Here is a 70124-nt window from a genome sequence, read left to right as displayed (position 1 = left end):
AATCAAGGAGGCTCGGTCAGGACTGAGGCTCTGATGGAGGCAAAACCCGGGTTTTCTAAGCTAGAGCTGTGAAATAAATCTGATTAAATCAAGGAGGTTCGGTCAGGACTGAGGCTCTGATGGAGGCAAGTCCCGGGTTTTCTAAGCTAGAGCTGTGAAATAAATCTGATTAAATCAAGAAGGCTCGGTCAGGAATGCGGGGTAGGAAGTGTGGGGGCGAGTTTGGAAACACGCTTAAAAATCTTTGTGGGTTTTGGAGAGAGCTGACCGAGCTGTGACTCACCCCCCGAGAGGGGGCTGGAGGTTTCTCCATTCAAAGTTTTCATTCTCAGGATTTCCACTAAGGAATTGCACAATTTTTTCCCTCACTGGAGACTCATGAGGTACAGCGAGCACCACACACACACACACACAAAAAAAAAATAAAAAAACCCCTCCCAGGATCTCCTGGAAACCATCTGGAAAGCAGAATTTTCCCTGCGCAAATCGGCGAGGAGGCTGGAAGGCGCTGCCAGGTGCGCGGCTCCCTTTTTCCCCGGAGCGGGGCCGGAAAACAAACAGCGGCGATGAGGGAGGGAGGGAGGGAGGGAGGGAGAGCGGCATCTCCAGCGCCGCCAGCTGAAGCGCTGCTAATGTAATTACACATCCTCTCCCCGCACCAGCCGCCCAAGCAGCACTAATGCCCGGGCCCGTTACCTGCAGGGCCGCGGCCGGCAACAGCTGCTCGGACAGCGGGGAGGGAGCACAGCGGCCCGGGCTTTGCTGCTGCCAGCTCTGCTTTCCCCAGCCTCGCTTCTCCTTTCGTTCTGGAGCTCGTTACCAACCCATCGGATTTTATTTCCGCTCCATTCCGGGCTCTGGGGTCTTTGCAGGGGATAATCAGGATTGTTCCCACTTCTCTTTGTGTCAATGAACAGGATTGTTCCCACTTCTGGGTTTGTCTCTTTGTCTCAATGAAGGAAACATTTAAAAAAGCCAAAATATTTGTCCACCTAAAGGCACTTCCATAACACACTCCCATAAGTCAAATTGGAGGTGTTTGGGAGCCTCTGACCCTCCCAAAAAAATATTCGGTGGCCGTTACCAACCCCATAAGATTTTATTTCCACTCCACTCCAGGCTCTGGGATCTTTGCAGGATTGTTCCCACTTCTGGGTTTGTCTCTTTGTGTCAATGAGAGAAACATTAAAAAAAAAGCAAAATATTTGTCCACCTAAAGGCACTTCAGTTACACACTCCCATAAGTCAAATTGGAGGTGTTTAGGAGTCTGTGGCCTCCCAAAAATAGTCGGTGGCCCTTTAAAATGTGGATTTATCAGGTATGGCACAACAGCTTCCCGTGCCTGAGGGCATTTTCCAGAGGGTTTTCGCTGCCTGGACTCGTTCCAAATGGAGGCCTGGGAGAGCAGCAGCTCCAGAGCCGGGAATTCAGCGAATTCATACGTGGGGTGTGTTCGTAAAGGTCAGAAAATCCTGGGGGGTGTGTGTATATATATATATGAGGTGATTCTGTAGTGTGATGGGTATTACATAGAAAATTCTGTGTATTGTGAATTGATGTTTGTTAGGACATCCTTAGACGAGGGAAGGAGTTTGGTTTTTAGCAGAGATCTGCATTAGGACATCCTTAAACGAGGGAAGGAATCTGGTTTTTAGCAGGGATGTGTGTTAGGATACCCTTAGATGAGGAAAGGTTTGGGTTTTAGCAGAGATCTGCATTAGGACACTCTTAGATGAGGAAAGGTTTGGTTTTTAGCAGGGATCTGCATTAGGACACTCTTAGACGAGGGAAGGGGTTTGGTTTTTAGCAGAGATCTGCATTAGGACACTCTTAGATGAGGAAAGGTTTGGTTTTTAGCAGAGATCTGCCTTAGGACACCCTTACACGAGGGAAGCAGCAATCCAAGCGGAATTTGGGATCTGCTCGGGCTGAGCGGAGCAGTGACTCTGCGGGAATCATTTCCCAGCCCCACAAAAGGGGTGCCGTGTGTCTGTCCTGCTTTAGGGATGGCTCTGCTCCCTCCACGGGCACTGCCAGCGTATTTTGGGTGGGATTTGAGGATCGCTGGGAGCAGGGACAGCTCCCAGTGTCCCTTCAAGTCCTGCCTTGGGCACTGCCAGGGCTCCAGGGGCAACACTGGGGCAGATCCCCCCTAGAAATAACAGCCCCATTTCCACCTCCCCATTAGAGCAGCCGCAGTGATCTGCCCGGGATAAAAAGAGGCATTTAGACGCCGGCGAACTAATTGCTTTAGGAATGAAAACCCGAGCGCTGCGCCGTGTTCCCGGGCCGAGCTGGCATCGGGAACGGCGCTGGGAATGGGAATAGTCATTAAACGCTTCCCACCAAACCATTGGCTGCTCCGGAGCCGGGAGAGACAGCCCGAGCCGCCTCCTCCTGCTGCAGGTGCTGCGATGGCTCTTCCAGGAGCGGCCGCGATGGATCTTCCTTCCTTCCCGGGGCTGGGGAATGCTCCGTAACGAGCTTCATTTAGCGGGGCAAAAAAACATCTTCCCCCTGGTTCATCCTCGGCGGGATAAACCTGCGTGTGCAGGATTCCCTGCGGGTGTTTCATCCCTCCTCTCCCAAAGCGGGTCCGCACTGCTTGAATGACCTTGGGAAAAGCGGGATTACATCCCTGCAGCTGCATCCCGGTTAGTCCCAGTCATCCACAGGCAGAGATGGAAATAATCCACACCATTCCTGCCGCCCACCAAAGGGCAGGGAGCCCCCGGCAGGAGCCTTGGGGGGTCAGGGAGCCCCTGGGGGGTCAGGGAGCCCCTGGCAGGAGCTTTGGGGGGTCAGGGAGCCCCTGGCAGAGCCCTGGGGGTCAGGGAGCCCCTGGCAGAGCCCTGGGGGTCAGGGAGCCCCCGGCAGGAGCTTTGGGGGGTCAGGGAGCCTCTGGGGGGTCAGGGAGCCCCCGGCAGGAGCCCTGGGGGGTCAGGGAGCCCCCGGCAGAGCCCTGGGGGTCAGGGAGCCCCTGGCAGAGCCCTGGGGGTCAGGGAGCCCCCGGCAGGAGCTTTGGGGGGTCAGGGAGCCCCCGGCAGGAGCTTTGGGGGGTCAGGGAGCCCCTGGCAGAGCCCTGGGGGTCAGGGAGCCCCCGGCAGGAGCCTTGGGGGGTCAGGGAGCCCCTGGGGGGTCAGGGAGCCCCCGGCAGGAGCTTTGGGGGGTCAGGGAGCCCCTGGCAGAGCCCTGGGGGGTCAGGGAGCCTCTGGGGGGTCAGGGAGCCCCCGGCAGGAGCCCTGGGGGGTCAGGGAGCCCCCGGCAGAGCCCTGGGGGTCAGGGAGCCCCCGGCAGGAGCTTTGGGGGGTCAGGGAGCCCCCGGCAGGAGCTTTGGGGGGTCAGGGAGCCCCCGGCAGGAGCCCTGGGGGCTCAGGGAGCCCCTGGCAGAGCCCTGGGGGTCAGGGAGCCCCCGGCAGAGCCCTGGGGGGTCAGGGAGCCCCCGGCAGAGCCCTGGGGGGTCAGGGAGCCCCCGGCAGAGCCCTGGGGGTCAGGGAGCCCCCGGCAGAGCCCTGGGGGGTCAGGGAGCCCCCGGCAGAGCCCTGGGGGTCAGGGAGCCCCCGGCAGAGCCCTGGGGGTCAGGGAGCCCCCGGCAGAGCCCTGGGGGTCAGGGAGCCCCCGGCAGAGCCCTGGGGGTCAGGGAGCCCCTGGGGGGTCAGGGAGCCCCCGGCAGAGCCCTGGGGGTCAGGGAGCCCCCGGCAGAGCCCTGGGGGTCAGGGAGCCCCCGGCAGAGCCCTGGGGGTCAGGGAGCCCCCAGCAGGAGCCCTGGGGGTCAGGGAGCTCCGTGTGCCCGGGCAGAGCCCGGCGGGGCCCGCGGCAGCTGCAGCCGCAGCGCCTGCAAAGGTCACGGCCATTCATCCCGGAATGGCAGCAGATGCCGCTGGGTGGCGGCGGGCACAAGCCCGGGCACAGCCGGGCCTCCCCGGGTGCCAACAGGACACAGAGTCACCTCTGCAGCCCCGGGGACAGCGGGGAAGGGCTGGGGAACGGCCCGTGGAGAGGAGATGTCGGTGCCCATCCCCGAGCCCGCCGCCTCTTTCGTGCCACCCCTCCCGTCTCCCGCGTGTTTACAACAGCCCCTTCTGCTGAAATATTTCCGCACTCCTCGCTGGCATCATCCATCCACTCGGAATTCTTTTTTTTTTTTTTTTTTATAAATTTTTTATATTTTTTTTCTCCTCCCACTTCACACCTCGGCGGAGCCTTCTGGTCCCGCAGCAGATGCATTGTGAGGCTTCTCCTTCTCCGGCGCCCGCATATGCTCCAGTTAAAAAAAAAAATAATAAAAAAATAAAAAAAAGAGAAAGTGTTTTGTTTCTTTGAGCGCCGCCGAGTTGGGATGTGAAAAAAAAAATAAAAATAATAATAATAATAAAAAAAATTTTGAAAATTGAAATATATCCGTCCTAAGTTTTATTTTGTTGTTGTTGTTTGGGTGGCCCCGGGAGCCGCAGCCCGGGGGTCCCAGGGATAGAAGGAAGCGGCTCTCCGGGAGGAGGGTGGGAGGTGCCGGGCCCAGCCGGGCCCGCAGCCCGCGCCGTTGCCAAGCGATGGCAGCGCGGCTTGGCACCGGCACCGGCACCGGCACCGGCACCGGCACCGGCACCGGCATCGCCATCGGCACCGGCATCGCCATCGGCACCGGCACCGGCATCGCCATCGGCACCGGCATCGCCATCGGCATCGGCACCGGCATCGCCCCCCGCAGCCCCGCCCGCGCCCGCCGCGGCTGCCAGCGCCGAGACACCCCCGGGGAAACTGAGGCACGGCCAGCGCCGAGCCCCCACCGGGGAAACTGAGGCACGGCCAGCGCCGAGCCCCCACCGGGGAAACTGAGGCACGGCCAGCGCCGAGCCCCTACCGGGGAAACTGAGGCACGGCCAGCGCCAAGACACCCCCGGAGAAACTGAGGCACGGCCAGCCCTGCTCTGCCGCACAGTTCCCGCTTTGATCTGACATGGCTCAGCCGCAGCATCAGACACACCGGGCCGGGCTGGGCTGTGGTTCCTCTGGAGAAGGCATCAGACACACCGGGCCGGGCCGGGCTGTGGTTCCCCTGGAGAAGGCATCAGACACACCGGGCTGGGCTGTGGTTCCCCTGGAGAAGGCATCAGACACACCGGGCCGGGCTGGGCTGTGGTTCCTCTGGAGAAGGCATCAGACACACCGGGCCGGGCCGGGCTGTGGTTCCTCTGGAGAAGGCATCAGACACACCGGGCCGGGCCGGGCTGTGGTTCCTCTGGAGAAGGCATCAGACACACCGGGCTGGGCTGGGCTGTGGTTCCCCTGGAGAAGGCATCAGACACACCGGGCCGGGCTGTGGTTCCCCTGGAGAAGGCATCAGACACACCGGGCTGGGCTGTGGTTCCCCTGGAGAAGGCATCAGACACACCGGGCCGGGCTGTGGTTCCCCTGGAGAAGGAGCCGAGGCTGTGTTGGCTCACAGCCCCCGGCACCGAGGGGTAACTCACGGCCCGGCCTCCCCCGGGCGGCTCCGCAGATGCCGCTCTCTGCCAGGAGCCCATGGATGACACGCTCCAGATGATTCCCCAGCGTGTCCCTCATCCTTCCAGGCCTGCAGGGATTGTTCCTGATCCTGGGCTCCGCTTGATCCCTCTGGGGCTGATATCCCTCATAATCCCCAGTTTGGATCATGAAAAAACCATTCCCAGCTATTCCGGGGATCGGCATCTCTGGGGATCTGCCCAGCTGGAGATCCCCAACTGGGATCATTCTCTCTCCACGTTAAACCATTCCCAGGGATCTGCAGCTCCGATTGTGACCGTTCTCTCTCCACGTTGAACCATTCCCAGGAGCGATGCCGTTCCCTACACTCGTGTCTCTGCTCCTATTCCCCCGAGCAGGCCCAGGTGACCCCAGCGAGGGGAAATGTCCCCGAGGACACGGCGGTGACACGGCCCAACTGGCAGCCGTGGTGGCCCCCGTCGTTCCCATCTCTCCAGGCCCATTTTTCCTCCGTCTGACACGAGAAATGGAGAAACGCCTCCCCCCTCCCGGGCAGGTAGCGCTGTCCAACATGTTCCCTTCACCGAGATGACGCGAGAGCTTTTTTAAAAACTCACCGAGAGACTAATTAGGGGCTGGGGGAGCTCTGCGGGCCCGGCCCGGCTGCTGCGGGCGCCTCTCCCGGGATCTGCTGTCACCGGGCCCGGCCCCGGCACCCCCGGGCCCCTCAGACCTTCCCAGGGATTGAGTTATTCCTAGGGAAAAGCGGGATGTCGGTCATGCCTCGGTGCCTGAGCATAATCCTGGTTTTTATCTGGAGGGATAATTGGGAACGGGCTCGCGTTTACCTGGGGGTGGGTAAAAAATACAGTTTGTGTTTGGATATTTCAGGTTTTCCCCCGAATCGGGGAATAATGGCTCGTGAAATCCTCTAAAAAAAGCCATTGTTTTCACGGACAAGTGGAGTCATTCCGTGCTCTGAGCGCAACTGAGGGGGAAAAACATCTTTATTCCCCCCGGAGCTGCGCGGGAAGGGTAAAAGCTTTAAATTCAGGTGGTCGGAGATGTCACCAAATGTCACCGTTTGTCTCCCTTTTTTCCACTGACATTAAAATGTAATAAACAGAGAAACCACCTCAAACTTCCTTTTCCCTTTTCCTTTTCCCCTTTTCCCTTTTCCCTTTTTCCCTTTTCCTCTTTTTCTCTTTTTCTCTTTTCCCTTTTCCCTTTTCCTCTTTTTTCTCTTTTCCCTTTTCCCTTTCCCTTTTCCGTGTCCGTGTGAGTTATTTGGTGACCTAATTTTGATACGAATAAAAAAATAATAAATAAAATAAATAAAAATTAAAGTCTCCCAAGAATTTCAGCCCCGGGGTGGAGATTTTGGGCTGTTTTATCCATCCCTGGGGCTCTTCCCACCCTCGGGGAAGCACAGAATGAACCAGGAATGGAAATCCAGGCCGGACCACGGGGACTATTGGTGAGAGTGGGGTGCAAATTCTGCATATTTGGTGATTTAAAAGTCATTTTTTGGAGGAAAAAGGCCTTTAGGGGTGTGATCCGTGATCCCACTGTTCTCCCACATTTGTGATTCCCTCGGTTCCTGCATCCCAGTGCATGGCTGGGAACTCGGAATCCTTTCAGAATTCCCTCACTGAGAGATAATCGTGGTCAATTATTAATAATTAATCGATGATCAGTGATTAATAAAGGGGGATAAAAGAGCTCCTGGTTCCCGTCCGAGCTGCCCACAGGTCCAGGAGGTGCCTGAAAAATTGGGGATAAATTCCCTGGGGTACAAGAGGGGACACCGAGGGAGGGATTCATTTCAATTAACACAAAACTCGGGTTTCAGGTAAGTTTGGAATGGGGGAAAGTGTCCCATGGGGTGACCCCTGTGTCCTCATGGGGTGACCCCTGTGTCCCCATGGGGTGACCCCTGTGTGTCCCGTGTCCCCATGGGGTGACCCCTGTGTGTCCCCTTGGGGTGACCCCTGTGTGTCCCCTTGGGGTGACCCCTGTGTGTCCCGTGTCCCCTCGGGGTGACCCCTGTGTCCCCTCGGGGTGACCCCTGTGTCCCCATGGGGTGACCCCTGTGTGTCCCCTCGGGGTGACCCCTGTGTCCCCATGGGGTGACCCCTGTGTGTCCTGTGTCCCCTCGGGGTGACCCCTGTGTCCCCATGGGGTGACCCCTGTGTGTCCTCATGGGGTGACCCCTGTGTGTCCCCTTGGGGTGACCCCTGTGTGTCCCGTGTCCCCTCGGGGTGACCCCTGTGTGTCCCCTTGGGGTGACCCCTGTGTGTCCTGTGTTCCCCCCCTGTGTGTCCTGTGTCCCCTCTGGGGGTGACCCCTGTGTGTCCTGTGTCCCCCCCTGTGTGTCCTGTGTCCCCTCTGGGGGTGACCCCTGTGTGTCCTGTGTCCCCCCCTGTGTGTCCTGTGTCCCCTTGGGGTGACCCCTGTGTGTCCTGTGTCCCCCCCTGTGTGTCCTGTGTCCCCATGGGGTGACCCCTGTGTGTCCTGTGTCCCCCTGGGGTGACCCCTGTGTGTCCTGTGTCCCCCCCTGTGTGTCCTGTGTCCCCATGGGGTGACCCCTGTGTGTCCTGTGTCCCCCCCTGTGTGTCCTGTGTTCCCCCCCTGTGTGTCCTGTGTCCCCTCTGGGGGTGACCCCTGTGTGTCCTGTGTCCCCCCCTGTGTGTCCTGTGTCCCCCTGGGGTGACCCCTGTGTGTCCTGTGTCCCCCTGGGGTGACCCCTGTGTGTCCTGTGTCCCCCCCTGTGTGTCCTGTGTCCCCATGGGGTGACCCCTCTGTCCCCTCTGGTCTCCGCCGTTCCTGCAGCGCCACCGTGTGGCGGATCCGCGGTACTGCCGCACACAGAGAAATCAATCAATTAAATAAAATTACACTAAATAAAAAGCCATTAAAATAAAACTCATAAATAAAAAAATTACACAAATTAATAGAATGATATATATAATGAATAATAATTAATTGAAATTTAAAGTATTAAGTTGTTTTTCATTTTATTTGTTTTTAACCCTGGGTTGCCCTGCGGGTTCCTCATTCCCGGTCCTGTGGCGCCACCTCGTGGGGAGCCCAAGGAACTTTTCGTTTATTTTCTTCATCATTTAATTTATTATATTTTATTTATTTTATTGTATTTTATTTTGACCCCCGGGAACTGCACGGACACCGGTCAGGACAAGGGAAAATAAAAAAAACTCTAATGCCCCCAATTATTAAATATATAAATAAGAATAAATAAAAAATAAAATTGAAATAAATAAAAAAAATAAAATTAAAACTAAAAAAATTAAAAATCACAAAATATAAAAAGTAAAAATAAAGTAATATAAGACATTTGAAAATTTAAATTAATTTTAAATATTTTTAAAAGTTTAGGGGGTTATATTTTATTTTTCATTATTATTTTTCATTATTATTATTATTATTATTATATTGGAGGAGATTCTTTCTCTCTTTTTCCCTGTCCCGATGGGTGTCCGTGCAGTGCCCGGGGGTCAAAATAAAATACAATAAAATCTATAAAATATATTAAATGAAATAATTAATTAAATAAACAAAAAAAACCCGTAATAAATAAAATAATAAATAAAATATAAATTAATAAATAAAAATAAATTAATGTAAATTAATTAATGATATAAATAAATTAATAATTTTTAAATTAATAATTTTTAAATTAATTAAATAGAATAAATAAAATAAATTAAACAAATAGAATTAATAAAAAATGAAAATTAAATTAAATAAATACATAAGTAAATAAATAAAAGAACTAAGGTTAAAAAATAAACCAAAATAAAATAAATAAATACAATAAAAATTCAAGTAATTAAAAAAAACCCACCCAAAAATAAAACCCCTAAAATTAAAAAAAAATAAAGTAAAAAAATAAAACCCACAAATGAATAATAATAATAAAAAAGAATAATTATTAATTGAAATGTTAAACTATTGGGATGTTCATTTATTTATTTCTGTTGCTGTTTATTGTATTTGATGTTGCCCCGGGTGTCCCCGCGCTCGGTGGCGCCGCCCCGTGGGGAGCCCCGGGCACTGCAGGGACCCCCAGCGGGAAAGGGGAAATAAAATTATTAAATAAATCTCCCCAATTATTAAATAAATAACAAGAAATAGGAAATTAAATTGAAATAAAGAAAAATAAATTTTAAAATATATATATATATTAAAATTTAAATCACAAAAGATAAAAATTAATAATAAAATAATAAAAATAATTTAAAAAATTAAACTGAAGTAGTAATTATATTAAAAATTATAAATAATAATAAAATATTAATTTCTAAGCTTATTTTTTATTATTTTTAAAATTCATTCACACTTGATTTTTAAAATTTATTATTGAATTTTATTTTTATTTCATTTTGTATTATTGTATTTCTTAATATTTTAAATTTTGATTTATATATTTGTTCTTTAGAGGCTTATTAATTTCTTTTAAAAACATTTTATCTTAAAGGTTTTATTTTTTAAATTTATTTTAATTTCTTTTTTATTTTCCTTTTTATTTCTTAATTGTCAATTACATTTTAATATTTTTTTACATTTCTTTTTTTAGCTTTACTTTTAAAATTAATTATGTAATTTTTACGTTTTGAGCTGTTTATTTATTTTTCCTTTTTATTTATTTTTTAAATTTTGTATTTTATTTTTCTTTTCATTTATTTCAATTTTATTTAATATTTTTAATATTTTAAATATTTTTAATATTTATCATTATTATTATTATTAAATTGGAGGGTCCTTGCAGTGCCCGGGGCTCCCCACGAGGCGGCGCCACTCGGGATGGGGGAACATAGAAAATAAATAAAATAAATAAAATAAATAAAATAAAATTTAATAAACAAATAAAATAAAAATCTTAAATAAAGAGTAAATAAATAAATAAATAAATAAAATAACTTAAATTAATAAATACATAAATAAATAATTTTAACCAAAATAAAATATAAGAATAAAAGTAATAAAATAAAACAGGTCAAAATAAAAATGAAATTAAAACCAATGAAAAATAAAAAAAAATTAAACATTTTAAAATAAAAATGAAATTTTAAATTTTCATTTTTTAAAAATTAAATTCAGTTCCTATAATTTAAATTCCTATTTAAAACATTTAATTCCTATAATAAAATTCAATTTCTATGTTCTATATATATAAAAAATAAATTCCTTTTTAAAACATTTAATTCCTATCATAACATTTATTTTCTATATTCTATAAATATTAAAAATAAAACAAATCCTTATTTAAGAGATTTCCTATCATAACATTTAATTTCTATATTCTCTATATATTTAAAATCCTATTTAAAATATTTAATTCCTATAATAAAATTTGATTTCTATATTCTATGTATATATAAAAATAAATACCTATACTGGAATTAAATAACATTTATGAATTAAATAACATTTAATTTCTGTGTTCTCTATAGATTAAAAATAAATTCCTATTTAAACTTTTAATTCCTATAATGAAATTTAATTCCTATATTCTATGTATATTAAAAATAGAATAAATTCTTATTTAAAAAATTTCATTCCTATAATCCCTAAATAAATTCCTATTTAAAACATTTAATTCCAATAATTTGTATATTCTATATATATTAAAAATATAATAAAGTCCTATTGAAAACATTTAATTCCTATTTCTAATTTGTGTATCTATATAGATTAAAAATACAATAAAATCCTGTTTAAAACATTTAATTCCTATAATTTCTATATTCTATATTCTACATTAAAATTCCTACTTAAAAATTTAATTCTTATAAAATTAATTTCTATATTCTATAATAAAATTCCTATTTAAAAATTGAATTCCTATCATAACATTTAATTTCTATATTCTACATGAAAATTAAAATTTCTATTTAAAAATTTAATTCCTATAAAAATTCATTTCTATATGCTATATTCTATAATAAAACTAAAATTCCTATTTAAATTTTTAATTCCTGTCATAAAATTTGATTTCTATATTCTATATTAAAATTCTTATTAAAAATTTAATCCCTATTAAATTAATTTCCATATTCTATATTAAAAATAAAATTCCTACTAAAAGTTTAATTCCTATCATAACATTTAATTTCTATATTCTATATTAAAGTAAAATTCTCATTACAAATTTAATTCCTATAAAAATTAATTTCTGTAGTCTATATTAAAAATAAAATTCCTATTTAAAAAATAAAATTCCTATAAAAATTAATTTCTATATTATATATATATAAAATAAAACAAATTCCTATTTAAAACTAAATACAAATGAATTCCTACAATAAAATAAATCGCTATTTACAACACTTGACTCCTATAATAAAATAAATCCCTATTTAAAACATTTCAATCCTAAATAAAATCTAATTTCTGTATTCTATATATATTAAATACATATAGAGAGAGAATGTAATATGTATTAAATATATAGAGAAAGAATGTAGAAAATCAAGTAATAGAAGTGTAAAAAAAACAAAATAAAAAATTTAAAAATAAAATATAAAATTGAAAAATAAAAATTAAAAAGGCAATTCCTGACTTACCAACATCACTCTGGACCAAAATTCCAATTGGAATAAATATTTCCTATGGAAGATCAAACCAAATCTCCTCTTACCTGCACAACAAGCTCAGGGATTTCTACCACTGAAAACTCCTGGAAATTGGTAAAAATCCATGGAATGATGATGGAAAATTTGCTCTGATTTTAAAGGGAAGTGGGAATTAAATTAAACAGCTCTAGTTATTCCTAATTCAAGAATTATTTGTATTTTGTGGGAGTGACAATCCAATCTCACTCGTTATTTGACAGCTCAGCAGAGTTGGGGAAGTTTCAATGGAACAAAAAAAGAGCCACAATTGCTGGAATAACAAAATCCCACTCGGAAAAAATCAGGAATTCTATTGACAAATCCATGGAGGAGGAGGAGGAGGAGGAGGAAGGGGAGGAGGACACCAGGAACACACTCCAGCTTGAAAGCAACGATTTATTGGAAAAGGCAGGAAATCAAATGGACAGTCTCTGGTTTGTGGTCAGGCAAAAATCATCCAGGAAAGTGGGAACCTCGGACTGGGGTCAGCCCTTCCAGTGCCTTCACCTCCCTCAGTGGCTCTCTCCTTTTTTGCCAACTACCTGCAAGAGGAAAAAAAAAACAAACAGGAATGAAGTTTCAAATCTGGTCGAGGCAGATTGAAGTGCAGCCCCCAGAATAAATTAAAATAGGAGAATTCATGGAAATCATCCAGAAATCCAGGGATTAAAAAACAAACCCTCAACCCCTCCCAGCCCTGAGGCTCATGGACCCACTGCAGTTTCTCCCTGCTGTTCTCCTTTCCACCAATGCAAAGATTTCTGTTCTCCTCCATGTTCAGGAGGGAAAATGAGAATATTATCATTGCACAGACTGTCCAGGAAAGCGTTACTGAGGCAGAATCACCAGCTCCTGGATTTCTGAGCAGTTCCTTCCCATCCTGCACCATTCCCTGGGTGCTGTGTCCACACACACCCAAAGAAAGGAGACCAAAAATCAATTTTCACATTTCTAGTCTGGAGAGAATGAGGAAGGTCTAAAATCTGTAATTATTTTAGAACGGTGGAGCAATTTTTCATGACCTTGAATGGCAGTGCAGGGCAGCAAAAGCTGATAAACTCCTTTATAATTAAGTTTTAAGTTTAGTCAAGATCAAGTCTTGCTGCTAAAAATCAAGGAGGTGCCATGTCACTGTTAATGCTTTTAACCTTCTGACCTTAGAGGGTATTTGTACCATAAATTCATTACTGAAGCAGTTTATTTTAAAATAAAACTTTTCACAATAAAAGAGTGTCCCAAATCTCACAGCTATTAAAAAAACCAGTTGCCTTTGGTGTGTGTAACTCGTGTTTTCAGTCCTCAGTGTTTCTTGGCACCTGATGATTAAACCTGATGATGAAAACCTTCGTAGGAAGGTCAGGAACACTCCAGGACAGATTTCCCCAGGTCCCCCGAGTGTGGAATTGTGTTTTTTCCCCCCAGGGGGGTGGTTACCAAGGGACTCACTCGTTTGAAGTCGTTCATGTTGGTGGCCTGCACGGGAGTGCCGATGAATGTGAAATACGTGATTCGTGTCGTCTCCTCGTCACCATGATTGGATTGCACAAACAACTGAGGAGGAAAAAGAGACAAAAAAAAAGGACTTTAATTTCATCCCTGTGTTAATACCTGAAGCAACAGCAGCTCAAGAGGTGTGAAGTGACCAAATAAAAGGTTTGTTTCCAACTATAAAGGGCTCTGTCCTCTTCATTTCAGTAATTATTTAGAGAATTTCTAAGTATTGTTTTCCTGGGTTTTTTTTCCAGCTTCCACTTCTCACATTCACCAAACCCAGGACATAAGAAGTCACAACTTCACTGGGATCTGGACTAAAAATTGAATTAATATCCATTTATTGACACTGACTGAGACACCTCCTGGGCAGATCCCTCCCAGAGTTGTGGTTTTCTGTTGGAACCCTGGGCAGTGAGGATTTCAGGCTTTCCCTGCTCACAGGCACTGACATTGAAAGAAAACCAAGAAAATGGACCAAGGAAACACTGCACTGGACCTGAGGCTTCCAAAATTGAGTGACAGCACTGGGATTGTGGCTGTGGAGTTTGAATAGAAGTGTGTGATGTGGAAAACTTACAGTTTAAGGGTTTAGAGTACAGTAATATATATACAAAGCAAGATGGAGATTTTAGGGTATGGGCTGAGTCTTTTTTTCTTTTTTCTTCCTGGGTCTGAGTGGTGTTTTGTAATTGGAGAGAGAAGTCCACACTGTGGTGGGTGGGTTGGTTATTGGGTTAAAAGTCAAAATAATTTAGGTGAAATGACACAGTTGGGACAGTTTGTACTCAAAAGGTCTTGGAAAGAAAGGCAGAGCCATTTCTCGATCATTTCATCCCAGCTCTGACAGAAAAGCAGCCCAAAAGCAGCAGGTAGAAGTGCTCCCCCAGGGAAAGGGGCACTCACAGTGACACTGTTGACGTTCTGGAATTTGACGTAGCGGAGCTGGATGATCCCGTCCTCCCTGATGTCCTCGGGGCCCAGCTCCAGGGCCTGCGTGGGCTCGCTCCGTTCCGCCTCCTCAAAGTCCATCGAGCGGGGCAGGTTGATGAAGATCTTGATGTACTTTGGCCCTTGTCCTGGGAGAAAAGAGAGAGATGTGAATCCCTGGGGAATATAAGGCCAGAATCCTGGAGCAGTAGGAAGTTGTCACTGTACAACAGAGTCACTACACAGAGACTGAGGTGAGGCTCTCAGGGGCTCTCACTTCAGCCTGGAATTACATCCCACTGACTCTTGGCAGGGCAGCAAACCATAAATAATTATATTTGTGTCTCAAACTACAATAAACACTTCTAGTTGTGTATCAAACTGTAATGAACACTTCTAGTTGTGTATCAAGCTATAATGAATACTTTATTGCATATTGAACTGTAATAAATACTTGTGTATCAAACTATAATAAACCCTTCTAGTTGTGTATCAGTGTATCAAACACTTCTAGTCATGTATCAAGCTATAATAAATACTTTATTCGTGTATCAAACTGTAATAAACACTTCTCTTTGTGTATCAAACTGCAATAAATACATTTATTTGTGTATCAAACTACGGACTTTTCTATCGATCAGTAACAAATAGTTCTCACCATTGTCTGGCCCCTGAAGTTTCATAGAGTAAAGCTTGACAGGCTGGCTAAAAGCTACTGTGATAAGAAGCTGTGGAGGCAAAAAAAAAAATCACAATTACACACTGGTTTCTTCATTGGAAACCAACTGAGCACAGGGAATAAAATCAAGGGAGCTCTGGAGTACAACGATGTGGTCACACATTCTGGCCCAACAAATACTGCTCTGCTTGGGCATTCAGTGTGGAAAGTGCTGTGTTCCCCAGCAGGAGAGCAGCCCAGGACTGCAGGTAGATGTGGGGAGGTGTGGGCTGTACCTGCTCGTCACAATCAGACTCCAGGTAGGAGGAATCCTTGCGCAGGCAGTTCTCGAAGCCGTGCTCGTCGCTCTCGTTGAGGCACTCACAGCCGGCCTTGTTGATGAAGGGCAGCAGATCCATCTGGGGAAACAGGGAACGGCATGGGGGAGCTGCCCTGGGAGCTGCACACCCCACAGGGGTCACAAACACTGAGCAGGAGGATCAGCCCTGCTCTCCAAGGCATTTACAAGAGAGAATTATTGGTGAGTGACCAATAAATCAAGTCAGCAGCAGACACATCACCTTTCCCAAGTATTGCCGTGCCGTCCTGTTTGGGATTTTTTTTCCTTTATAGGCACAGAGAAACACAAAGGGGCTGCTTTTAGGAGCATCCACTCCAGTAAACATTAGGGAAAGGAAGAGTGAGACTTTTTTGCAGTTTATGTAATGTTTGGGATGGCTGAGAAGGAAAAGGTTTATCATGGGACACAAAATTCATTTTAATCCCTAGGGAGATTTTTCCTTCCTAATAAACATGTCTATATCAATATTTTAATTTTTTTCCTAGACAAAAAAGCCCAGACAAGCGACTTCTTCGGGCAGCTTTGCCCAAAATCCTCCAACCACATTTAAAAATTTATTTTTGTTTTACACCAGAGCTCCACGAGCACACCGAGAACACTCTGGGGAGACACTCACGTATCCTTTGGGGATGTCTGTGTCCTCACTGTTGCCAGGATCGTTCTCCAGGTGCTGTTTGATCTTGTCCTCCAAGCCCACGGCATCGGCGCCCTGGTACTGGTCGATGCGCACCTTGTTGCGGAAGAACAGGAACGTGGGGGTGGCCGAGATGTTGTTGGTGGCAGCCGTGCCCTGGGAGCAGAAATGAGATCACTCCTTGAGGTCCCTGCGCCTCTAGGAACTGCCTGACCCCACTGATAAACCCACTCATGGAGTTTTTACCTTTTTACTTACAAGGAATCGCACCAATATTTAGCTGGAAAGGCTCTTTTTAATTCCCGTATTTATAATTTCAGCAACGCAGGCACTGGGAGCTGTAAGTGCTCATTAATTACTTTTACTCTGCCCAAAGGAAGGGTAAACACAGCGGGCACTGTGGGGATATTTCTCCCCTGGTTGGGGGAATTTACAGCTCTCTGTGGTGCACCAGGCACAGACTCTGCTCTCTCTGAGCCTTTCCCTGCTCCTTTCCCCTTCCCTGGGCAGGATTTGGGACACAGACCTGGCACTGGTGCACGTCCACCTCCAGGAATGTTGCCTGTGGGTATTTGTTGCTCAGGGCGTTGAAGGCTGGGGCGATCCTCAAGCAAGGGCCGCACCTGAGGGAAAAATAATTCCATTTAATTCCATTTAATTCCATTTTTATTTCATTTTTCAAATAGAACCAGAACATTCCTGCTCTTCCCCTGCTGTAAAAATCACCTGGCAATGCAATGAAAGGTGACATGTAGGAAGATGCAATTTATTCTCTTTACTTGCAGCATTTTTTTACCACAGTCCTGCTCGATAAAGTGTTACAAAAATCAGCAAAAAAAAATTTATGAACAAAATAACTCTTATCATTACACGAAGAAGGGCAAAATCAGCGAAATAAAACTCCTATCATTACACAATGTTACCTCCTGTGGAAAAAAAATATATTTACACATAAATATTTAATGTATCAAAGCTTCAGGGATGATAAAATTCTTCCCACAATAAATCTCATTCACATCTGTAACATTTATTCCCATATCTTTATTTAGCCCTGAGAGGACTGAGCTGGTTTATTCTGATTTAACTGCATTGAAATGTGTATTTTTTTTTAACTTATTGTGTGTCAGCAAAAAGGGAGGAAGTGCTCAGCAGCACCGGTTCCTGTAAAGGGAGTTTCTCGCCGGGAAGGAGAAAGTGAAATTAAATATTGAAATTAAAATAAATAGTGAGATTAAAATAAACCCCACCACAACCGAGAGGCAGCAGCCAAAGAATAATGATGTGCTATATTAAACCCCAGATTCCTGAGATTATCCTCACTATTCTGATTTCGCAGGTTAATGGGAATTATTCCGATGTTGAGGTTTCTTTGGTGACAGATTCATCCCCATTTCACCATCTCCCTGCTTAGGGGGAAAGGGATAAATAAATCTACTTGTCCTGGGTAAATGAGGTGCAGATCCAGGCAAGTTTGATGGGGCAAAAGATGTTTTTGGGGAGTTTTTAGGTGTTTTTAGTGTTGCCCGCCCTTTGCCGGGGCTTTAAACCAGCGCAGCTCCCTCAGAGCTCTGGCGGGAAAATCGGGAATTTATTCCAGGAACTGGTGATAAAAAGCGCTGATTGCTGTGAACACACTGACGCGGAAGCCCCGAAATAACAACAAGAAGACGGCGGGAGCGGAGCCCGTCCCGGGGAGGGTCCCGGCCTCACTCACCCCCTCATGGTGAACTTGACCACGGCCAGGCGGGAGCCGGCGGCGCTCAGCTCGGGCTGGAACTCGGTGTCGTTGGCGATCACCTTGACGCCCGCCATGGCCGCGGGCCCCGGTGGCGGGTGCCGGCCGCGATGTTGCAGCGTCACGGCGGGCAGGGCGCCCGGCATGCACCGCTGGGGGACGGGCGCAGGCGCCGCCGCCACCGCGGGGCAGGGCGGAGAGGGAAACGGGTGATGCCATCTTGGGTACGGGAGGGCGGGAAAGCGTGAGGGAGAGGGCCGCCATTTTGGAAACGGGCAGGACGTGAGGGAGTGATGCCACCGGCCGCCATTTTGAGTACGGGCAACGCATAAGGGAGTGATGCCGGTCGCCATTTTGAATACGGGCAATACGTAAGGTAGTGACTCCCCTGGCCGCCATTTTGAGTACGGGCAATGAGTAATGGAGTGATACTGCCGGCCGCCATTTTGAGTATGGGCAATGACGTAATAAGTGACGCCACCGGCGGCCATTTTGAGTACGGGCAAAGGCGGGAATTCCGTGAGGGGAGACGCGCCTTTAAATTTTAATACAAAAAAATTTTAGCGCTACTTTCGTCACTATCTCGTTTTATAGTGTATAGTATCGTTATAGGGATGACCTTTCTATCATACAGGCAGTACTGATGTAAATGTTTGTCACCTTACTTAAATTATGGTTCTTAATAGAGCCAAGCGGTCGCGATTCTGTAAAGAATTCTGAAATAAACGCTGAAGCAAAAAGGGGATAATATTCTACGAGCGAACTTTCGTGGGTTTTTTTTTTCACAGAGGGAAATAAATGAATAAATGTTTGTCACAACATAAACCCGAAATTAAACCCCAGGACTTTCTCCGATCCCATTTGCAGCGTCATTACCGACAACTTCCCAACGTACTTTACAACATAATAATTATCACTTCGAGATGTCTCATCTTTTCCTGTTAAAAACCAATAATATCCCTAGCATTCCCCTCCCGCCCGCTGTCATTTAAAAGACTTACAGTAATCACTAAATAATTAAACAAGCGGCTTAATTAAACCAGCGGCGCCCTCAGCGGAAGGCGTGGGTTACCACGGCGACGCCGCCTGCCGTCAAGCGCGCCCGCCCGGCGGCTGCCATCAAGCGCGCGGTGTCGCGACAGGCGGTGTCGTCCGGCCGCTGCCGCACCGAGCGCGGCGGGGCCGCGGCTCCCGGGACGCGCCGAGGGCCGGGAAAGGCACCGGGACCGGACAGGTGCGAGCGGGGACAACAGGGGCGGGAGGAGCTTGAGCACCAGCCGAGGAGGCTGCGGCAGCGGTCAGGGATTCCCCGGGAACCGGAGGGTTCGGGGAGCCCGGGATAACCGGGACCGGCCCCGCGTTGTTACCTGATTTCATCAGGTTTCACCTCAAAACCAGCGCAGGGTTATTAAATGGATGGAGGTTGCCATCTCTGCTAACGGAGCCTTACCCGAGGGTGTCTATCTTCTTAAATCCTCTTTAATTCCTTTTTTTTTTTTTTTTTTTTTTTTTTTTTGGCTACCTCGCAGCCTTTCCCAGTTTTATTTCCCTTGAGCAGCCAGAGATGGGATTTGGGGTTCTCCGGCTGCTTTGGGTAACTGTCCTTTGTGACAGTTTGAAAGAGAAAAAAAAAATCCCTATGGGTTCATCGGTGTGTCATAGAATTAAACAGCAGGAAAAGATGAGAGTGGCTTCTAAAGGCGTTAATTAACTCGAATTTCGTGTCCTAAATTAACATTTTCTTTCTTTGTGTTGGTTTGGAGCCTCCTGGATAACAGGGGAAGGTGTGGGGTTATTTTTGGGGTTTTTACCTCTTTCTCCCATGGATTTATTCTCTTTGAGGGGCTTTTCTGGCTGTAAAAAATCGCTCTTGTGGATTTCTGGGCATAGAAATATGTGTTTAGTTTTGGATTCAGTATTTAATACCTTGTGCTTGAAAAAAAAAATCACTTGAGTGGCTTTACTGAAATAGGAATTGATCCGGGATTATTAAAATGTGCCCAAATCCCACCTTTAAAGCAGAGCAGTTCAAGGAGTCACTGGATTGTTTCTGTCGGGTGAAGACATAATTTAAATTTATTTTTTATTCACTTTCTCATTGAAATAATTGCTTTCTGTTTAAATGTTTTAAAAATCCTCTTTTCGGGAAGGTGTTTTTCCACATCCCTGCATTTGTTCTGTTTATTGTGTGTTCCCACATCCCTGCACTTCTTGTAAGATCAGAATTCTCTTCTATATTATTTATTATTATAATTATTTGCCAAGTTTTATGTCAGAAAATTTAAAGTGAAGGAATTAAACGCAAGGATGATTAGGTAGGTTATGTGTGTACATTATTCTGTGTACATGGACTAACAGAATAATTTGATTTATTGTGGTTTTGGGGAGGAAAACCAGGATTTTGCCACTTGTGGACGAATTTACCCCAAAAATGTGAACAGGAAGAGGCACCTCCATTTCCACTTCCGAGTTCCCTTTTCTTTTTGGGTTTTTGGGGGAGATCTGAGTGTCTGGAATGTAAAAATTGGTGTGAAATTATTCCCGTCCTGCTTTTAGGGCCCGTTTGGCACCGGGGCAAGTGTCGATTTGCTCATCACTGATGTAAAAAAAAAAAAAATAAATGGAATTATTGATTGTATTCAGACAAAAAGGGATTTTGGTGCCGACCAGGGGCTGCAGTCGGTGTTTGCCCGGGCTGAGCTTTGGAATCCAAATTCCTGGGGGGGATTAAAATGTGGCTTTTCCTGAAAAGGAAGTTTTTTCTGAAGGCCTTGCGCTGTCACAGTCAAAAACTAGAAGGAAAAAGGTAGTTTTTCTTTTTCCTCCCTCTCTCCCAGAGCTTTGCTGTGAAATATTCTGAGAGCTGGGTTTGAAATGGGACTGTCAGGGGGTTCAGGATGTGTTTTCTGCATGGAAAGTGGTGACTGTTGGGTTAGTTATGTTGTAATACCCTCCCGTATGTTCCTTTTTGAAAATCCCCTTTTATTCAGAGTGGTTTGGAAGTGTTCAGAGGTGGCTGCAAATGCAGAATTGGTGAAAAATGCAGGATGTCAAGCAGTGATCCTATGCCCCTGTAGAGGATTTATTTATTCAAAAAATAAATTTATTTATTTATTTAAAATATTTATTCATTTATTTATTTATTTAATTTATTCTGTATTTATTTTAAAAATACAATATAAAAAATTCTGTATTTATTTTAAAAAAATTAAATTTATTTTAAAAATCTGTTTTTGACACAGGAACACAGTGACTTGTTCCCCAAACCGGGAGCAGCAGGACAGCAGAGGAGTGGGAAGGGATTTTTTTTTTGGGGTTGTTTATTGGCATTTCTCAGCTCTTGGTTTAGTCATTTTTGGTTTGGGTATTTCTGTTTGCCGCGGGTGGTTTTGTTCTCGTTGTTGATATTTGCATTTCGTTCCGTCGCATCTGGACGCTTTATGCTATTTTTATGATGATTTGCCTGCAAATCAAGCCCGGGTTTAATTGCAGCTCTTTGTTGTGTTGTTTAAAATGCTGAATTAATTTCTCTTGGTCCAGACAGAGCAATTGATCCAGCATTGCATAACAATTAACTCTGCAGGGCCAGGTGTGGTTTGCAGGGTGGACAAAGACTGGATTTTTTTTTGGTATTTATTGATCCTGAGCATAAAACTTGAGCTCTTAATTAAATTCTTAATTTAACGAAGGATGGAGCAGAAATGAGGTGCTGAAGTGCTAGGAAATGGATTTACAGATCTGGGGAAAAAAATGCAAAATATTGCTGGGTGCCTCAAGGTAGAAGAATGTGTATGTAGCTGTTAAAAAAACCACATATTTTAAAACCTGTTTTGGTGTGTTCGTGCTCTTCTAAATCAGAGATCCTCTAGTTCAGACCATAAACCTGCCCTGGATAATCCACGAGGAGTTTGTGGTTATTTATTTAACGTGACCTTTTCATCGATAAGGAAACCTCAGGTCTGAAAACATGGAAGTGCTCAGCGAGCCGCGAGTGTTTCTACCACAAACAGAGGGCTTGTTTTGGAGTTTAAATCTCGTGCAAATCCAAGTGGGTTTTATTGCCACAACTTGAGTTTCTATTCCCGGTCGCCGAGACCGTTTTGGCCGGGGGACAATTGAAATTCTGCTTTGTTTTTGGTGTCAATACGTTCAGAATATCTGAAATGTTGCTGTAAAGATAGCACTGGACCTGTTTCCTGCTGGAGAGTTTCCAGTTTATCAGTGGATTATACGAGGTTGATTTCACCTAAGGCAGGATATTCCATATTCCAACGTGAATGTAGCAGGGACATAATAACATCAGGGATATAAAAACAGCTTCAGCCTCGGCGTTTAGAACATTTTTTACATCAAAATTACTCTAAAAAAGAGGATTTGGGCAGAAATCCTTATGTGCACAGGGATGTCCTGTTTGGCCCCCACTCCTTTCCTTTTTGGTTTAAAGGATAATATTTTGGATTTTGGGAGCAAAAAAGGTAAATACCCTTACCCAAAGTAAATTAATGGCCCCATTGCCTCCTATCTGGGGGGGTCATGTCTGTCTGTCCCTCTGCTGCATCCTGGGACCCCTCAAATGTGAGGGGAAAGGAGCAGGAAAAACGTGAGGGGAAAAGGGCGGGAAAAACCTGAGGGGAAAAGGGCGGGAAACGTGAGGGGAAAAGGGCGGGAAAAACCTGAGGGGAAAAGGGCGGGAAAAACCTGAGGGGAAAAGGGCAGGAAAACGTGAGGGGGAAAAGGGTGGGAAAAACATGAGGGGGAAAGGGTGGGAAAAACCTGAGGGGAAAAGGGCGGGAAAAACGTGAGGGGAAAAGGGCAGGAAAACGTGAGGGGAAAAAGGGTGGGAAAAACATGAGGGGGAAAGGGCGGGAAAAACCTGAGGGGAAAAGGGCGGGAAAAACGTGAGGGGAAAAGGGCAGGAAAACGTGAGGGGAAAAGGGCGGGAAAAACCTGAGGGGAAAAGGGCGGGAAAAACGTGAGGGGAAAAGGGCAGGAAAACGTGAGGGGGAAAAGGGTGGGAAAAACATGAGGGGGAAAGGGTGGGAAAAACCTGAGGGGAAAAGGGCGGGAAAAACGTGAGGGGAAAAGGGCAGGAAAACGTGAGGGGAAAAGGGCGGGAAAAACCTGAGGGGAAAAGGGCGGGAAAAATGTGAGGGGAAAAGGGCGGGAAAAACGTGAGGGGAAAAGGGCGGGAAAAACGTGAGGGGAAAAGGGCGGGAAAAACGTGAGGGGAAAAGGGCGGGAAAAACGTGAGGGGGAAAAGGGTGGGAAACATGATGGGGGAAATGCAGGAAGCACAAGGGGAAAAGGGCAGGAAACGTGAGGGGAAAAGGGCGGGAAAATCCTGAGGGGGAAAAGGGTGGGAAACGTGAGGGGGAAAAGGCAGGAAACACAAGGGGACAAAATGACAGAGATTAAAGGGAACAGGACTGTAGAACCACGAGGGGAAAAGGCAGCAAAAGCACGAGCAGAGGGACATCACTGACATCGCCCTGTTGTCGGAATTCCAGGCACTCGGCGGCCATGGCCGGGAACAGCCTGGTGCTGCCCATCGTGCTGTGGGGCCGGCGCGCCCCCACGCACTGCGTGTCCTCCCTGCTGCTGGTGGACGGCTCCGTCATCGTCACCGGCTGCCACGACGGCCAGATCTGCCTCTGGGACCTGGGCCCCGACCTGCAGGTAACGGGGGACGCAGAGTTCCCCTGCCCAGGGCATGTCCTCCCTCTCCCACAGCTGCTTCGGCTCTTGGATGCCATTGCTGCTCCTGTAGGAAGTTGTTTTAAAATTCATTGCTGCTCTAAGCCAGTCGCTTGTGTTGTGAAAAGGAATTCTTTTCTAATATCCCATCTGGCGAGTGGGAAGCCATTCCCCCTTTTCCTGGTGCTCCATTCCCTCTCCAGCTCTCTTGGAGCCCCTTGTGGCACTGGAAAGGGGCTCTGAGGTCTCCCCTTATTTATGGATATACAGGAATTGACCTGGGGAAAGCTCTTAATGTGCAACACAGTTTTTTTCATTCAGCCAAACTGAATGAAACGAACAAACAATTTAAATTGAATTGAGCCAAATTCAACTCCTGATTTGTAAATATGGAGTTTAGAAAAATGCATTTCCCTCTGAAATTCTCATTCCTGTGTGAAGTAGAAAGTTTATCTAAGATGATCCATCAACTGCTGTGCTAATTAAATGTGTGTGTGCACTTATTAATGGGTATATAACACATAAAGTAGAGAGCTGGGATATTCTGGTCATTTATATTCTGGGATATTCTGGATATTCTGGTGATTTGTGGGATTTTTGACTCCCTGTTTTCTTTTTCTCAGGTCAATCCCAGAGCTCTGCTCTTTGGTCACACAGCCTCAGTGACTTGTTTATCCAAAGCCTCAGCCTCCAGTGACAAGCAATATATAGTGAGTGCATCAGAGAGTGGGTGAGTTTCTCAGTGTTTGTTTGATGTGCAGGACTGCAGTAATGGGAATTTGTCCTCAGTTTATCCGTATTTTCACCCCTGTGTTTGATTTTTATGCTCAAGATAAAATTCCTCAGCAAACACATTTTATTTTTTCATTGGTTTTATTTATTAATCGTAGAGCAACAGGTGGAAGCAGGAAAGATTTCTTGTGCAATTGATATCCAAATAGAGATTTTTTTTTTTAATCCTAAAAAGGTAGGGAATGATTTGCCTAAATAACCTTTTAGTAAGGAATTTGAGGGGAGAGAATGTGTCAAAATGTGTCAGAATGTGTCCACCTTAGGCTGATTTGGGGGCTAAGTGATCTCTTCCCATGGGATTTAAAACCAAAATGTGTTTTCATTATGAATTTATCTATCTGATAAAGGGGAGGAGAAAGCACCTCAGATTCTGTTCTGATTAAATTTGAATAGAAAGTTTTAAATTAAAAACCACTGTAAAAAGGGAGGTAACAGCTGCTCGTTTGAACTCCTGCAGGTTCTGTAATTTATCCTCACAGAGAACAGGAGGATTTAGCAGTTGAATTTGAGTTTCTCTCAATGCACTTTATATAATCTCTAATAAAGGGTTGAAATGAAGTTCCTCCCAATGTGAAGGGATTTAAATCCCTGGAAATCTGGCCTGTTTTCCACATATTTTTCCCTGTGTTTTAGGGAGATGTGCCTGTGGGATGTGAATGACGGGAGGTGCATCGAGTTCACCAAACTGGCCTGTGCCCACACGGGCATCCAGGTGAGGGCTGGGAGGGACAGTCCCCCTGCAGGCAGCAGAATGGCTTTGGGAAATGAAGGAATTATTGTCCTGTGTGGACTCTAATTAGTGTTTGTCCCCCTCTGTGCAGTTCTATCAGTTCACAGTCGGCACCCAGCGGGAAGGGAGGCTGCTGTGCCACGGGCATTACCCTGAAATCCTGGTGGTGGATGCAACCAGCCTTGAGGTCCTTTATTCTTTGATCTCCAAGATCTCTCCTGACTGGATCAGCTCCATGACCATCATCAGGTCTGACAGGACACAAGGTGATTGTTTCTTGTCCTCATCCAGCCTGGCCTTGGACATTTCCAGGGGCACAGAGTGGGTTTGTTCTGCTAATTGGTGTTAATTTGGTGGGCTTTCATATCTGGTGTCTCGTGGAGACTGGAATTGCTGAGAGGTTTGGGTAGCACTGGGGAGAAAATCCTGACTAAAGGACTTCTCTCTTTGAGTTAAGGCTCAGCAACAATTCTAAACTGAGCATTGCCAAAATCCTGGGGTGGGAAAGCTCAGCTCTTATTCCTACAAGAGATAAATTGCTGGAACACCTGGAAATGAGCTCTGATATGAAGTGTTTCCTGCTAATTTAATTTATTCCATGACCATCTTTACAAGTAAACATTTCAAATGCTCCAGGAGTGCTTGGATCAGGTGTTCATTAGTGCTCAGGTGAGGAAATTCTTGTGGCTCAGCCTCTTTTCTGTGTTTCCCAGAGGACACCGTGGTGGCCGTGTCCGTCACCGGCATCCTCAAGGTCTGGATCGTCACCTCGGACGTCAATCGGCTGCAGGTAGGATCAGTGACACTTCCTGCTCCTGATGTTCCTTCTCTTCTTTGCCATGGAAAATCAACTGCCTGAATTTTCCTTTACTCATTTAAGTTGCCACCAGAATTCCTAATACTTCTCAGCGAGCTGATTTCCCAATTAAGCGCAGGATTACGTCCAATTTTTCCAAATCTGTAAAAGTCTTTAATAAAGGAGATTTGCCCCAAGATCTCAGACCTGTGGTAAATCAGCTCTTCTCAGAAAACCTCTTGTAAAAGATATTTCTCAACTAAGGAAAACCCACCTTCATTTTGGGAGTGGAATCTGCTTCATTGCCTGGCTGCAAGGTCAGCACCACTAATCTGTCCTGGGAGATTTCAGTGCCCAAAGAGGACACCACGTGCTCCTGCAGATCTGCTTAGGAGGAGGAATGGAATAGAAATTGCTCCGAGGGCTTGGGTTTTCTGTAGAAATCACTGTCTGGCACCTGGAGAAGTGCCCCCAGTGTTTTTCCCTGTGTTCAGATGGAGCAGGGAGGAGTTGGCTGAGCGTTGGTTGTGTTTGGTTTAGGACACCACGCCGGTGTTTGAGGAGGAATCCAAACCCATCTACTGCGAGAACTGCCAGAGCATTTCCTTCTGCTCCTTCACCCAGCGCTCGCTCCTGGTCGTGTGCTCCAAGTACTGGAGGGTAAGGCAGGGCCCCTGGGGCCTTCTCCCTCAGGAATCTCAATTAAACTGCAGGAAAACAGTCAGGGCAAGAAGCTCCAAGTCTCTTTCATGTACCTCTAGTATGTACTTCATGTATTTCTAGATATTTAATCCAAATCTCTGTCTGGGGTGCAGGTTTGGAACAAGGTGACCCTTAAAGTCTTTTCCCACCCAAACCATCCCGTGGTTCTGTGGTACTGAACCCAAAATCAGCTGCTGCCTGGGGATTTTAATGTGTAATTAATTGGTTTCATAACAACAGACTTTGTTTCCTGTTTCCTCTCAGGTTTTTGATGCTGGAGATTATTCCCTCTTGTGTTCAGTGCCCAGTGAAAATGAGCAGACCTGGACTGGTGGGGACTTTGTGGCAGCTGATAAAGTGATTGTGTGGACTGAGGATGGACAAATCTTCATCTATAAATTACCAGCCAGGTACTCAACAAAGGACTGCCTCATTTATTTCATTTTTGATTCATTTGGATTGAACTGAGATAATTGAAGATGGGTCCAGTAGGGGAAGACATGTAAACACAAAACTATAAAATTAATTCAAAATTTGGCATCAAAGAGGTTAAAAATAACAAGTAAAATCAAAGATTTCTTTCTGGCATCCTCATGGTGTGTTTGTTCTGGGTACAGATAGTGTTTTATCTTGAATATTCTCACATAAATCAGGTGGGAACACGATCAGAGCACCAGGGTGGGAGCAACATCCACATCCTGCTGTAGGAATCCCTTTTTAACACCAGGAATTCTCCTCCTCTCTCTGTTCTCACACCCAGCTGCCTTCCAGCCAGCGATTCCTTCCGCAGGGATGTGGGCAAAGCAGTGGAGAACTTGAATCCCCCTTCATTGTACAGCGTGCTGGACAGAGCAGAGAAACAGGTACATCTTTTTTTTTGGAGCTTTTCTGCTGGGCTGTGTCGGTGCTGCTTTAAAAGGAAGGAAGCTGAGCTGAGCACGTGCTTTGTGAGTAGTCTGAGGTTGTTCCTTTTTTTTCCCAACAGCTCCTCATTTGTCCTCCAGTGACTCGGTTCTTCTGTGGCCAGAGAGAGTTTTCCTACAGGCTCCTAATCCAAGGAGACTCCTCAGGGAGACTCAGCCTTTGGAGCATTCCTGACATCCTCGAGCAGCAGGAGGGTGCAAAAGGTAACTGATTAATAATCAGATCTTTGTGGTTTCTATGTGGTTTTTGCTGGATCCATAGATCGTGAGGTTGGGGTTTAATTGTTACCTCCCTGTAGGAGCTGAAGTGTCTTCATCTTAGCAGACGTGCTCAAAATATTAATGAGCATTATTCTTGTAGTGATTTCCTTTCCAGCAGAGAATCCCACAGTGGGTTGGGAGAGACCTGAAATACCCAATTCTAACTCCCAGCACAGAATTCACAGAATGACTGAGTTGGAAGAGATCTCCAAGATTATCAAGTCCCACCCCTACACCTCAACTAGATCATGGCACCAAGTGCCACATCCAGTCTGCTTTAAACACATCCAGAGATGGTGATTCCACCACCTCCCTGAACAGATCATTGAGTACATGAAAAACTTTTTGCTAATATTCAACTTAAATTTCCCTTGGTGCAGCTCAAGGCTGTGTCCTCTCATTCTGTCCATGCTGCCTGGAGAAAGAGACAACTCCACCTTTCAGGGAGTTGTGGAGAGTGATAAAGTCACCTCTGAGTCTCCTTTTCTGCAGGATAAACAACCCCAGCTCCCTCAGTTGTTCCAAGCCCCTCACCAGCCTTGTTGCCTCCTCTGGATGTGTTTGAGTATCTCAATGTCCATCCTAAACTGAGACATCCAGAGCTGGACACAGCACTCAGTGTCCTTCCTAAACTGAGGGGCCAGAACTGGACACAGAACTCAATGTCCATCCTAAACTGAGACATCCAGAACTGGGCACAGCACTCAATGTCCTTCCTAAACTGAGGGAGCAGAACTGGACACAGCGCTCAAGGGCAGCCTCACCAGCACCCCCCACTTTGCAGTCCCTCCAATCCCCCCACCTTTCCCTGACATTTCCCCCTCCTTTTGTCAGGCCTGCAGAGCAGCACGTCCATCTCCCTGCAGGAGGCCTTTGACCAGCTGAGCCCCCGTCCCGCGGGGATCATCGACCAGCTGAGCACCGTCGGGCAGGGCTCGGAGCCGCTGCGGGTGACCGCCAGCGTCTACATCCCGGCCCACGGGCGCCTGGTGTGCGGCCGCGAGGACGGCAGCATCGTCATCGTGCCCGCCACGCAGACCGCCATCGTGCAGCTGCTGCAGGGGGAGCACATGCTGCGCCGAGGTAGGACACCCTGCAAACCCTAAAACCTGCTGGCAAGTCCTGCAGCTGCAAGGGTTGGAGATGAGGAGCAAAGATAAGGGAGTGAGCGTCTCCTCTCTGCTCCTGGCACTGCAGTGTTGGGTGCTGATGAAATCTCCGTGGGAAAAGCTCTTCTGCTGTCATGTTGGAAGCCTGGAGGCTGAGAATTTCAGGCTTTCTGTGCTTTCTTGCCTCAAGCAAGCAACTACATTTGACTCCAGGCCGTGGAACAAGCTTCTGAAATGAAGGGATTGATTTATATTTGGAGTTTATCACTCTGGGTGTTCAGCGCAGAATCGCACACCAGGGGTGTTTCTGAACCTCGTGGGAATTTTGGGGAAATAGCATCTTTTTAGGGGTTGCAGTTCTGGAAGCTGAGAATTTCAGGCTTTCTGTTTGACCAAACACTATGTTGGACTCGAGACCGTGGAACAGGCTTCCAAAACTGAGGGATAGCATTGGGGTTGTGGGTGTGGAGTTTGAATAGTATTGTGTGGTCTCACAGGGTGAAAAGTTTAGAATTTAAGGTTTATTTTATAGTGATATATATTGGGGCAATATGGAGGATTTAAGTCCCTCTTTATGGTTTTGGATGGTTTTTTCTAACGGGCTGAAAAAGTCCACATTGCAGACCTTGTGTGGTTATTACTGGTTAAAAGTGTAAATAATACAGGTGTCATCTCCTTATTGGAGAATTAAATTGGAGTGCATAAATAACCACAGAAAGAGTTATTTTACCTTGTTAGTTAAAGCTCTGAACTCGTGAGGCTGTAATTAAGAATTAATAAACACTGAGTCTGGACGCAAAACTGCGACTCTGATGTATAAAGAAAAGAAGATTAAAACCTCACACTGTTGGACACGTGGGTTCCATATAACATTATCTCACAGTTTGGGGGTGCGAGTCGCAGACCAGAGAAACAGAGAGTCAGAAATCCCTCTGAATTTCTCTTTCTCTCCCCGTGGCAGGCTGGCCCCCTCACCGCACGCTGCGAGGCCACCGGAACAAGGTGACGTGCCTGCTGTACCCTCACCAGGTCTCCTCCCGCTACGACCAGCGCTACCTCATCTCCGGAGGGGTGGACTTCTCTGTCATCATCTGGGACATCTTCTCGGGGGAGATGAAACACATCTTCTGTGTCCACGGGGGAGAGATCACCCAGCTGCTCGTCCCGCCAGAAAACTGCAGTGTGAGTTCTCTGGGGTAACATTTTCCAGCACCTCAGTCCTCCCTGAGAATGGGAATGCTGAAGGTGTAGCACTCACCCAGCTCTTGCGAGAGCTCAACAAAAAAAAGCTGGATTATTCTGTTGTTTATGGTTTCTTCCATCATGTTTTGATTGAAAATATTAAGCCTATTAGAGAAAATTTTGCATCTTGAAATATTCTTAGCTGAATATATAGAATTTAATGAACAAAGCAGCATTGATTGAAAACTCGGGGGTTTGCTTAGTAAAATGGGGTTTAATACCCATTTTCTCTTTACGATGTGCTAAGGATGGATTAAAGGGAATTTCTGCTCAGGGAATTCTGTTCTCAGTGAGTTTGAACACTGATGTAGGTGCCTTAAAGGAGCTTTTGGTCACCCTGCTTGGCTCAGTGCGGGAAAAGGTTTTTAACACCAGCTCTGCATTATGATAAAGCTTCTTTTTCTTTTTATTAGGCAAGAGTCCAGCACTGCGTCTGCTCGGTGGCCAGCGATCACTCCGTGGGCCTGCTGAGCCTGAGGGAGAAGAAATGCATCATGTTGGCCTCCCGCCACCTCTTCCCAATCCAGGTGATCAAGTGGAGACCCTCCGATGACTACCTGGTGGTGGGCTGCTCCGACGGCTCCGTGTACGTCTGGCAGATGGACACTGGTGAGCCCAGACACGGGATGGATCCATCTGGGATGGGTGTAGATGCTGCTCCTGTCTGGGGAGGGAATTCAAACATGTTAGCAGATTTATATTTGGAATTTATCACTCCAGGTGTTCAGCGCAGAATCGCACCAGGGGTGTTTCTGAACCTCATGGAAATTTTGGGAAAATAGCATCTTTTTAGGGTTGGAATTCTGGAAGCTGAGAATTTCAGGCTTTCTGTTCAGCCAAACACTACATATGACTCGAGGCCAGGGAACAGGCTTCTGAAATTGAGTTGTGAGGTTGTGAGCATGTAGTTTGAATAGAATTGTGTGGTCTCACAGGGTGAAAAACTTAGAATTTAAGGTTTATTTTGTAGTAATATATATTGGGCAATATGGAGGATTTGAGGCATTGTCTAAGTTCTTTTTCTTCATAGTTCTGGGTGGTTTTTTTCTTACTGGGTGAAAAGGTTTGCATTGCAGACCTTTGGTTTTTGGTTATTGAGTTAAAAGCATAAATAATTTAGATGTTAGCTCACAATTAGACAACTGATCCTTGAAAAAGCCTTGTAGAGATAGAGAGGCATCCATTTTGCACCCTAGTTAGTTGTAGCAGAACTCACAACCGGTGAGACCTTAATATAGATAAGAATTAATAAACATCTAAATTTGAGCACAAACTTCATTTCTTGTGCCGTTAACCCCCATGTTGGCAGAAAAAGAGGCCAGGACTGTCAGATTTAGGAACACAGAGTTTGTCCCTGTGCTGTTTGGGGGATGCTGAGCTGTCCCTGCCTGTCCCCCCTGGCAGGGGCTCTGGACAGGTGCGTGATGGGCATCACGGCCGTGGAGATCCTCAACGCCTGCGACGAGGCGGTGCCGGCGGCCGTGGACGCGCTCAGCCACCCCGCCGTCAACCTCAAACAGGCCATGACCCGCCGCAGCCTGGCCGCCCTCAAGAACGTGGCCCACCAGAAGCTGCAGACCCTGGCCACCAACCTGCTGGCCTCCGAGGCCTCCGATAAGGTGGGTGTGCTCTGTCTTTGCAGAGAGAGGTGAAATCCGGGAGGTTCCGTCCTTGTGACCAGAAGGTTCTCAGCCAGTGTTCTCCAAAGCCTAAACGTGGTTCTCCCAAACCCAAATGTAGTTCTCCCAAACCCAAATGTGGTTCTCCAAAGCCTAAACGTGTTTCTTCCCCAGTGTATGTTGCTGTCCATGATACCACTTCAGTCCTTATCCTACTCTTTGGTTTTATTTATTTATTATAATTTATTCGGAGTTGCAGCCTCTTTTTGCAATCAGTCTCCTTGTTTATGATGTCCTTCTTCATTCATTTTTCCATGAGGAATTGTTCCCAGTTCCATGAGGAATTGTTCCCAGTGTCCAGCCCAAAGCTCTCTTGGCACAGCTCGTGGCCAGCAGAGTGCAGCAGAGCCATTCCCAACTTCTCCCATTTATCCTTTTCTTTTGCCTTGTGCTGTCACCTGCTGTTTGTGAGGAGAAATCTCCTTCCCTTAGAGCATCACCAGCATGTTCTCATTAAAAACTGTGTGCTCAGAGTCTCTGCTGCTGCTCCTGCTGAACACAGGCAGGATTGGGAATGTCACATTTGTAGCTGCAGTGTTTTATTGTGGGCTCCTCATCCAGGTGCTGGGAATGAAGGTGGAGTAAGGGAAAACATTGTGTAAAAACTCAGGGTAATGTTCTGGTTTCCAGTCTCCTTTCTGACATTCCTCAGCTTTTATCCCTCCCTCCTCCCTTTTTTTTCCCCCTGGGAGGGAGGGAAGGAGGAGGAAGATGGGACTGAAGGGGAATGACCAAGTGGTGCAGTAATGAATTGCAGATCCAGGTGAATCTGAGCAGCTTCTTTTCCAATGCCATATATTGATTCCATAGTTCACCCTCTAGTGTGAAATATTTAATGTGTTTTAGGCTTAATAACTAAAGATGGGAATTTTGAAATAAAAAATAAAGTTAATCTTAATGAAATTATTGGGGGTTAGGACTTGTTTAACAAGGTGCTGATTCTGCCACGACATCATTCCCTGCCCAAGAGGTTTTTATGCCTGTTTCAAATTCTCCCAACCATTCTGGCTTTGAGGAGGCTCAAAGCCTGGAAGTGAAGGCTCTACAGACCCATCCCAACTATCTCATGGGCTTCAGGAGAAGGAAGTGTGAACCTGCAGAGCTCAGTTTGGCTCTCAACATCAGCAAATTGAATTTCTGTGCTTTGTGGCTGCGTTTCAAGCTCAGCTCATCCACCAATGGCAATTCCAATTCTCTCTCTTGTTTTCCCAGGGGAATTTACCGAAATACTCCCACAACTCCCTGATGGTCCAGGCCATCAAGACCAACCTGACTGACCCCGACATCCACGTGCTGTTCTTTGACGTGGAGGCTCTGATCATCCAGCTGCTGACGGAGGAGGCGTCGCGGCCCAGCGCCGCCCTGGTGTCCCCAGAGAACCTGCAGAAAGCCCAGGGCGGCTCCGACAAGGGCGGCTCCTTCCTGACGGGCAAACGCGCCGCCGTGCTCTTCCAGCAGGTCAAGGAGACCATCAAGGAGAACATCAAGGAGCACCTCCTCGACGATGAGGATGAGGATGAAGAAGCCATGAGGCAGAGGAGGGAGGACGGCGACCCGGAGTATCGCTCCAGCAAATCCAAACCGCTGACTCTGTTGGAATATAACCTGACCATGGACACGGCCAAGCTCTTCATGTCCTGCCTGCACGCCTGGGGCCTCAACTCCGTGCTGGACGAGCTGTGCCTGGATCGCCTCGGCATGCTGAAACCGCACTGCTCCGTGTCCTTCGGCCTCCTGTCCCGTGGTGGCCACATGTCCCTGATGCTCCCTGGCTACAACCAGCCCGTGGGCAAAGCCGCCCTGGAGGAGCTGGGCAGGAAGATGTCGGTGACAGAGGGTTTGGGAAAGGGCACCTACGGAGTGTCCCGGGCCGTGACCACGCAGCACCTGCTGTCCGTCATCTCGCTGGCCAACACGCTGATGAGCATGACCAACGCCACCTTCATCGGGGACCACATGAAGAAGGGCCCCACCAGGTACCCGGGGCTTTAATCTAGAGCTGGGTTTGGGCTTCCCAAAGCCTTTGGGGCTGAGCTGATGTGGGTGTTTTGTGTTTAGGCCACCCAGGCCGGGCACTCCTGAGATGGCCAAGGCCAGGCCGCCCCCGCCCGTGTCCAGCCACGCAGCACAGGGACAAATCAAACAAGGTAAAAAACATCTTCCTTTGCTACCCCTGGCTCTGTCAGTCCAGCTCATCCCTCTGAATTTAACACCTTGTTATCAGGAGATAAAATGATTGAGTGGCAGGAAAAAATAATGTTAATCTCAATGAAATTATTGAGGATTACAATTTGTCTAATAATCAATACAAGGTGCTGATTCTGCCACAACATCATTCCCTGACAAAGAGGTTTTTACCTATTTCAAATTCTCCCAACCATTCTGGCTTTGAGGAGGCTCAAAGCCTGGAACTGAAGGCTCTACAGACTCATCCCAAAATATTTCTATGAGAGTGATCCCAGCTTGGTGCCAGGATCACTCCTTGGCTGGTTGGAGCTCCTCAAATTGGGAGAAAGTGACCCTGGAGTGAAGCTTTAATTTCAGTCTGGGCTGGGTTTGTGCAGCTGTAATTTATGGTTTTAGTACAAATTCTAAATCTTTGGAAATACGAGAAAAACATGAGAAGAAGCAGTAAAATTGCTGGTTTCTAATTCCCAGTCAACCATGAAGACAAACCAAACCCCTCTGCCCAAAATCAAATTTAAAATCACTTGATTTAGATGCACTTTTGTCCTTTCAGAACATCCCAGTTCCTCTTACTGTCTCCATGTTCCTCTGCAGCTGCATGTGTGTCTCTTCCTTCTTGGAAAACCTGGAATTCTCCTTAAGCTGAATATTATTATTTTTAAGTTGAATATTTCAGTTGAAGGTCATCACAAGCCTCCTCTTGTTTTTCCATCCTCCAGTGATACTAATCCGTTTTTCTGCTGCTGCTCTCCTCACTTCCCTCTTTTTTTTTTTTTTTTTTTTTTTTTGTCTCTCTCTTTTTTATTTCTTCTTCTTCTTTCCTCTGCAAGTTGCTGCTGCTTCCAGCACGGAATCTGGGCACTCTGACACTTCTGCTTTCCATTCCAGTTTCTTAGTCAACGAAGGTATTTCCTTCCTCACTTTTCTACTTACTCTTTACTTCAGCTAAAATCCTTTGCCATTGTTATTTTTGTTTTGATTTCCTAAAGCAGTTCTTCTTTGAATTAAGGGGTACCCTGGGGTAGGGGTTTCCTAGTGGCTTTTAACCAAAAGAAAAAGGAGTTTCACACCATTTAAATCTGAGTTTTGGTGTTGATGGAGATTTCAATATAGTATTGGACATGTGTTTAATATAATAAAAGGAGTATTTCACAAACGTTGTGTTGTTTGAGCTCTGTATTTCTGTCCTGGTTTTGCCTACAGTAGGAATTCCCCTGGATCAAGTGTGTTAAAATCCAGATTCAGGTGGAAAATAAGGATCACAGGCAAACAGTGCTGGGATATATTTACATAACGGGGACTTTGCTGTCATTTATTTGTGAAACCTCCCCACAAATCACTTTCCCTGACCCAGAGGTGTGTTTTTTGCTGTGTTTTCCCAGGCTGGAGCCAGCTGGCTGCCATGCACTGCGTGATGCTCCCAGACCTGCTGGGGCTGGAGAAATTCCGCCCTCCCCTGCTGGAGATGTTGGCACGGCGCTGGCAGGACCGTTGTCTGGAGGTCAGTTCAGCCTGGGTGTTCTGGGGCTCTGCTCTTGGCTTTCAGGGCTTGATGGCAGAATAAACCCCTTTTTTCTGACCCACAGGTGCCTCCTGAGAGGTGCTTTAGTCCATTTTTACTCTCGTGAAAAGGGTGAGGCAGTACAGATGTTACACTTCATCCATCACAATCAGAAGCCAAACTGTTTCCTAATTAATAAATGTTTGTTTGGCCTTAGCTGCCGATGCCTTCACGCAAATCATCTAAAATTACCCCACAACACATCTCTCACAGTTCTATTCCTCCAAAATACCTGTTTGCAAGGCCATAGTTTGAAACTTGTTTCAGTTTCTCCCTCAACAACGTCTGTCCTATTCCACGGCCTCTCTAAGTCAGCATATTTTATCTCAGAGTTTGCACAGACATGCACAAGGCTGTGTGAGCCTTGTCAGGCCTTGGGAATCCTCTACAGGTCTGTGTGAGCCTTGTCAGGCTTTGGGAATCCTCTACAGGTCTGTGTGAGCCTTGTCAGGCCTTGGGAATCCTCTACAAGGCTGTGTGAGCCTTGTCAGGCTTTGGGAATCCTCTACAGGTCTGTGTGAGCCTTGTCAGGCTTTGGGAATCCTCCACAAGGCTGTGTGATCCTTGTCAGGCTTTGGGAATCCTCTACAGGTCTGTGTGAGCCTTGTCAGGCTTTGGGAATCCTCCACAAGGCTGTGTGAGCCTTGTCAGGCTTTGGGAATCCTCCACAAGGCTGTGTGAGCCTTGTCAGGCTTTGGGAATCCTCTACAAGGCTGTGTGAGCCTTGTCAGGCTTTGGGAATCCTCTACAAGGCTGTGTGAGCCTTGTCAGGCTTTGGGAATCCTCTACAAGGCTGTGTGAGCCTTGTCAGGCTTTGGGAATCCTCTACAAGGCTGTGTGAGCCTTGTCAGGCTTTGGGAATCCTCTACAAGGCTGTGTGAGCCTTGTCAGGCTTTGGGAATCCTCTACAAGGCTGTGTGAGCCTTGTCAGGCTCTGGGAATCCTCTACAAGGCTGTGTGAGCCTTGTCAGGCTTTGGGAATCCTCTACAAGGCTGTGTGAGCCTTGTCAGGCTTTGGGAATCCTCTACAAGGCTGTGTGAGCCTTGTCAGGCTTTGGGAATCCTCTACAAGGCTGTGTGAGCCTTGTCAGGCTTTGGGAATCCTCTACAAGGCTGTGTGAGCCTTGTCAGGCTTTGAGAATCCTCCACAAATCCATTTCCCAAAGGTTCAATTTTCCCTTAAAAATTTTTCCCACCGCCAACCCTTGAGTTTTCATTCCCGGTTCAGGGATATTTTCTAGTCTAACCCTGTGCAGAACACCAAGAAATCCTGGTGCAAGTGTGGTTTGATGGACATACAGGTGTGTCTGAGCTGTGTTTTGTGTGCTGCAGGTGCGGGAGGCAGCGCAGGCCCTGCTGCTGGCCGAGCTGCGGCGGATCGAGCAGGCGGGGCGCAAGGAGACCATCGACACCTGGGCTCCCTACCTGCCCCAGTACATGGACAGCGTCATCTCCCGTAAGGAGCTGCCCCTCCCTGGGGGAAATAATGGGGGAAAGGGGCTTTGGGAACCCCCACATTCCCAAAAATCCACCCCATCCTGCCCCTGCAAAGGGGTGTCGAGGCCGCCGAGATATTCCCCACAACCAGCACATCTCCACAGGCTCATCTTCCTTAGAATAAGTTGTTTGTTTTCCCCTGAAAATATGATCTCTGTGATTCACCAACTGACTTCAGAGTGTCTGAGCAGGACATTAAATCTTCGTGGAGTGCAGGAATCCTGTGGGTGTTGTTAGGATGTGGTTTGAGTTTCTCCGAGCTCAGTTAGACTGGAAAACTTTCCAGTAACAAATTGGGATTAGGTTTTTTTGGGAAGCATTGAAACTCTTGGAATTAAGGATACAGAGTTTGCAGGAATTGAAGGGAAATTCCTGTGGGTCAAAAGTAACAAATTTAGATTAGTTTTTTTGGGAAGTGTTGAAACTCTTGGAATTAAGGATGTAGAGTTGGAAGAATTGAAGGGAAATTCCTGTGTGTCAAAAGTAACAAATTTGGATTAGGTTTTGTTGGGAAGTGTTGAAACTCTTGGAATTAAGGATTCAGAGTTGGAGGAATCAAAGGGAATAAGAATTATTTGGGATATAACAGACTTCACAAGTCTCATTTTCTGCTAGAAGGAGAGGGAGGAGAATGGGAAAGATAAAGAAATATTCTTTTTGTCCTACATCCTCCTCTCCTCCCAGTTCTGCCATTTGATGTCAGGACATAAATTATTAATAATAAATCTTGATATGGGGCAAAAATCAGCTGGTTTTTGGGTCCAGCAGATTCAGATCCGTCTCAGATTCCAGATAATTCCAGGCCACGTCCAGACTGGCCTGGGACATTCCCAGGGATGGGGAATAACCCACGTTAGCCCCCAAAAAACCAAATAAATATCCCATTTTGCTGTTTCTAGATGAGGTTTGAGCATCTTGTGCGAGGTTGGAGTTGGAAGGAGCCCCAAAGCCAGGCAGGAGCTGAAGGAATGAGATGAAGTTTAGCTGCTGCAGGAAAAAAAAAAAAAAAAAAAAAAAAAAAAAAAAAAAAAAAAGGCAAAACCAGGGAGTTCTTTCCCCCCCAAATCCCTGATTTTGGGGTGTTGTTGTTCCCTGCAGCTGGAGTGACCACAGAGGCCCTTCAGACAGCAACTGCCAGCCCAGATCCCTCAGGGACAGAGGCCAAAGTGCAGGAGGAGGAGCACGACCTGGTGGATGATGACATTGCAGCAGGTGAGCATTCACATCATTAACATCATTCATTTTAATCATTTTAATAATATTTAAATCTGTTTTAACACATTCGGAGCTCTTAAATCCACCCACGAGCGGCAATAGTGCTACAAAAATAAAGCTTTGAAATTCTTCATAATTTTTTTTATAATGATTCCTTAAATAATTGATTCTGGAAGAAGTGATTTGAGGGCGCTGCATCCTCAATTTTGGGTTCAGCAGGTTTGTACAGTTCAGAAAATTATTTAGAAAATTTTATCCGTCCTCAAATCTCCTTTGAATGCCTGAAAGGGTTTTTTTGGGTGATTAAAAACAGACCAGATGTTTTGTTTCAATAATTCACACATGCACAGCAGTGTTTTTTCCCCAGTTGGACATAAATTTCCCTGGCTCCAGCAGAATTCAGGAATTTGGTGAATTTGCTTTGTTATTAATATTCTAAATAATATTTATTAATATTCTGTGAGTATTTTTTGAATTGCATTTTATTGTGCAATTTATAGACTCCCTGATTTTGGTTCCACCCATCTGAAGTAATCTAAAAGGAATTCTAAATTTTTTAATTTTAAATTTAAATTCTAAAAAGTCGTGTCTCTACCTTAAAACCATTTTTACTTTTGAAATTATTATTTCTCGATCTGTGGGTCCATTTCTGTGGGTAAATTTTTGTAGGTAAATTGATGCAAATGACTCTGAAGCTCCAAAATCTGGTGGAATTAAAAAAAAAAAAAAGCTTTATTACATTGGAAAATTCTTTTATTTATTTTTTTTGGCTGTAATTTGGGTTGTAACCACTCCAAATTAAGTCTTGATTATCATTATTTATTCCAAGCGATCCTGTTGGGAAGTTGTCATTTAAGTTTAAATCCAGTTTATTTAAATGTTAAAAATCTGGTCTGAAAGCTCTTTCTGTCGAGATCCTATTAGCAATAAACAGATCTTGGAAAAAATTGAGATTATCATGCCTTAAATGTCCCCTCAGAGGGAAATTCTGACAGATGGAGGCAGTGCTTTAAAACCTGGCTGGGAGGTGTCTGATATTCCCCTTCTGAGCAGCTCAGGATCCATTTTGTCTCTGCCTTTTTCCCTGGAAGAGGCTGCAGCATCCTCACCCATTTTGTGCTCCACAGATGCTGCTGCTGCAGCAGCACAGTGAAATATTCCCTCATAAAAAGGGAGCAGGAAATTCCAGGAGAATGGGAATGGCTGCAAAAAAAAACCCAAAAAAATCCTCATTCTCTGTGTGGAAAAGCACATCTTCCACCTGCAATTCAAGAGATTAAATTGTAATTTCTGCTAATGCATGACAACTCCCAGCACTTGATGAAATTCCTCCCAATTTTAGAATTCCAGAGCTCTGATTGCATTGACACTGTGTTTTTGTCAGAAATAAGTAGTTGGCACTCAGTTATTGTGGCAGGCAGGATATTTTGAGCAGGATTTAATAAGCTGTTAATCAGGATGAATAATTAATGAGGAAGAATTCCTTGCTGGATTCCAGATCTCAGATAAAGGTGAGGCTCCAGTCAAACCAGTCCAAAATCTGGATGTCCCATTTGGGATGATGCTGATGTTTTTATTCCAAGGAACTGAAAAATTCTGTTTAAATTGTTCCATTTGAACTGGGGTGATTTAAAATCCCTTCCAGCCCTTTCCATGATTCTCTGCAAACATCTGAGTCCAGTGTGGAGCTGGGACAGTCCTGGTGGCACATTTAGGGCTGGCAGCACTCAGAGCTTCCTCCAGGTTGGTTTGAGCTCCCTGGGATGGATTTAAAGCCACTCTTGGCTTAAAGCAGCCCCAGATTTTGGGTATTTTGGGAGGAAAAACCCTTCTGAGGCCTGGAGATCCCTGCTGGGGTCTTTCATCACTCCATTTCAGTTAGAAAACACAAACAGTCCCACTCGTTCTGGCACTCAAATGCTGCTTCTCACAGACAGATTTGAGCTGGACATGGATCATCATCTGCAGGTGGGTTGGTCTTGATGTTTGAAGTTCTGGGAATAGGAAAAAGGTGAATGAAAAGATGTTGTTGTGTCGTGGTTGAAATCCAGGTTTGGTTCTCCCTCATCAGAGCAGGAACTGCTGGATGTCAGAATTCCCAGGCACCTTCCAATATTTCTGTGTGTTTCCTGGATGGGCTGCCAGGGAGAGATTCCCAAAATTCCTCTCGGTGTCAGCCCTTCCAGGCAGGAATTCCAGCTCCCAGGGCCCTTCTCTGCTGGGCCAGCTGAGGGAGCTGTGGATGTAGGAATGGTTGGTGATGAGTAACCACAGGTTTTATAAAAGATTTCCCTTTTCTCCTGCGTTTTCCCTGTCACTGGGATTCCTGGATGGTCTTTTCACTTCTGAATTATTTGGAGAGAGTCCTCAAAACTCTCTCTGTGTGTTGAGCAAATAATTTGATTCCATTTGAAGCCTCTTATTTCTGCACTCCCAGATTATTTTCTGCCCGTGCCATGAGTGAATCCCAGTGCTGAGCCCGATGGAAGTGTTGTGTAGCTGCACCCCTGGGCTGGGCTGGCTTGGCCCCAGGGGATTCTCTGGCTGCTCAGAGCAGAGCTCTGGTCCAGGGGAACGTTCTAAACACAGATTTGGTGGGTTGGATTTTAGGATTGATTATCCCTGGGAGTTCCCACACACAGAACTCACCTCTCCTCAAACCACCTTAACCCAAACCCATCGATATTCCTCAGCCAGTTAAACCTGGAGAACTTCCTGGGCCTTTAATCCTTTTATTGTGAGCTGGGCTGAAATTAATTTCCTCCCCAGAAGTGTGCAAAGCCAATTAAGGGGAGCTGAGTGCTCCAAAGTGTTTAACTGCAGCCTGACCATCAATCCTGCCTGGGGAAACCACAGAGATTTTCACCCACTCTGCTTCCTGCACCTCCAGGCCTTCAGTGCTTACAGGTGGATCTTCTCAGGATTATTTTGGTTTGTCTCACCCTCAAGTGGGATTTTTTGCAGCTCAAATCCCCACGGTTTTTTTGTCCTCCCAGCGCCGCAGCTTCTGTTTTTTCCACGCAGAGCTACTGGAGGTTATTAATTTTCTCCCTGTGATAGGGTGATCAAGGGTCCTGTCAGGAAAATGGATCTGTGTGTCAGCCCTGGCCATGATTAAAGGGAGGCACAGTGCAGGGAGAAAATACCAAATTTTCATGGCCAAATCAAAGGGGGCTCCTCTTCCAGGTGTTACTTCAGCCTGGTGGTTCAGCTGGGGAAAATCGTTCCTATTAATTGGAGGCTTCCCCTGGTAATTTAAAAAAACAACCCTAAAACAAATCAAATATTAAGGAGTTTTTATCCCCTTCTATTTAAGCAGGTTTTTTTCCCTCACCCAGAGGTTTCCAGGGGGACAGATTTTGCTGTATTTGAGGAGTTTGGTTTTTAATGTCTTGGAGTCTTGGTAATTTTGGGAAATGTTTTATTTTTGAGGCAGAAAATCATCTGCTACAGCTGTGAGGATCCAACTGTCACATCCCAAGTTGCTCATGGGACACTGTGGATCTTTCCCAGCCTGTCCTAGTTGGGATTTCTCGTGGGATTAACAAAGTCTTGGCAGCAGGAAGGAGCTCAAGCTCCTGGTCTGGGAGTTTTGTTCCCTGGAATGGGATAAACCATCCTGGAGAGGGGTTTGGGGCCATTCTGTGTCTCCTGGAATGGGATAAACCATCCTGGGGCAGGATTTGGGTCCATTCTGTGTCTCCTGGAATGGGATAAACCATCCTGGGGCAGGATTTGGGGCCATTCTGTGTCTCCTGGAATGGGATAAACCATCCTGGGGCAGGATTTGGGTCCATTCTGTGTCTCCTGAGCACCTGGAACAGGATAAACCATCCTGGGGCAGGATTTGGGGCCAGTTCAGCCCCACCTCAGGTTCCTGCAGCGAGGCCACCCCGGGCTGTGACATCCAGTGGGACACACACACAAATGGACAATTCCAACTGTTCCCTTCCCTGCTTTGTTCCAGCCTCTTTTCATCCTTCTTCCTCCAAAGGCAGTTGATATTGATCTTTTCCTTTTTTTTTTTTTCTTCTTTCTCCTCCCTTCCCATTGTTCAGCTTTCCCTTGTTTTTTTTTCCTCTCTCTCCCTTTTGGCTGCTGAGGGTTGGACCTTCCTTCTTTTTCCTCTGGAGCCTCGTGGAGGTCATTAACAGAGACATTCATTATGTTAATCCACCCTCAGCTCAGCAAGCTCGGGAAGGGTTAAAACTTCCTTATTTTTGTAGAATAAAAGTGGTAAGGGAATTTCCCAGGACGCTGGAGATGAACACCACAGTGGACTTGATTTCTTCTTAGATTTTGGGATTTTGCTCCAAATAGGACAAACCTCCTCTGCTTAGTGGAATTGAGACTGTGTTAAATTAGTGACACATATTTCACTTTTATGTAAAAATCCTGATTATGGCTTTGTCCCATCGTTAAAATTCCGTAAGTGACGTTTTTACTGTATGAAAATATCAGTTTTGTTTAATTGGACTGTTAGCCTAAAATTTAATGGGAAGCTGGATGTGGTGATGGATCCCATATCAAAAAAGATGCTTTTAATATCAAACATAATGCAAAGAACTTAGCCTGAAAAAAAAAATCCATCTCCTAAAACCAAGTTGCAAGTTGCAAGAAAAATTGCAACTTGTCAATTGAAAGTCAACGAGAAACAACCCAAAAATAAACTTATGATTCCATGGAATCACTGAGCAAACAAACCTGGAAATTGAGGAGTTCTCTGGTGCCCCATGGCAGGTTTTGAAGGGGATATTTTGACTCGTCTGGAGGTTTTTAGAGGTAAATTGAGTCGTCTCCGTGCCCGAAAATCCCGCTGATCGCAGAGACCACGATTCACCTTTTTCATTTTCTCTGTCAAACACCTTTTCTAACACAACATTCCCTCTTCCTCTGTGGTTCTCCCCGTGCTCCAGGCTGCCTGTCGGGGCTGCCCCAGCCCAAGAAAGTGTCCACATCCTACGAGGAGAGGCGCAAACAGGCCACGGCCATCGTCCTGCTGGGCGTCATCGGGGCCGAGTTCGGCGCCGAGATCGAGCCGCCCAAGCTGCTGACGCGGCCCCGCAGCTCCAGCCAGATCCCCGAGGGCTTCGGCCTCACCAGCGCTGGATCCAACTACTCCCTGGCCAGGCACACCTGTGAGTACCCCCAGAGCTCCCCTGGGGACAGGGATGTGCTGAGGAATTCACCTGGAAGGGGTGCTGATGGAGCTCTCTCTCTCTGGACAATCGGGAAAAAAAATCATCTAGAGAGGGTCACAATCGAGTTAAATCCTATTCTCGGAGTCCATCATTTGGATTTAGTTGAATGTTGATGATCAGAGTTCTCAGTGTCTCATTCCTGCCTGGGCTATTGATTTTCCCGAGGAAATAATTTCATTTTTTTAAAATCCATTGGCAAACTGGGGCTAACAAGGCTGCCTGGAGCCTCGTGCTCGGAGAGAGATTCTGCCAGGAAAGACATTTTGGGAATCCAAGGGCTTGTGTGCAGTGAAGAGAAATGATAAATTTTAACACTGGGGGGTTAATTTTGATTTTAATTTTTAGCATTCTGGGTTAATCAAGTGCTGTAAGGAGCAAATGTGCCAATGCAGAATGAAACAATTGGGCTAAAATTCTATTTGAACACCACTTGTATTGATGTAGGAATTGCAAATTGATGTAGCAATGGCATTCCCTGAGCTCGAATTGTGCCCAGCAAATCCCACCCAAATTTTTATCTCAGGAATATAAATGGGCAGCACAGCAGCAAATCCTCCAGCCCAGGGGATGCTCATCATCCTCCCAGGATATTCCAGCCCCGCTGTGCCGAGCTTTTTCCAGGGCTAATTACGCCGTGGCTGTGCTGACTCTAATGTGACATGTTTATTGCCCTAACGAACAACTCATTAGCGCCGGGATGTTTTTGTCAATATTAATTCCTTCGCTTAAAGCCCAGGCAAAGCTTTAAACAAAGATGTCCCGGCCGGGGAACCACCAGCACCGGGACTTTGGGTCGGTCCTGGTGAAAGGTGGGAGAGTTTGATTGGGGTTTTTAATAAAGTTTTGATTTTGGAGGCATAAAACCGACAAGGAGGAATTTTGGGGGTTGTTTCACACAGAATCAACTGGAAAAACTCTGGTTGCCTTTTCCCAAAACACAACAGGAGGCTTGTTTAATAAACAAAACGAGCAACTTGTTGAGGACAGTTGAAGAAAAAAACCTGATAAAATCAGTAATTATCTTCACCACAAGCAACAGCACCGAGGGGTAATAAATAACGATGGAGAGATAACGATGAATTTGTGGTGAGCTTTGCTGGGCTCAGCCCTCCTCCAGTTATGGGTATGATTTAAAAGCAGGCTGGGAAATGAAATATTAATAAGGATTTCCATTCTATTTCCAAAATGTGCACATTTGGGAAACACTTAATATTTGAAATAAACGTGCAGGATAAATATTTCCAAAGTGTGCAGAACCTGGATGAGGATTCAGGATTGGCTGAAGTTGTTTGGGATGTTTCTCTCCTCTTCCCTCTTAAGCTCCATTTCTCAGAAATACTTCAGGCATGTCCACTTCTCCCATTTTTTCCCCCAAAATCCATTTACAAGTTTATTTGTTAGACAGTAAAAATATTGCATTGGAGAGTCAGCAGTGGGTGGTGTCCCAGCATGGGTTGGACAGGGCTCAGAGCACTCTGGGCTAGAGGAAGGTGTCTCTGCCCATGGCAGGGTGGCACTGGATGTCCCCAGGGTGGGCTGGATGAGGCTCAGAGCACTCTGGGCTAGAGGAAGGTGTCTCTAACCGTGGCAGGGCTGTCACTGGGTGTCCCCAGGGAGGGGACTATCTGCCCTGAGCCCCGTTACCCCCTCCCCTGCAGGCAAGGCACTGACATTCCTGCTGCTGCAGCCGCCCAGCGCGCGGCTCCCGGCGCACAGCACCATCCGCAGGACGGCCATCGACCTCATCGGCCGCGGCTTCACCGTCTGGGAGCCCTACATGGACGTGTCCGCCGTGCTCATGGGGCTGCTGGAGCTCTGCGCCGACGCCGAGAAGCAGCTGGCCAAGTGGGTGCCTCCCCCGGGCTGGGAGGGAGTGGGGAGGAATGGAATTCCCAGAGAGGCTGCCCCATCCAGCTTGGATGGAGCATGGACCATCCTTAAGGTTCCTTTCAACTCAAATCACTCCATGATTCCATGAAATGTTCATTGACACCTCTAGTAAGGAGTTATTTTAATCCCAGAAATGCGTTTCCGCATCCATCCATGTTGAGGGTTCTGATACTAATCTAAGGTAGATATTGGCCATTTTATGTAAGTTTTAGGAAGAATGAATCCTTGGCCTGTGTTGGCAGGAGAAAGCTGGACAAATTGGATTAGCATTGTTTTTGGTGTGAACTGCAGTTATTCCCTGTAGCGTGACAGGAGGCACCAGCACCTTCTCCCTTCCCCAAAGCCTCTCCTAAGCCCCGCTTTATGTAAATCCCGACTCCCAGGATCCCAGCGAGCAGAGTTCTTCAGCAGGTCCTTTTGCTGAGTGTGAGTCCATCTTGAGCTGTCAGGAAGATTAGTCTGGCTCTCTCTCCCCCCAAAGAGCAGGGAATAAATGAAGGGATCAGCGTGGAGCCTTGAGGAGCCCGGCGCAATTTTCCTCATGATAAATTGCATAATAAGCGCGAAAGCGTTTGCTTATTAATCCATAACAAGATTTAGATTGAAAATGGCCTGTTACATCCCTGACAGATCCAGGATGGAGGGGAGATGGGGAGAAATGGAGCAACAACGTGTGCAGGGGTTAAGTGTGGATCTCACCCTGGCGGAGCCCCGCTGAGCTCCCGCTTTGTGCCGGATTTGCCGCGGACACAATAACGGCACACAGCTGCCGGCGCCTCTCCCGGAGGTTTTATTAAAGAGCTTTTATGTCAAGCTTCTGCTTTTTAGATAGAAAAGAAGAAATCACATTTATTGACCAGGAAAAACGAGTGGGTTTCTTTTTTCCCTGCTGAATCAAGGGAATATCCGAGCTGTTAGGCAAAACTCGGGTGTTCGGAACTCCTCGACTTGCCCGGCTCATCCTGGTTCCCGAAGGTTGGTCTGTGCCCAGGAAAACTGCTCAGTTGTGAGGATAAAAGAGTGTTTTCCCAGCATTTTTAGGCTTTGATGTCTTGGCTGGGATGGTGAGGATGTATTTTTGCTTTTGGAATTAGCCAGGTTTCATAGAGATTATCATGGAGCGGTTTGGCTTGGGGGGTATTTTAGGGATCGTCCCATTTCCACCCCCAGGAGCACCTTCCACTAGTCCAGGTTGCCCCAAATCCCATCATGCCTGGTCTGGGACCACTCCAGGGATGGGGCACCCACAGCTTCAGTGGGCCCCCAAATTAGCAAATCACCTCCAAATCAATCCCCAGGTTTTTATCTGTGCCTGGTGGAATAGAATGGTCTGGATGTTTTGGTCCTGGCTGCAATGTGCCATTCCCATCCCCTGATCTCCTCAACATCCTTCCAAGCACAGGAATTCCCTGAGAGCCTGTTGCTTTCCAGGGAAATGCACACTTGGCCAAACATCCCGTGAGGAAAAACACTGCTGGCTTTGGGAAGCCCTGCAAAAGGGAACTGGGAGAACTCCTTATCCCTTTTTCATAGAACACCTGGACAGGAGTTTGGAGGTTACATTTAGATGTGGTTGTCCAAGGACAGGCCAATGGGGACATCAGTTTATTTAGTTTCACATTGGAGAGTTTTAATTCATACAGTGATGGTGAGGGATGGCAAAGGAAAAATAAACTGAAAATAAAAGGAAATAAAAAATCAGTCAAAGAGTAGGGGGAAGATTGAGGAGCCCCTTCCACAGATTATCCAGAAAAATCTGTGGCTGCCCCATCCCTGGCAGTGTCCAAGGCCAGGCTGGACAGGGCTTGGAGCAGCTTGGGATAGTGGAAGGTGGAGTGGAACAGCTGATTCTTAAAACCTCTTGCACATCAAACCAACCTGTGATTCCACATTTCTACATTTCAGGGAATTTTTGGATAACGTGCAGGGCACATAGAAATTTTATTTTTGCAGTTACAGGGCACTTAGCACCTTATTGCTTTTTGCTTTTATCTTGTCACAGCCAGTCAAAGCCTCGAATTAAAGAGAATTACTCTGGCCAGGGGATTTTTTCAGGCTGCGTTTAAAATACTGTAAAAGACCAAACCATAAATCCTTGGGAAGACGCTCTGGGCCTCCGTGGGGGGATGATATGTATTCAGCACATACAGATAATTTGTTAACAAGGCCTTTTGCCCACTTTGGACAGATGCACTTACTGTTTTCAATCTTCATGGTTAATTATTCGATTTGGGGTTGATGCTGGAACACCCTGACTCCTAATCACCGCTCTTTGTTGGGAGTCCATTATATTGGAACTGCCGGAGTGCTCCCGGTGACCTTGAGCTGACATTATAAGCCGGTTTCTAATCTTTCTCACTCTATATTTGCACCGCCGGGCTGTCCTTTGTGCCTGCCTTTGTGTGCGGTGTGTGTGGCGGGGTTTAGCATCACAATGGGGCTGCCCCTGAGCCCCGCGGCCGACTCGGCGCGCTCGGCCCGCCACGCGCTGTCGCTGATCGCCACCGCCCGCCCGCCCGCCTTCATCACCACCATCGCCAAGGAGGTGAGCACACCATGGGGGATGAAGGGTTAAAGGGGGTTTTCTGTGGGGTGGGAGATTGGTGTGAGCCACCCCAGCCCGCCTTCATCACCACCATCGCCAAGGAGGTGAGCACAGCTGGGGGAGCAAGGGTTAAAGGGGGTTTTCTGTGGGGTGGGAGATTGGTGTGAGCCACCCCAGCCCACCCGCCTTCATCACCACCATCGCCAAGGAGGTGAGCACAGCTGGGGAATGAAGGGTTAAAGGGGGTTTTCTGTGGGGTGGGAGATTGGTGTGAGCCACCCCAGCCCCGCTGAGCTGCAGGATTTGAGTGGGGACTGGCTCGACTCCGAGGCTTTCTCCAGATGTGGGAGATGTTCTCCAACAGGCACAGCAAAGTGAAACCGGTGGCAGAGCCAGGAACATGGAGACCACCGGGATTAATGGGAATGGGAAGGGGAACAGGAGTGGGAAAGGGAAAGGGAATGAGAATGGGAATGGGAATGGGAAGGGGAGGGGAATGGGAAGGTGAATGGGAATGGGAAATGGGAAGGTGAATGGGGATGGGAAGGTGAATGGGAATGGCAAAGGGAAAGGGAACAGGAACGGGAATGGCAAAGGGAAAGGGAATAGGAATGGGGAATGGGAATAGGGATGGGAATGGGAATAGGAATAAGAATAGGAATAGGAAGGTGAACGGGAATGGGAATGAGAAGGGAAATGGGAATGGTAATGGGAAAGGGAATAGGGATGGGAAAGGGAATAGGGATGGGAATGGGGCCATCAGCAGTGGCTGCAGTTGTGCTGGTTCCCAGTGGGATTTGGGGTCCCTCATTTTCTGAGGGGTTTTTGTGGCGTTTGCGATTTCGCTCCAGAGTTTTTCTGGGCTCTTTATTCCCAAGTTTGTCGCCGTTCCATCCCTTCATTCCCAAGTGTTTCCCTTGGCTTTGGCCCCGTGTTGACAGTCCCCGTGCCCGCAGGTGCACCGGCACACGGCGCTGGCGGCCAACACGCAGTCCCAGCAGAACATCCACACCACCACGCTGGCCCGCGCCAAGGGCGAGATCCTGCGCGTCATCGAGATCCTCATCGACAAGATGCCGGCCGACGTGGTGGACCTGCTGGTGGAGGTGAGCCCTGGCCCCTCTCCACCAGCCCCTGCCCCTGGGGGCTCTGATCTGCTGTAGTTCATTATTTCAACTTGAACCACATTGAGTAAATCTGGTTTATTAAGCAATAAAAAGTCAGAGCCGGGTTGGACACAGCTTGGAACAAACTGATCTACTGGAAAAGTGTCCCTTGCCCATGGCAGGGCTTGGAGTGGGAATGACCTTCAGAACTTTAATTATGGAACAAAAAACAGCAGCTGATGGTGTTTTTTGTTTCCAAGGTGATGGACATCATCATGTACTGCCTGGAAGGATCTTTAGTGAAGAAAAAGGGTCTTCAGGAATGTTTCCCAGCCATCTGCAGGTGAGCCCTTCCTCTGGGAATACTGGGAGGTAAATGACGGGATCACCAGCAGGGTGTATTTCCTGATGAAGAGTGAAACAGCCTTTTAGGTGACACAACAAAGAGTTAAAAAAAAAAAAAGGTGATTGATAAAATGGAAGCATTTCCAGTACCTTTAAACGTGGACAAACATCCCAGTCATCCTTTAAACCAATAAATTCTAATAATCACCTGTCGGCCATTACGTTTTAATTTAATAACCTATTAAAATATTGAATAGTTTCAAGGAAAGAACACTTACCCTGTTGCCAGGTTGGATCCTGATGGAGATGATCTTCCTCCTTCCTGATGCTTTAAGTGGCTTCCCTTAAAACATAAAGGGCAGGATAAATGGGAATTAGTGCCCAATCTCCCTATTCCTGTGTACATTTATAGCGCTGCAGTATTTTAAAATCCTCTGCAATTACTGGTCATATTTCCTGGTTATAGGCAGTGTAAAAATGATCCAGCACCCAAGGACAGCATCACAGAGCCCAGGGGAAATTGCCAGCAGGTTGTAGCAAATCCCTGCAGAGATCCCAAGTGGGAGCACTTGTACAGGGTTAATCCCTTTTATCCCTGGAATTTTTTTCCCTTATGGCACTGGGAATCCCAAGGAAGAGGGAGAGAAGTCTGGGAAATGGGTTGTTTGAAGCCCTAAATCTGCTCAGCAAGGTGTCTTTTGAGACTGATCCCAGATATTTCTGGCAGATTTTGGTAGAGGGAAATTTACCTGCAGAATTCCAGCGTAATTCAGAATGCAGGATCTGCTGTGGTAAGGCACAGTGACGTCCCCAAGGACTGGAATTTGCAATGTGGATTTACTGTCTCTTGACTTTCAGGGTGTTGAAATTCCTTGGATTTTGCAGGAATTCCAATAACTGCCCCATGGGTGTGAAGGACTATTGCAGGCTTCACCCCAAGGGTGTTATTGCAGTAGAGAGTGTTCGACGGCGAATTTCCCTCTCCCTTTCTCTTCGTGCCCATCAAAAATTGATGAGCTGGCTTATTTCTCCTTCCACTTTCCTTCCTTTCCATCGGGATTTCACAGGAAATGCCCTGCAGCCACTCAGGGTGTTGGATGGGCACTTAACCATTGGACTTCCAGGGATCCCACAGACTACTCCCAATGAAATAAATCTGATGAGGTTCCACAGTATTTAACCATTGGACTTCCAGGGCTCCCAGAGACTATTCCCAATGAAATAAATCTGATCAGATTCCACAGTATTTAACCATTGGACTTCCAGGGATCCCAGAGACTATTCCCAAAGAAATAAATCTGATCAGATTCCACAGTATTTAACCATTGGACTTCCAGGGATCCCAGAGACTATTCCCAAAGAAATAAATCTGATCAGATTCCACAGTAACGTCTCGACTATCGGTGGTTTTTGTGCCAAGTGTTTGCGAGTGGATTTTAAAATCAAATCTCTGCTCCAGCCCTTAACCAACGATGAACTGGAATCCTAAATGTGTTTAATCTCCCAGAGTTACCCTGTTTTCCCTGTGTGACTCTGCCCAGGTTCTACATGGTGAGTTACTACGAGCGCAGCCACCGCATCGCCGTGGGAGCCCGGCACGGCTCCGTGGCGCTCTACGACATCCGCACCGGCAAGTGCCAGGTAAGGGAGATCCTGGGAATCCCTGCCCTGCCCAGCCCTCCTGGGAGCTCAGAGCCAGGGGAGGGATGGCTGGGAATTCCTGCCCGTGGATCCCACAGAGCTCTGCCTCTCCTGCCTGCTCAGCGCCGAGGGGATCAATAGTTTAATGAAGGGCTGGAGGGTATCGAGTCCTGCTGGGACTGGATTAATGAGGAAAAACTCAGGTTTATCTCCTGATCTGGAAGTTTGGGAGTTGTTTCACCACAAAATTCCCAGTTATTTACTCTGGGGAATATTCACAGTGTTTGGTTCTTTACTTTTCTTGATAATCTTCCACATTAACAACAGAAAACAGAGCTGGGAGTGACCAAAGGGATCCCAGGATAATTAGACTGGGTGTTTTGCAGGTTTAATTATTATTCATGACATACAAAACTTTCCCAGATAAATTACTGTGGGGCAGCACCATCTATTGGATACACATTCCTGCCTCCAAATCCCATTTTATACAGAACTTCTCACAACTGCAGATTTTCCTGGCTGCTCAAAAGGATGGAATTACTTGTGAAAAAGTTGTGTCATTGGAGAAAAGCTCAGGGGTTTAACTTCCTTTTCTATGAGATGCTGAAAAGCATTTTGGGTGGGTTTTTTTTCCCTTCCAGGTAATTTTAATTTTTTTTTTAAGAAAGGTGGCTGTAGGAACTGCCTGAGAAATTACTCAATATGATCAACAGGATGATGGATATCAAAACTCCCCCCTTTTTAATAAAAAATAAACCAGCATTTCTCTATGATGGAGTTTCCCCTCAGTAGTAAAATTTATTATATTAATTGATTACATTACACTATTCCAAATGCACACACTGTGTGCACCCTAATTTTCCACAATCCAATATCCAAAGCAGGTTGTTTCTCCCTGGTTCTGTCCCATGTGGCAGCAACAGCATCCTGTGTTCACCTTCCATATTCTCTCTCATATTCCTCCTCACTCATTTTTTCCCATATTCCCCCTCAAATTCTTCCTCACTCACTGTTCCTCCACATTCTCCCCCACAGAGATTGTAGGAATCCCATTCTGCAGCTGAGAATTCCTTACAAAGCCAGCTAAACTTCCTGATCATGCTGACAATAAATCTCTGTAGGGTGTGTGCTGGTGAATCCATGTTGTGGATGGAGAGGCAGCGGCTTTGGGAGCAGATGATTGGAAACCCCTCAGTGCAGGGTATTCCTGGCTGGAAAATGGGATTTCAGGGCTCAGGATGAGTGTTGGTGTGTGCACCAGCCCCTCAGGAGAAGCTCCATGTGTGATTTTACCCTGATATTTTATCCCATCCCACTTTTCTCCTGGCTGCGGATTTTTCCCTCCCAGTGACTTGAGGCTGAGCCTGGTTTTGTCTCCCTGTTGTGATCCCAAAGGGATGGATGTGCTGGTTCTGTGCTCACCCTACAGGATTTGGGGCTCAGCCCTGTCAAACCCAACCCCTCAGGTGAGGCAAAGGTTAAACGTGAGCAGCTTCCCCAAAAAAAAAAAGAAAAAAAGGTGGAGCTCCCAGCAGCAGCACAATCCAATGATGACTATTGATCCCTTCCTCCCCAAGCCCTTCCCTGGCTCTGGCCTTGATGTTCACTGAGGCTCCATCTTGATCAGGGGCCCAGATGAGATCCTGGGATTTGATAAAGATAATTGATGCTTCTCGGGGAATTGGAAAACAGTTCCCAGAGCAGCAGCAGCAGCAGCAGCTCCTCCACCTGGAAATGCCCTTTGTTTTCCCAGCTTGGAAAACCTCCAGCCACGAGCCAAACACACAGGATTAAACAGGTTTGATCCCCAAAATGAACCACTTGGATTAATAATTCCCACTTTAATTAATTTATAACAGTATTAAAAGGATTAGGCAGCAGAGCTCGTTGAGCACAAGCTTCTGTTTGCACAATTAAACACAGAAATAATATTAAATTCCGAGCAAATTATTAATATTGTGGATAAGAATTCCTAATTATGGACACACAGTTGGAAATCCTGCTCTGAAAGGTGCAGTAGCACAGGGGAATGTTGATGTTAGAAAATGCTATTTTAGATATCAAATTAAACACTAAAATCAGACTGGAGAGAGAAATTGCAGGCAACAGAATTTTAGGATATTTGGGATGATGGGAAAATATTACTATTTCCCCAGGTAAATTCTTGCTGAGTACCAGAGTCTGACCCCAAATCCTCCCAATTAATTCCTCAGGACAGATTATTTCATTATCTTCCTTTCCTTGAGGAACATATTTGGGTCTGTAAGGAGAGACTCTGAAATATTCCATTTTTATTGATTAAATCTTGGGATTCATCATAAATATTTAGAGCTGCATTTCAGAAATACATGTAATTTTTGTACCTAAAACCTGGGTCATTTGCACCGGGAAGATTAAAGAGAAACATAAGTTATTTTGGGTTTATTTCAAAGCAAAAAAACCTACTTTTAAGCCTGGGCTGGAATCAATAATGTTTGGTCCTGGGTCCTTCCAGAATTAAAATCCCAGCAATCCCAGCATTAATTGGATTGTGCAGGGCTGATTTTATTTCAGCCCTGGAATGCCTCAGCAAAGTTTGATTTATGTGGAAGGCAGAAAAAAGGATTTAATATTCCATTTGGAATGAATCGTGGGCTTGGCTTAATTAATTACAGAGGAAAAGATGCTGGTTTTTTAAAGGTGTTTGTCCTGGAATCCACACCTGCATTTCCCAGGCCAGGAAAAGCTCCTCACTGGGAAAACACATCCCTAAATTTCAGAGAAAAGGTAATTACTGACAATAACCTGAACTGGATAGGCCAGAGGCCTTTTCTAAACACGCCCAATAAAAAATGAAGGGATTTTCATTAATTGATTTAATAAATTAAATTATTAAAGGTGCTGAAAGCTGCTGTGAGTTAACTGAGATTCCAAAATAGGGAATTCTTTGGAGAAGCTTGATGGGAACATTTTTATTTTCTCTCATCCAGTGGCTCCTCCAGGAAGGGGCTGCAGAGTCACCTCCTGCAGCTGCCAGTGACCACCCCTGGATTAAAAACCTGGGCAGAGGGAAGCTGGGAGCAGCTGCATTTCATCCCACTGTCCTTTTTGGCCAGGATGAAGACATTCCCAAACTGGTATCACACAGAATTTCCTCTCTGTGTGTTCACACAAGTTACTCCAGAGCTGAGCAGCTGCCTGGGGTGACTGGCAATATTTGGGATGAGCAGCCTTGGCTTCACTTCCTCGTGGAAAACACAGGGTAGCACCAGGAAAATCCTGGCTGCAAAGGATTAGCATCAATCAGAGAAGCACTTCCTTTAAATAACAAAGCAGCTGGATTCCCCCAAGGATTTGTACTTCCTGGAACGAGTGAAAAGAGCAACAAGTGTGCTGCTCCTATTGATTTCTACCTTTGTCTCACCAAAACATGTTTTATTGACAAGTGTTCCCGGGCTTGTTAACACTAAAGAGTGGGATGGGGCTAAATGTGGGATCAGCTAATTAACTGTGGGGAATCCTATAAAGAGAGACATTTGGGGTTCACTATTACTCACTAATAGTATTAATAAGTTCTTCATACATCAGGCTCACACACTGAGCAGGGCTTTTAATAACCCGGGGATGGGCACGGGAACTCTGCTAATGCTGGTTTTCCCAGGAGAAAATCCTGGGGCATCTTGGATTTAATACACACTTGGGCTTTTTGATCCTATTTTGAGTGGGAGAGGAGCTCGGGCTGCTGTTGTTTTTGGGCTGTCACATCCCAGATCTCTCACAGTGCTGTTCTCTCCTCTGTTTCCAGACTATCCATGGGCACAAAGGAGCCATCACTGCCGTGGCTTTTGCCCCTGATGGTCGGTACCTTGCCACATACTCCAACTCTGACAGCCACCTCTGCTTCTGGCAGGTGAGGACACCTTCCCAGCCCTCAGCCCTTCATTCTGTGCTTTCAATTGCTTCAGCGTGGAGAAAATCCCTAAGTGGGGGAGAAGGTCACAGCTGGACTTGTGGAAGGTGACCCTGCCCACCTTCAGGGCTGTGGAATGAGGTGACCCTTAAAATCCCAACAACAAGGGGTTAAACCTCCTCGCTTGCTCTTCTCAAATGTGACCTCGTGCACTGGTGATTTTTTCCCCCTTCCGTGTCCCGTTTGGCACGATTATTAATGCAGGAAAATCAGGGACATTAGTCATCCTAAAAGGGTTATTACTCAAGATGATTTAAATTGTGAAAATGTCAGCGGGGCTCGCACGCCACCGGCTCCGGACGCCGTGATTTACACCCCTGACACCCGGGGAGAGCCGCGAGAAGGGACGGAATTCAGGACAGGGAACAGCAATAAAACACCCCAGGGCTGGCCAGGACACAAATCCTGGGGTTGCCACACACGTGGAGGGGATGGGGAGTGATGTCCCCAGGGGTTGGGTCGGGGCATCTCAGTTTTGAGAAGTTGGAGCTGCCACCAGCAGTGTTGCAGGGGAACACCCAGCAAAGTGTCCAAGGCCAGCTTGGACAGGGCTTGGAGAACCTGATGGGAAGTGGGGATGGATGGGTGGGACTGGGTGAGCTCTGAGCTCCCACCTGAACCATTCCCTGGTCCCTCAGTGCAGCCTCTTGCTTGGGCCAGCTCTGAGTGCTCTCTGGGATGTGGGAATTCAGGAGGAGCCCCACTCCTGGTGCTCTCTGAGATGTGGGAATTCAGTCTCAAAGCCCCACTCCTGGTGCTCTCTGGGCTGTGGAAATTCACAGCCTCAAAGCCCCACTCCCGGTGCTCTCTGGGATGTGGGAATTCAGGAGGAGCCTCACTCCTGGTGCTCTCTGAGATGTGGGAATTCAGTCTCACAGCCCCACTCCTGGTGCTCTCTGGGTTGTGGGAATTCAGGAGGAGCCCCACTCCCGGTGCTCTCAGGGACACAGGACCCCAGGAGGAGCCCCGTGCTCATCCCCCATGTCCCCACAGATGAACACGTCCCTGCTGGGCAGCATCGGGATGCTGAACTCGGCGCCGCAGCTGCGCTGTGTGAAGACGTTCCAGGTGCCCCCGGTGCAGCCGGCGTCCCCCGGCTCGCACAACGCGCTGCGCCTGGCGCGCCTCATCTGGACCTCCAACCGCAACGTCATCCTCATGGCCCACGACGGCAAGGAGCATCGCTTCATGGTCTAGGTGTGCCCGGGGGGCTCAGGGGGCTGAGGGGCTCAGGCCAGCTCTGCCACCCGCCCCGTGGCCCTGACAGCTTTTCCTTCCCTGCAGGATGGAGAAGGCGGCACCGGGGGCTGCTCCGCGCCTGTCCCGGCACAGCAGGACCAGCAGTTCCTGGCCCAGTGTCATCCCAGCCCTTTTCCCATCCCACAATGTCAGTGTTTACCAAAAAGGCTCCTGTTTACATGGATGTTCTTCTGGAGCTGCCTGGAAAAAGGGGTGCTGGAATTTTGGGGGGGGTGGCACAGCCCCGCGTGCTGATCCCGAAAAGGGTGAAGTCTCCGTTTCTGAGGGGATTTGGAATTGCTGCTCTGCCCAGGCCGGAAGGAAAAATGTGTAAATAAATAATTTAAAACTCCTGGTAAATGGCAGACTTGGAAAAAAAAAAAAAGCAGTATTTGTATAGAAAGGTGGTTTTTGCCACCGGTGAGGTATTTATTTAAATAAAGGACAAAGGGGGCCATTTTGAATGGGAAAATGATCAAAATTATGGAAAAAATTAATTATTGACTGGATGTACTGAAATATCTCCTTCAGTAGGAACATTCCTGTGTGACACTCGCTGTGACTGTGTTTCCTTCTTACATATCTGATTTGTGGAATATTTTGTGTGAAATTTGCTGGTTTCTGCTCATGGGAAAGAGAAAAAAAAATATCTCAAATCCTCTTTTATTTCAATATCTCTGTCTGTGCAGCTTTTCCTTGGCTGCAGAACTCAGACCTGAGTCTGGCACTACCTACTAAGCTAAAAATGGTACTTGGGAGCCCAAAAATGAAGGAATTAATTTTTTCTCATGGCTCCAAAAGAGCAAATGAATGTGTTTGATTCGGATTTGGAGTTATTTGTGTAGTGCCCAGGTGGGGTTTGCAGCCCAGCCACTCCATATCTCCGTGCTGTTCCCGGTGAGTTCCAAAGCAGGAAGCTCAGAGCGTTCAGGAATGTTGAACACAGGTTTTGGTCTGTCCCCATCCCGCCGTGAGCTTTCCGTGCCTGTCCTTGACGCCGTGTCTGTCCCTGTCCCTGACCCTGTGGAGGTGTCCGTGGCTCCCCGGTGACACAGTGGGACACCTGGGTCACAGGGGGGTGACAGAGTCACCGTGTGACGGTCCCAGTGTCTGCTGCTCCAGATTCCCCTCCCCGCCCTCTCTGGATTAAAATTCCTGGTGTAAATATGCTCGTGGAATAAAGCTGGACTGAAACCTGTTGGTTCGTGTGGCTGATGAGTCTTTGCCCAGTCATTGGGAATCTGTCACTAACAAACTTCTCCCGTTTCCTTTGGAATGAGAGCAGAATCCTGGAATGGTTGGGGTTGGAAGGGTATTAAAGGGCATCCTGTTCCCTGCCCTTGTCCCCAGTCCCTCCCCAGCTCTCCTGGAGCTCCTTTAGGTCCCGGCAGGGGCTCTGAGCTCTGCCTGGAGCCCTCCCCAGGTGTCCCAGAGCAGAGGTGAATTCCCCCAAAGGAATTAAGTGCAGTAACTAAACGGACTGTGCTGCACTGTGGATCTAGGATATCCACTGATTTTAAGGAATGCAGCCCTCGGCCTGTAGAGGAAGCCCCTGTGCCGCGGGATGCTCTGGAGCAGGTCAGGAATTACCTGATCAGTCTCCAGGCACAAAGCCCGCAGGAACTGTGTGACTGTTCCCCTTTCGGAGTGTGTGGATGTGTTCAGCCTCTGTTCCCTGCAGGCTGGGGGGCCGTGCCAGGGGGATCCAGGGGGGATCCAAGGGGATCCTCTCCTCCAGCTGCAGGGCAGAGCCGAGCCTTGGGGAATCAGTAACTGGGAGCCAGGAGGGAAACACTTCAAGCTCCAAGGGACAAGGCTGGGATGCTCTGGTGGCACAGGAGAGGGAGGGAGGCAGAGTTGTTTTTAACACCTGACACCTCAAGGTGGCTCTGGGCAGAGGGTACAGCCAAACACCAAAGGTCATGGAGCAGAGCTGGAGAATTCCCAGCCCAGGCTGTGCTGCTGCTGTCCCAGGGGTGGGGCAGGCACAGGGGGAGCTCAGTGCCCTCTGCCGTCTCCTTCAGGGGGAATGAGAGCCCAGGGCACAGCTGGAGCTGTTCCCCCCTGCTCTCTGTGCTCAGGGCCCTTCACTCTGCTGGCCGTGCCCTGGCTGTGTCTGTGTGTCCGTGCTCAGAGCAATCGTTCTGTTCCAGTGCTCAGGATCATGGAATATCCAGCTCAGAGCTGGAACAGCCCACGGCCCTTCTGCTCCTCCACCTGGGAGCTCAGCGTGGCCTCAGGGAGCTGAGGAGGCAGCAAAAGAGACTTTGCTTCTGGCCACGCTGTTCCCAGCTTTTAGGAGACTTCAGCATTAATACTTTTGTCTGAACAAAAAAAAAAAGAAAATAAAAATCAAAAAAAATCAGGAAAAATGTGGATGGGAGCCTCCGGTGTGATAAATTGACACTGGATCCAGCGGTTGCCTGGAGCGCGCTTTGAAGCGGGAGAGGCTCCTGGGGAACTTCCCCCTCTCTCTGATGTCTGAAAATTAAAAATTAATCCGCTATGAAAAATTAAAAGGTGAAACTTTCTGCTCTTTCAGCAGCAGAGCTTTTGGAATGCTGATGTGGGGCTTGGAATGGAGGCTGAGTGACATCTCCGGGAACATCACCGTGGGCTGGTGCATTCTAAATATCAGATTTTAATTGATTTTTGTAAATTGGAAACCTGTTTGCACAGGGCTCGAGACGCTTAAAAAGGGGTAAATATTTATTTATTGATGTAAATAACCTTAAACAGGCATTTACTCACCACTGCAGAGCTACTCACGGATTACAACACAGTGAAAGGAAACCGATGCTGCAGCTTGGAAGCGATGCTGGAACCTGCACAACCTGCAAGGTTTCATTTGGCTTTATTTTAAAAAAGGCAGAAAATGGGGTGAAATGCACTTTATTCCAGGAACAAACAGCAAAGGTGCTGGTGGTGGGAGGAGGCAGAGCGCTCCATAGGTGAGGGTGGGCTGGAAGGAACGGGAGCAGATGAAGGCAGAGCAATCTGTGAAATGCATTCAGGGGTTCAGCCAAGCCGAAAGCGCCGTGTCCCAGCCCGGGAGCCGCGGGGAGCCGCGGGGAGAGCAGAGATGAGTTCCCATCAAGTGCACTGGCTCGGAAAATGGGCAAGGCTTAGGGTCAGGCGCACACGGTCCCGGGGGAAGCTTTGCCAGGGGAAATGGGAAGAGCTGCAGCCGCCGCTGCTGTGATTGCTCCTTTCAGTGTCAATTTTCTGGAGGTTTCAGTTCTCCAGAGCCATCCACCTGCTCCTGGAGCGCTGCTGCTGCGGGGGAGGCACAGAACCCCGGAGCGCTTTGGGCTGGAAGGGACCTGAAAGCCCCGCCACGGGCAGGGACACAGCACAGGAGAGCAGCTCCCTGCTGGAATCGTGTCACACACACGGTGGGGGATTGGGAAGGAGGATAAACACCCTGACTGTCAGGGACAGCTTCTGCATTCCCCCTGCAGCTCCTGGAGTTTTTCTCTGTGGGAAGGAGTGAGAGCTCCAGCTCCAGACCTGTCCCAACATCCCAACGTGCAGGAGGGCGGAACTGGATGGTCTTCAAGGCCCTTTCCAAGCCAAACCACGCAGGGTACAGGGCACCTCCTTAAATGCTTTTTTTTTTTTTTTCTACCAAACTGGAGGTTTGGATAATTAATTGCTCCCTGCTAATAAAAGCTGGAAATGACCACCCTCCATCTACAGCAGACTCCTTCTGCTGCTCTCCTTGGTTGTCTCTGCTGGGGAAAACACACATGGAGGGTCAACAAACATTCCCTGTTTTTGGTAAAACATTGCATTATCACCACTCCATTCCTAACGGTGCTTACCTGGGTTTCCACATCAACACCTGGAGATAAGAATTGCTGCAAATTCCACCCCAAACCGCTTGGAGCAGCCAAAGGGGAAGGCACGGAGCCCTGGGGTGCAGAGCAGGGCTGGGAAGGGCAGCAGAGCCCAGCAGGGACGGGGATCCAGGTAAGGGACGGGGCTGGGATGGGCGAGTGCCCAGCCGGCCCAGGGAGCCCCTCCCAGCCCCTCCTCGGAGCATCTCGGCCAACTGCGCTAAAGGATTTAAACACCCGTTGAAATTAATCTGCTGGATAAAACCTTTTCTTCATAGTCTTCATTAATCACCCGTCCTTCCCGTAGCTCCGTGCAGGAAAATAGATTTTTAAACCTGTCAGCTGCGGTTTTGTGGGATTCATTCCGTGCCTGCTCTGCCTGTTCTCCTGCACTGCCGGGGAGGAGGCAGAACAATTAACCCAGGCCTTAAAAACTCCCGAGTGCTCGGAGCTGGGAATTGTGTGACCCCTGGGTGGGCTGGGGACGTTCAATGCAGAATTTGGGTCGGGGGCTTTGCAAGGCGGGAGTTTGGCAGGGCTGAAGCCACCTGGACATGGATTTGGGAGGGGGAAGGAGGCTCCAAGCGCTGCCCACGCTGCTCATCCCTGCTGAGGAGCTCACAGAGAGCAGCTTTCCATCCAAACGAGCCCCATCCGTGTCTCCCACGTCCCCAAAACCAGCTCGGGATGCGCTTCAGCGTCCCACCCCAAATCCCAGCTCCAGGCAGCGAGAAATCCCGGCGGGGCATCAATTATGGCTGGAGGCGGAACTGCAGCGGCCCGAGGAGGAAACACTTCCAGGAAAGGCGGCGGAGGAGCCCCGGGGGGCTGAGCGCGGCTGTCGCTCCCTGACGAGCCCCGGCAATTAGCGGTGCCGGGAAAGGCGGCGGCGCTGCCAAGACCCGCGGGGTGGGCAGGGAGAATCACCTCGAGAAACTCCTGGGGACGTGCTGGGGGCCCCCAGAGCAGCCCAGAGCAGCCGGGGCATCCCCGGGGTGCAGATTTGGGGTGTGGGATGAAGGGCAGCTCACAAATCCCCAGCGGGAGGAATTCGAGCCTTGCAGGGATTGGGGATCACACTTGGGGATCAGGGAGGGGATTCTCCCCCTCTGCCCCGATCTGCTGAAACCCCTCCTGGAGAGGATTTGGATGGGATTTTGGGCAGGAATTCCTGGCTGTGAGGGCGGCACAGAGAAGCTGTGGCTGCCCCATCCCTGGCAGTGCCCGAGGCCAGGCTGGAGCGGCCTTGGAGCCACCTGGGATAGTGGAAAGTGAGACTGGATGGGCTTTAAGCTCCTTTCCAAGCCAACCCACGGTGGAATTGCCCGACTTTGAGCACAGCCCACACCCTGGCACATCATCACGGCACAGGGAGGGCTCTGAGCCTGCTCCAGGAGAGACAAGGGCTCACGGCTGTGCTCAATTCCCATATGGAGAAATCCATACACCGGTGACATTTCTAGGACACGCTATTTTTGCCTTGTGAGTGGGCTGGAAAAAAAAAATCCGAGTGGCTTTCAAGAAATGAAAGCACCTCATTTAAACTGAGAAAATTGTTCTTGCTGATTAACCTGGAGGTTTTCTGCAGTGGCTCTGGTGACATAACCCCACAGGCTCTGAGGTGAAAAGGACACATGTAGTGGAGGTGTTGGAATATCCAGGGGTGGAGGGTCCAGATGGGGTTTGGGAACCTCTGGAGCTGCTCCACGGGGATGTGTTGGGGTGCTGGAAATGGTTACCCTGAAAAATAACCCTCCCAAAACTGGGGGTGGGTCAGAGGCTGCTCCTCAGCAAAGAGCAGTGGGACACGGCAGCTTGGGAGTTACAAAAGGAATTACCCGATGGAATACGACCACAGATTTCAGCAGGCAAAGGGGCTAAAAGGCAGAAAATAAATTCCCCCAAACTTCTTCTACTTCATTTGCTTCGGAGTTTGCAAAATTTCTCAAGTTCATAGATTAGTTTGGTTTTTTTTTTTTGCAGAAAATTCCATGAAATTTCTGACAATTCTGGGAAGGGAAAACCAGCACTCGACATCTCTGGTGGTTGGTGTAGATCCAGCGGGGGGGGATTTAGCTCTTGCAGCCTAGAAACACACCAACTGCAGTGTGGAGAGGCTCCCAGACTTTCTTTCCCTTTCTTTTTTCCCTTTTTCTCTCCGTGGGGATAATAATAACAGTGTCAAGGACACCATTCAAGCTGATGCCTGGAGAGCTATTCAGTCCAGGCCTATTTACGGCCATTATAAAATGCCTGTGGATAGTTCAACGACCGATTTTCAAGAGTCTTTCTCTACCTTTTGAAGGCTCAGGAAAATCTATCAAACTGCAGAAATTAAGCTATTTTTCTTCAGGGGAAGAGAAACAGAGCAGGGAGCTTCTCGCATTAAAATGCTGCCGTAGATTCCCGATGAATGAAAAATTGCCCGGCATAATAATGAGCCGGGAGATGGATTTTGAAACGGCTTCAACCCCCTCTCAGGCTCTGTGGCAGCAGTGCTGGGCATTTGGAGGTGAAAGATGGACCTTCTCCGGGTGCTGCTGTTCCCACATCCATCCAGGGATGAGGGCAGGGAGGGAGGGATGGAGGAAAGCACGGGATGGGCCTCAGAGCATCACAGTGATGCTCCGTGATACAACCAGGGCTGCCCTTCCCATGGCACAGGCATGGAGCATGGAATAGGGAGTGTGGAGGATGGAGGGTGGAGAATGGAGGGTGGAGTATGGAATAGGGAATATGGGGCATGGAGGATGGAGCAAGGAGGATGGAATAGGGAGTATGAGGCATGGAGAATAGAGGATGGAGCACGGAGCACAGAGCACGGAGCATGGAACACGGAGCTGCTCAGGATCAGCAGTGCACGTCCGTGCAGCAGCTCCCTGGGTGTGCACCCACAAGGAAAGGGAAGTTGTCCCTGTCACACATTGCTGTGCACAGGTGTCCTCATGGTCCAAACTCCACTCAGGACAGAGCACGCCCCAGTGTGTCCCCACTGTCACCCTGCCCTCCCCCTGTCCCTGCTCCGGCAGCACATGGAGCAGTTTGCTCTGGAAAAGGTCCCTTTGAGTGCTGTGTGTTAATTGCTCACACCACAAAAGCAGCCCATGTGCTGAACAAACAGCTCTCCCTCAGATGGGCTCCCAGCACGATTTGGCTCTCAAAGCCCTGCCCTCCTGCCATGCCAAAGCCATCAAAGGAGCCCACTGGCTTTTCCAAAGCCTCCAGTTACATTTAATTGAGTGGGAAACACATTTCTTTTTCCTTTACAAGATGCCAGCTCCCTCCTGTGTGTAACCACAGAGCATCATCTCCCCTTGCTCGGGGCAGGGTGGGAGCCAGGGGCCCATCCTGCCTCCCACCAGGAGCCCAACCCATCCAAGGACACGTCCTTGCCTTGGGGAGCACCACATTCTCCTCCACCTCTCCTCTGTCCCTGTTCCCTGGGAGAAGAGCCTGCCCGGCTCCCCCACTGCTGTCAGGGCCCTGTGGAGAGCCAGTGGGTCCTTCCTAAACTTCCTTTTCTCCTTTGCTGGTGCCCTCTGGAGCTGGAGGGGCTGTGGGCACTGCAGGGCTGGCCCATCCCGGCCTCCGAGGGCTCCTGGGACACTTTCCCTGCTGTGCCACATCCCGGGGGTGCCACGGGGGGTGCCCTGCCCTGCCTGGTGGGATGTTCCTCCCTGGACCACATCCTGCATTCAGGGCCTGCTTTACAAGACCCCACTGTGGTTTTTCCCTCCCTTCCCAGCCCGGCCCCACAGCCCAGGTTCCCTTTTTTTGTGCTCCCCGGGCGGGAGCGATCGATTGTGTCTCGTCCGAGCCCTCGGTCTGTACGAGGGGAAGATGAATAAATAATGCCGTGTGCATGGAGGGGATTTGGAGCTCCTTGGGTTTGTAAAACCCTTTCCTTTAAACAGCAGCCAGTCGCCTGTGTGCCACTCCTGCCTTGGCTTTTCTGCTGCTGCCGAGGCTTTTGCTTTCCCGTTAGAGCAGGAACTGTGCCCAAGGCGTTCCCGAGGGGCCAGGACTGGGATGGTGAATTTCCACAGCCCACACGATGCCGTCAGCGCTCCAGGACCCTCTGCTGTGGGGTGGTGCTGCAGTGCAGGGCCCAGCGAGCAGGGATTTGGGATTTGCACCAGAGCGGGACACGGGAACGGCCCATCTCTGCTGGGACGCACCTTTGGGTGCCCAAAGCATCCGTTTTGTTTGGGATTTGTCCCATGCTGGGGGGATGCTGGGACACACCACAGTGCTCAGAGGTTCCTCTCCTGGTTTTTTGAGCCAGCATCTCTGATGCCAACACTCCTCGCTCGCCTGGCCAGGGCAGACAGGGAAAACCCTTGGAAATGTCACTGTCACCAGCGGCTGCCAGGTGAGATGCCGGAGCAGCCAGGGCACATCTCCCTCTTCTTCTTCCTCTTCCTCCTCCTCTTCTTCTTCTTCTTCCTCTTCCTCCTCTTCCTCCTCCTCTTCTTCTTCTTCCTCTTCTTCTTCTTCCTCTTCCTCCTGCTCCTCTTCCTCCTCTTCTTCCTCCTCCTCCTCCTCCTCCTCCTCCCGTCCCGCCCCTCCCGGCTCAGGAGGGGTGTGGGGCCCAGGCTCAGGTGTGATCAGGAGGGGTGTGGCTCAGGTGTGATCAGGAGGGGTGTGGCCCGAGGCTCAGGTGTGATCAGGAGGGGTGTGGCTCAGGTGTGATCAGGAGGGGTGTGGCCCGAGGCTCAGGTGTGATCAGGAGGGGTGTGGCTCAGGTGTGATCAGGAGGGGTGTGGGGCAGAGGCTCAGGTGTGATCAGGAGGGGTGTGGCTCAGGTGTGATCAGGAGGGGTGTGGCCCGAGGCTCAGGTGTGATCAGGAGGGGTGTGGCTCAGGTGTGATCAGGAGGGGTGTGGCCGAGGCTCAGGTGTGATCAGGAGGGGGGTGGGCCGAGGCTCAGGTGTGATCAGGAGGGGTGTGGGGCCCAGGCTCAGGTGTGATCAGGAGGGGTGTGGCTCAGGTGTGATCAGGAGGGGTGTGGCCGAGGCTCAGGTGTGGTCCCCGCGCTCCTGGCGGGGCTGGCCCCTGTGCAGCCCCGGGGCTCCCGGCGGGAGGCGGGGACAGGGGACAGGGGCCAGGCCGGTCCCCGCGGGCAGCAGCTGCCCCGCTCCCGTGGGAAAGGCGCCGGCCCTTGAGCCGCTCCTGCCGCCGCATCACTTTGTTCTTTGTCAAAAGCGGGAGGCTGCGGCCGCTCTTTGTGCCGCCGATTTGAATTTGACCCTTTCCAAGGCCAAAAATCGATATTCCCGGGGAGAAGCAGTGGGTGCTGTTTTTTCCAAGGCCTGTTTACAGCGGAGCGGTCCTCGAGGCAGATGTTATCTGGCGGACTTTACCAAATTTTACAAAGCATTTTCTGAGCACATAATGACAGTATTATCTTTGTCCACCTGCTGAGAGGAGCGGTGGGCTCACAATAAATATCGGCTTGCGAGCCGGGCGAGTCAGAGTCGGTCTTATCTGTCCAGATGGGGGAAAAAAAAAGGCCCTAATTTACATCCCAGAAAGCACTGGGGTGTGACAAAGGTCATCGGCTGACACTGCACCCTCAACTGGGATGAAAAATACACGAGTCGAGGCTGCATTGTGTGGAGGGGACACGGCTCCTGTGCCACCTGAGCATCCCCTGGCTGGCCTAAAGCAGGGATGTGTCGCTCCAGGAGCATCCCTGGCTCAGGACCTGCCCCCGGGAGCTTTGGGGGCTCAGAGCTCGGGAGATGAGCCTGCCAGGATTCCTGCAGCTCTCTCCCATTGCTCCACTGGGTTTCTCACCAGGTGCCAGGTTCACACAGCTCCTCCTCCCTCTCCACGCCAGTGACAGTGAAGATGGAGCAGCCCCATGGGTTTGGGTCCTCCCATGAAGCCTCCAGCCCGGGCTACTCCCCTCCTGCTCCTCCATTTCCAGGAAATGTTCTGTGTTTTACAAATACCCCCCAATTAGCGAGTTAATGAGCTAATGAGGGAAGCTTCCCTCTCATCTGAGAGCCCACAGGATCCTCCCTGTCCGCACAGCCTCCCTGGGGCATCCCGGGGGGCGCAGCCCATTATGGAGTGACAGGTTCCTGGAATTAGTCATTAGATTAAGGTACACGGCCCTGGAATTAGCCAAGGCCCGTGTGATGACGCTGAGGTGGGACCTGGGGGGGCCAGAGGAGCCAAACCAGGGGTGTGGGCTCTGCTCCACAAGGCTCCAGCCCCTGGGATGTCACTGTGGAACACGTCCCACTGCCCCATTAAAATGACAAAAAGACAAAGAAAAATGAGTGGGGGAGCCAGGAGGGAATATAAAATCATTAACACAGCGCCTAATACAGTGGGAGAAGTGTCAGTGGGGACGCTGAGCTAATGGGCTAGGCTCCTCCAGAATTTTATTAGCCCTGAAGTTTTAAATAATGCAGCACGTTGGGATCCCCGTGTCCCTCCTGCTGTTCAAGCCACGATTCCCCAGTCCAGCACCAGGAAATTCACCCTTGTCTACACGTTCTGCAGGTAGTGATTGAGCCAAGATTTATTTATTAGTCAAGCTGTGATTGATTTAGAGGAGATTTGCTTGCTGGAGTTAATTACAAGCAATAACTGGCTGCCCGGAAAGTCGGGCTGCTGCTCCAGGGACATCCTGGTTTGTGCCTGGTTCACCTCCTGCTTTGGGATCAGCTACCTGGGGCAGCAGTTGTTGCCAAGAATAATGCCCTTGCTTTAATCCAGGTCCTGTCCCTGCAAGTGTTCAAGGAGCTCCTGCCCTCAGCCAGAACCAGCTGAGCCTGAGCTGGAGTAGGACACAAACAGCCTCTCCAAATGGAAAAGGAACAAACCACTAAAAAAACCCAAACAAGCCAAAAAAAGCCACCAAGTCAAAACCCCAAACAAGTCGAAAACCCAAACCAAGCTCTTTAAATTTCATCTCCCAAGGCAAATCCTTTCATGTCAAGGTCAGTCCCAGGGGTTTTGGGGTTTTTTGTGCTCATTCTCACCCCATAAAGTCCCTGCTAGAGGGATGTTTCCTGCCCAGACAGCGGGGTTTGTCATGGAAAAGCTGATCCACCCGAGAGGAGCAGGGCTCCTGCTGGGAAAACATCCTGGCATGAGCATCCCAGGGGCACGGCTGTGCTCGGTGGTGGCACGAGTGGCACGGACTGACAGTGCCCCAGGTCACCCCACGCACAGCCACCACTCTCTGGTGGCTCTCGCAGGCTCTCACATTAATTAGCTAATTAATTAATTAATTCTCTCTCCCTGGTTGGCTGTTTGGGTCAGGCTCCCAGTGCCCATCACGGTGAGAGCACCCCAGGGAGCCCTTTGTTCCGCAGAGGTGAAAAACTGTACCCACAAAAAGAGTTCCCCCTGCGATCAATTCCCTCTAACAACTTTATTGATTAGCTGCAGTAACATCTCCCATTTATTAATTATGAAGAAGATGTTCCAGTGATTCCTTAAAGTTAACTGTTGTGCTTTCCCTCTGCCCTCGGGCCCCAGCCCAGGCAGCACTGCCCAGAGTGGAGTTCCCATCCCTGGAGAGATTTAAAGCTTTGTGGCCCTTGGGGACACGGGTCAGTGCTGGGGGAATTTTGTCTCGATGAACTTGGAGGGTTTTTCCAGCCTTTAGAGACTCTACAATTCCTCTAGGCCCTTCTGGAGCTGGCACCTGGCCATGGATTTGTGTGGGGTGCTTTGTCCCAGATCCTCTGCACAGGGAACAACCAGGATGTCTCCATGGCTTTCCTTGTTTGGAATTACTGACAGCAGAGGTGACAAACGCCAGCGCTGGGACCAGGAGTCCTTTACACACAGGAAAGGGATGTTTGTCCAGGCAATGTGCCCAAATCCAGCCTGGCAAGGGGCTGCTCCCACCTGTGCTCCAGCCTCAGGAACAGGCCACCCCAAAACCCCAGTGTCACCGGGGCTGAGGGGGCTCATAAACCAAATTCACACCGTAAATTAAATGGAGGAGTCAAGCGAGGGCAGGGAAGCCCAGGAGCAAGCTGGAAGCAGGGGTAAGGAAAGAAAAGGAAGGTCAGAAGGAGGGTAATTAAGGAAATGCAGCGAAGAGAAATTATACAAGAGAGGATTAGAAATGTACAATTGGTGGCGGTACCCGGGGCCATAAATCACCCGCAGTGGGAAGGAGATGCTGAAGGAAGCCGAGGGTGATGCTGGGCTGATTATGAGTTTGAAATATGGCACGTTGGCAAAAAATCCACGGCGATTTATCTTCTGTCACCGGCCATCCCGGGAAGGTGGCAGCCATCCCCACACGGCTCTTCTGAGACTCCAACTCCAGAGCTGAATTGATTTCTGAGCCTGCCAGCTGCCTGCCTTCGTCTGAGCGGGTAACAAATAACGCAGGGAGGGAAAAATTGGGAAATTAAAGACATCACAGTCCCAGCAAAACAAATGGATGGAGTGGAGGACAGGGATTTGGATACTCCTGACTCTATTTACACCCTGCAAGCAAAAAAGAACCCCAAAGAAGCCTTTAGTGTGGTGTTCTGGATATGTAAAGATTTAATAACTCAGATTTGCAGTCCTACCCACACAGAGTGATTGCCAGCCCAAGAGAAGGGTGAAAAATCTATACTTTTAGCAAATATCTAGATCTAAAAATAAAAGGGGGGATAGAAATCCTAGCAACACGGAGGGGTTAGCTGGGAGGTGAATGAAATCTCTGGATTAAAAGATGAACATGTGCTGTAATTACCAACCAAAGCCCCTCCACGGGCACAGGGCAGGGCTGGGGCTGCCTGGGAGCCGGCCAGGAGGGCCTGGGGAGGGCTGGAGATGCTGCAGCGCCGGTGGGAGGCAAAGCAGGAGCCTGAGAAAAGCTCCAGAAGGATCTGCTGGCAGGAAGCATAAACCAAAAATAGGCAGTGGCAGGAATCAAGGCGAGAGTGGGGAAAATGGAGACGGCGATCAATACCTGGAGACCAGGAACACAGAGGATGTGAACAGTTTTTATTCCCGACCTGTGCAACCAGGGGCTGAGCTCAAAACCTGATTTCTCTTAGAGAAATGATAGGCACAGCTCAAAAACGTCTAAAAATGAACCATGCAAATGAGGGCATTGACTGCAAGGTGTCCCTGTGCCTTTAGAACTCCTGAGCTGCTCCCAGAGGCTGGATGGGGATCCTGACACAGGGAAAGGGAACCCTGGGGCACCTCTGCCCAACGACATGGGCACAGCCCAGTTCTGGGATCAGGGAATGTGCCTCTGTCCCAAGACAGTGACTGGCTGCTCCTGCTGCTGCCCTGGGGGGCTGGAGGGGGCACAGCCTGTGGGTTGTTTCCCATCCAGAGTGGATGGGGAACATCCATTCTCCAGCTCATCCACAAAATCCGCAGGGAAGAGCTCAGAGCTGGAGATGCATTGTCCCACAGAGAATAATCCCAGCACAGGGCTTGCTCTCACCACCCTCACCGTTAGGAAAACTGCCCCCATTTCCTAAATATATGAACCTGATTGGCCCTTGCACTTCATTTCCCCATGAGAGCCCAGCAGCAGAGCAGCACCTCAGTTTTCCTGCTGCCCCACTTCCACTCTGGCTCTGCCTGGGAGACAAGGAGGTCACAGGGAGTGGCTGGTTTGGGATGGCACAGCCAGGATTAGAGCCAGGGAGCCCCAGGGTTCAGGGTCCTCCCCATAGCACGGGAGTCCTGCTGGAAAACAGATGGTGAGGAAAACTGATTGGAGGAGGAGATTAATCATAACACCGATAGAAAACCAGATCGAAGGGATCAGGGCGTAGCAGAGGGGCTGAGCCATAATTTGGGGCCTTGTGGGAAATGAGGAGCACAGATGCTTGCCTAAATTTGGGGATTAGGTTTTGTAGCCTAAAGAAGATAATAAATGAAATGATTATGGCATTAAAGTGCTGCTCCCTGTGGACAAGCAGGTTGGGAAGACCCTTGGCATTAAGAGCCAGGGATGAGGGGACAGGTCAGTTTTAGGGTACCCTGTCAAAGGTCATCATCTCCTGACTGCTGAGAGCTGCTTTAGCCCAGGGAAAACTCCTCCTTCAGGAGATCCATGGAGCATGGCACAAGGATCCT

The 70124-nt window shown here is 48.1% G+C and overlaps 2 protein-coding genes across 3 annotated transcripts; one reads left to right on the top strand and one right to left on the bottom strand.

Annotated features, from left to right (window-relative positions):
* Positions 1–12476: 12476 nt before the first annotated feature.
* LOC310922871 (thioredoxin-like protein 1) lies at positions 12477–18038 on the bottom strand. Its single transcript, XM_083883791.1, has 8 exons — positions 17891–18038; positions 16703–16799; positions 16159–16332; positions 15478–15600; positions 15182–15251; positions 14500–14672; positions 13549–13653; positions 12477–12644 (listed from the first exon to the last, which is right to left on the bottom strand). The coding sequence occupies exons 1-8, from the start codon at positions 17986–17988 to the stop codon at positions 12615–12617; spliced, it is 870 nt and encodes a 289-aa protein (XP_083739917.1). The 5' UTR covers positions 17989–18038; the 3' UTR covers positions 12477–12614.
* A 5393-nt stretch (positions 18039–23431) lies between these two features.
* LOC310922721 (WD repeat-containing protein 7-like) lies at positions 23432–57392 on the top strand (the record flags this gene model as incomplete). 2 transcript variants are annotated; one of them, XM_083883463.1, is made up of 28 exons in its annotated part: positions 23432–23587; positions 24229–24335; positions 25031–25109; positions 25219–25393; positions 25841–25917; positions 26464–26583; positions 26890–27035; positions 27386–27488; positions 27611–27752; positions 28644–28892; positions 29880–30100; positions 30574–30769; positions 31565–31779; positions 33052–33815; positions 33898–33986; positions 34857–34931; positions 35409–35527; positions 36920–37043; positions 38183–38296; positions 43216–43437; positions 45159–45345; positions 47818–47935; positions 48892–49041; positions 49302–49384; positions 50928–51027; positions 54812–54916; positions 55970–56173; positions 56261–57392. In XM_083883463.1, the coding sequence occupies 27 exons, from the start codon at positions 23432–23434 to the stop codon at positions 56171–56173; spliced, it is 4440 nt and encodes a 1479-aa protein (XP_083739589.1). In that variant the 3' UTR covers positions 56261–57392. The 2 variants fall into 2 exon arrangements, with proteins under 2 accessions (XP_083739589.1, XP_083739588.1); XM_083883462.1 differs by lacking the exons at positions 34857–34931; positions 47818–47935; positions 48892–49041; ... (3 more) ...; positions 55970–56173; positions 56261–57392 and adding an exon at positions 47579–47806.
* Between the last annotated feature and the right edge of the window lie 12732 nt (positions 57393–70124).

This window comes from Zosterops lateralis (genome assembly GCF_965231275.1).
Source record: "Zosterops lateralis genome assembly, chromosome: Z".
In the NCBI taxonomy this organism is placed as follows: Eukaryota; Metazoa; Chordata; class Aves; order Passeriformes; family Zosteropidae; genus Zosterops; species Zosterops lateralis.
Note: the sequence above shows the minus strand (reverse complement) of the source record. Positions and strands in the feature narration are given on the sequence as shown.

Excerpts from the sequence above, each read along its gene's own strand:
- LOC310922871 (XM_083883791.1), bottom strand. The coding sequence starts at position 17,988 with ATGGCGGGCGTCAAGGTGATCGCCAACGACACCGAGTTCCAGCCCGAG. Across the intron at positions 15,252-15,477 it reads AGTCTGATTGTGACGAGCAG|CTTCTTATCACAGTAGCTTT; the intron begins GTACAGCCCACA and ends TTGCCTCCACAG. Across the intron at positions 13,654-14,499 it reads AGAACGTCAACAGTGTCACT|TTGTTTGTGCAATCCAATCA; the intron begins GTGAGTGCCCCT and ends TTTCCTCCTCAG.